General features: G+C 36.3%; 1 protein-coding gene, 2 long non-coding RNA genes and 2 other non-coding genes across 5 annotated transcripts; 3 read left to right on the forward strand and 2 right to left on the reverse strand.

The window, feature by feature from the left end:
• Positions 1-9,779: 9,779 nt before the first annotated feature.
• LOC145062959 (uncharacterized) lies at positions 9,780-11,445 on the reverse strand. The gene is made up of 4 exons (XR_013687791.1): positions 11,216-11,445; positions 11,077-11,124; positions 10,260-10,331; positions 9,780-10,084 (listed from the first exon to the last, which is right to left on the reverse strand). It is a non-coding gene; the product is annotated as an uncharacterized LOC145062959 (long non-coding RNA).
• Positions 11,446-13,792: 2,347 nt separating this feature from the next.
• On the forward strand, positions 13,793-14,711 carry LOC145062374 (cold-regulated 413 plasma membrane protein 2-like). The gene is made up of 3 exons (XM_079009986.1): positions 13,793-14,021; positions 14,120-14,227; positions 14,312-14,711. Exons 1-3 carry the CDS (start codon positions 13,825-13,827, stop codon positions 14,508-14,510), a joined length of 504 nt encoding a protein of 167 aa, XP_078866112.1. The 5' UTR covers positions 13,793-13,824; the 3' UTR covers positions 14,511-14,711.
• A 6,180-nt stretch (positions 14,712-20,891) lies between these two features.
• On the reverse strand, positions 20,892-22,069 carry LOC145062698 (uncharacterized). Its single transcript, XR_013687684.1, has 2 exons — positions 21,878-22,069; positions 20,892-21,281 (listed from the first exon to the last, which is right to left on the reverse strand). It is a non-coding gene; the product is annotated as an uncharacterized LOC145062698 (long non-coding RNA).
• An 8,695-nt stretch (positions 22,070-30,764) lies between these two features.
• On the forward strand, positions 30,765-30,838 carry TRNAI-AAU (transfer RNA isoleucine (anticodon AAU)). Its single transcript has one exon. It is a non-coding gene; the product is annotated as a tRNA-Ile (tRNA).
• Positions 30,839-42,211: 11,373 nt separating this feature from the next.
• On the forward strand, positions 42,212-42,282 carry TRNAG-GCC (transfer RNA glycine (anticodon GCC)). Its single transcript has one exon. It is a non-coding gene; the product is annotated as a tRNA-Gly (tRNA).
• Positions 42,283-72,089: the final 29,807 nt, after the last annotated feature.

The following is a 72,089-nucleotide window of genomic DNA, read 5'->3' on the forward strand; positions in this document are numbered from 1 at the left end:
CATTTCACAATTTCCAATCCTTATTGTTAGTGTTAGAACACAAGGTTCTTGCTACTACTAGAATATGCTAGATTTTAACATTTTATGCAACGATCCTTTTGCAAAGTCATAGCACAAAAGTCACCAAGACTTGGCCAATGAAATTACAAAGTATTCTTATCAAAAAAATGTCACGAGACAATTCCACAGACGCAAAGTCTCATATTCAAAGTACATTCCTTTTAACATCCTTTTTGCATAAAAGTTTCTAATCTAGACATAGACTCTCAACATCCAACTCCCAATATGGAAACATTTCCATATTTGCCATATGACAACTCATTCTTAATAGAATCTTATCTTTTCATAATAATGTTGATATGGTCCATCCAATACCATACTTCCAACTACTCACAAGCGACCAATCCTCAGCGAACTTTGGATCGTTCTTTGATAGTTGTTTAATTATTTTAGTCAAAACCGATTCTAGTCCTTTTTCCCTCTTAATGTGCTAGACAATTGGAAAATTTAAGAATGGTCAAATATTATAGCATTTGCAATCGATCCTATACCCGAAGCGTATGGGACACGATGCATAATATTCTTACATAACGATATGATACTTTATCAATCTTCTGTCATAATATTTTATGTGTCACGTTCTCACAATTCGAACTATGAAGAGGGACACACTATGTATTAAAATTTCTCAATCTAAGCTTTAGATTTTGAAACGAAGTATAATATTCTCTCCCTTAATTATAGGAAAAATAACTTATCAACTCATGCAACTTTGCAAATTAAAACTTATGTTTTTTTTCTATAATTAATATTGCCAACTTGCAATACTTAAAATAATAATAATCATGCTCCCACTAACATGATGATTATATCTATCATAGCATAACATTTATGCTCCCACTAGCTTTGACACGTATTCAGAAATTAGTTGGACTTCTAGAAACCAATTACTTATTGACTTTCTTTTGCAAAGTTCGGATTTCTGAAACCGAGATGCTTTGATAAGCCTTTATTTAAGCTTCTCGAACTTATACACCTTTCGTTAGATAAATCATATGTGTGTTTAAACATTTCTAGAATAAGTCAAAAAATGTTCAGAACCATTTGCCATTTCCCACAATTTGAACTATGAAGAGGGATGTCGTAATCATAATCGAATTTGAGAAATACAAATTACATAATGTTATCTTCAAAATATTTCTTAGTGAAAGCGTTTCCTCACAATCATATTCATGAAGGAGAGAAACCTTACAACACTCAGATTTTGTGGTGTATGTGTTCCTATCCATGTGAATTTGTCATAATCATAAGACAACAATTGTGACAAATCCAAACTCTTATGGATCGAACTTGTCCATTCTTAATTTCTTTCCATCAAGGGTCCCACCTTTGCTTCCAAATTATTTAGCAACTCACCCCTACCTTTCAATGTACTTTCCATTGATCAAGGTGCCTTTCCCCTATGCAACCCATTGAGATCTCATAGAACTCACATGCATAGTTGACCAACCTGGAATGGCACAGAAACAATAATATGTGAACACGATAGGTTAGAAACCTCAGGTCGTGTGCTAGTGATTAACTATCGGTTTATTCTTGATTTGGTCTTGAAACTTTTCAAGACAATTGAGACTCCCACTGACCTCTTGACATATATGATTCTCTCGTCAGGAACCTTTCCTAGACAAAACAAATATTCAAGAGTTAGTGTAGTTCTTATCAGGACGAAACACTTCACATAATTAGTCCTAGTTGGTCTTTGTCTTATCCAAAACAGCACAACTTACCAATTTCAAATGTGCAAGAATAAGAAAGCCTTTTCCAAACTCCACATTTGATGACTGTTATGAACCTACTTAAGACTTGTCACTCAATTCACAATCTTGGAATATAACTCTAAGACTTGATATTGGAACAAAGTATGATTGACTTCTTGATTTTAACCATTTCTACAATTCTCGATTCCTCTTCTTGGTCATACAAATGCACTAAGACTCACTTGGAGGATCAATTGAGATGTGGTTTTTAATCGTTAAGACTTATCATAAAATACAATAAAAGGTACTCTCCCTTCTTCTTAGAATAGAGAAACTTTTATCTTTCTGCCTTCTTGATTCTTCTTATTCGTTCTGCTATTGATTGAAACTCTTTCAATCAACTCAGAATTATATTTAATCTTATAAGTATAACCATATTCACTAAACTTTAGTAAATCATGAGGAATATCTTTATCACTCTCGTGGTGGACTTGATCAATGTACAACCTAGTGTACTCGATCTCCTAGTCCTTCTATTGACATTTTGTCAAAGAATTAGTCTAATTTCCAAATATGAAGTTTCTCATTCATCACGCAACCAAGTTGCATGACTCCAAGTTTCTGTCCAACTGAAACTTGGGCGATGAGAATCTTCCTTTATTTGGCAAATTCTCGACATTTCCACAGATGACATAATTAAGAATCAAATCCATTATTGATAACAATACACAAACATCAATTTTTCATAATGATTTCATTGCAAGGATATATAAATTTATTCAAACCAAAAAATTTATTTTATTCATAAAAGCAGTGGAAAACATGTCCTTACAATGCAAAATCAGTTGAAAAACTATGTAATCAAATATTCCTAACAAATCTATCATAACTTTCTAAGCTCAAAATCTGATCTTCGAATCCATGCGATCGTGATCCATTTCTTCGTGATCAGACTCATCTTGCTTTTCCATCAAGTTTCCTCCCTTTTCTCTGATCCTGCAAAACATTCAAATGTAATCTTATCACATTATGTATTAAGAATCAATGAATAGGAACTTAATGGAGTTAGATAGTGGATTTTACCTGAAGCAGAGCCATATTCCTTGACTCTCCCATCTCTTGGACTCTTCAGGTTCTCAGGGCAGATTTGTATCTAGCGCCCCTTCTCTTGGCAGCAGAAACAGGTGGGTTTTCCTGGAATGTCCTTGAAAGCATGGTTGGTTGATTCACCAAACAAATATGCTCCATTTCTTTGCCAAATCATTTCCGATTCAGCAACAATAAGCATGTAAGTTAGGTCAATGAGGGTTGCGTCAAGATCCATCATATAATACTCTCTTTTGAACTTATTATATGATTCAGGGAGTGACTGAAGAACCCAGTCCACAGCCAACTTCTTGGGAAAGGTCGCGCCCAACATTACCAACCTATCGATGTGTGACTTCATCCCTAGGACGTGAGCACACACGGGTTTACCATCTTCATGTTTCATTGCCAATAGGGCATTAGTGATATTGAAAATTTCAATTCTTCGGTCTTGTGGGTTTGGGAGAACAACGGGAGGAGGTGGAGGAAGTGAAATCAAGCTAGTCCACATGGCAAGGATTGATCTATCACCTTCATTATGGAACAGACTTTCACTTTGAGCAGGAATACCTTTTCCTTTAGATTCGGGAAGACCATAGTTAGATTTAGACATCTACAAAACGAGATAAATCAAGTTAGTCGATTGAATCCTTAATAAAACACCCAAAAGAGATATTAAGGCTAGGATCCAACACAACATTCCACAAATTGGAAGAGGGGTGTCGTAATCCAATTTGCGGAATATTTGAAGGTAGTAAATGACGATTTACCAATTTCCACCATGAAAAACGAAAAAAAGGTTAAGTTTTAAATGTATTGGAAACTCCTAGATCTTTTGAGATACATTGAAACTATTCAATGACGTGTTTTAATCTCGGATTATGCTCTTCTATTTGTGACTGGGATGTCAAGGATCACAAACAAGATGTGAATAACCATGCAAATGTGCTTGGTAACCTCATGGTCTTTATCATTAACTATTGATGTGCCGGTAAACCACACACGCTCCATCAAAATGAAAATTATGAGATACCCATTCCTACTCTTTATTAGTGCCTTTTAGTGTGCTGGTTAACCACACACGCTCCACTAACGACCAATAAAGCATAATGTGCAATTTTATGGGTTAGCATTCTTTTCACATTTTTTCTAAAGTAACTAGAGTTGAGATTTCGTAAAATAATGTTCTAGTACTTTCTTTAATAACATTATACTTTTATGAGATGTAGTTGTCCTATCAAACCCATTCTGCTAACGACCCTCCACTAATCAAGGAAGCGGTGGGTGAGAGTGGATACCCATTCAACTACCATTTTATAGGCAGTTTCCTTATACCCCCCCCCCCTCTTATAGATTAGCTTCGTGAATGAGGCATACTAGCGATTTGACTGACCATAGTCTTATACATATATAATATTTAACTTTTAATTATAATATATAAGTGTGTTTTAAACTTTTAAAACTTTAGGGTTTATATATAAATTTCGAAAATTAAGTCATTAATTTCAAATTTAAAATAAACCAAATAACTAGATTTAATATTTATCTATTAATTAACTTTTAATTAATTAATTAATTATTTTAAGGATTATATAATTAAATTAAACAATTAATTTAATCATAATCCATATCCCTTCTAGATTTCGAAAATATGGGGATAGGATAATTTCCTTATTTTTTCTCAATTATCCAATAAGGCAACTATTATCCAAAACAAAGAAACCCTAAAAGGGGCTAGCAGATTTCGAAATTTTAAGGGAGGAGGCAAGGGTTTCCAAAACCTTAACCCTAATTTCGATTAGGGTTCATGGAGGCTAGGGTTTTTCGAAAACCCTTTGATCCAAAACCCTAAAATCGAAAATTTTGGCCTTTAGGGTTTAATGGATATAAACCCTAATTTGCAATTCAACTATTATAGCAATTCAATTTAAAACAAACAATGGCTCTGATACCACTGATGGGTTTTAGGTAAAACAAATAAACTAGAAAACAATTCCTAAGTTCACATGCAACCTACTTTGGATCTATGTTTTAACTATTGAACATATAACTTTGAATTGCAAACAAGAATCCTAGAGGAGAGAGGCTATTTTCGAAAATAACTAACTAGGGTTTAAGAGTTACATACCTTTCAATTGTTATAGCAAACAATTGATAATCCTCTTGATCTTGATCTTGATCTTCTTGGAAGCTTAGCACCACAAATGTAATGTCTCTAATGGAATCACACCCAAGAACTAGCAAGAAGGAAACTTGAAGGAGAGAGGGTAGATAGAGTATGCAATTTCCGGCCCTAGGGTTTCTTTAAAGAAGGAGTGACCAAATTTAGGAGCTGGGAGCCTCCTTATATAGCTGAGGGATCTAGGGTTTAGGGAAAACCCTAATACTCCTTTGCTTGGGGCCTAAGTTAATCCAAGGCCTTATCCAAGCCCCCTTGGACGAAATCCTTAGGGTTTCCCCTATAGATTTCGTCCTCCTCCTTCCAAGGAGGTTTTGGAGCCTTCCACTCAACTATCTGATAATTGCAAACTAGTCCCTGCACTTTATAATTAATACAGTTAACCCCAAAATTAATTCTAATTAATTTCTGGCTAACTATTAATTAAACATTATGATTTCTAATCAATATATTAATCTTTTAACATATACATAAATCATTTATATTAATTTATCAATCTTATAATAAATTAATATCTCTCCTTTCATAATTTCCTTGTCCGGTTGCTAGGTTTGAGGGCAACCCAAAAGGACTGTGCTGCTATCAATTCAAGTACATACCAATTATAGTTATGGACTTAGACACCTAATCCAACAATTACTACATCTTATTAGAAGCTTATGGTTAATTTGATTCTCATGATATAACTAATGCTTTGAATGTAAGAAAAAAAAACACCTTGTATTTAAATAAAAATGTGGTTTTTAAACGAAAAAAATATGTTTATACGGTTTAAAATTTAATAAAAGAAATATATTTATACGGTTTCAAGTAGAAAATTGTCAACATTGAACAAAATTGGAAAAAATGATGTTCGATTTAGAACAAAAAAACATAGTGTCAAAGTTGAAAGAAAAAATTAAACTTAGTGTCAAAATCGAAAAAAAAAATGAAAACTTAGTGTTTTTTGTGAAAAAAAAAAATTCAATTTTGACACGTGAGCATATCATGTTAGCATGCCACGTCATCAAAACTGACACGTTATCATGCAACCTGGTTAACCAGTCAAGTAGTCAGAATTGTAACAAATTGGAAAACACAGTGTCAAAATTGACAAAAAAAAAAACACGGTGTCAAAATCGAATTTCTGTGTAAAAAGAGTGTTTTTTGTGCTATTTACCCATAATCAAATTACTTTTCACTTTAGAGAATATTTTCGAGGCAAGTGAGATCCATGATACTCGTGAGTAACATATAAAATAAGTAAGTAATAAATCGTGCAACGCACTTATGTGTTAAATTAAGCAGTAGAAAAGCCTCTTATAAATTGAAATTTTGAAGCTGAAAATAAAGTAAATAACATAGAAACTTAAAAGCTTCAAATATGTTCATAAAATATTTTAATCCACAAAAGTATGTAAAACTTCGATTATGTACAAACATAATTTTTACTAGAAACCAGTGATATAATAAGATGATCTGGAAATTTTCATGTATTTATTCATTTTTCTTGATTTATTGTATTTTTTCAAGAAAATGAGGCCATAAATCACATAAAATACTTACTAAGGTCAATAAATCCTAAAACAATTCTTGGATGACCCATAACGTGAATAAACATCCCTCACGAAGCTTCATTAGTTTTTGTTATTGTTTTCTGTGACTTTTAACGTTCTTTATGTTTAACTCAAATAAATCATAAAACCAAGTTCTGAGATATTAAAAGATAATTTAATAAATTTAGCTTCTTTTAAGTCAAGCGTCATACTTAGAAAAATATTTTTGGAAATTTTTCACAAATTATTCATAATTTTTCATGATTTTTGTGTATTTAATGAACTAAAAACGGGAAAAATAGTTTCTCGTATCCAAAATTCATGAAAATGTATTAGGACATCTTATGTTATTATAGGATGCCAAATAAAAATCTTAGTGACTTACCAACATATCTAAGGGTCATTATCATGTGGCCAACCCTTTTTTAAATAACTTCACCCCAGTTTTATGCATAAACATTCACAAAATAGAGTGCTACAAGATCTTACCTCATTCAGAAGAATTCTTCCTTGGAATCATTTTGAAAACAAGCAAGGTTACATTGGCCTTAACTTCTTCTCGTATTCCACTCATGGTAACACCCTACATCTTTTATAACATGATACACGAGACACATCCAAATTAATTTCAAGTTTACTTAATAACTCCATATGATACGTAATAATTGCTACATTTTTCAATCTCTAAAAGGGGTCTGGTGAATCAGGGACTTCGTGTACTCATCTTTCTAAGTTGGATTATACTCTTTCAAACCCTTAACGAAGATGACGAAGAAGCTATTTACAACTAATCAAGGATTGGACATCATCTCTCGGATCAAAGGTAAATTCATCCTCTTACTAGCTTAAATTGATGTTCTTAAGGTGAAATTTAAGAATGGTGGTGAAACCCAAGCTCATATGTTTGGAAAATCTTGATGATAGTAATCTAGTGAGTGTAATAAACATGTTTTCAAGCTTGGTGTGTTAAAACTATGGTTAATTGCTTGAAAAGTAAGATTATGGCGATGAAGCCTAGTCTGGGTGCTTGGAGGGATAAGTATAAATGAGCTTATGTCTTGATAGATTAAGACATATAGAGTATATTCAGTTTTTTGATAAAGAAATCAGGTCATGAGTTTAAGTCATGTATAAATGACTTATATTTTGAGCTATGATGCTTAAGTTGGCGAAATGATAAATGGTGGGACACTAAGCTCATGTCTTAAAGAATTAATACATGTATATAACTAAATTATGGAGTATAAATTGTTTGAATATAAGTAGATGGTTGTGTTATATGACGAAATGTTTGAGTTAAATTGAAAGGCATTATAAGATTTAACTTGTGTGTTGTTTATCTAACTAAATGTTGCTAATATTATATGTGTATGTTGAGTAGGTTACTCACTAAGATTTTATTTCATACATTTTGTTTTTTGTTGTGCCTTTTAGGACCAGGTAGACCTAATAAGGGTGTAGAGCTTATAGTTATAGATGAGAGATGGTAACGTCCGACTCAGATTATTATATTATTTTATTGCATACGATACTTTTTGATAAATTCATGTATTCAAAAAATTTTCATAAATGCACACCGAGTTATTTTATAAATTAAAAGTGAAATTTTTTGGATGTACTTTGTGTTAAAAAGTCGGGTGTTGCAACATTGTTAGGATAAAACATGAAAGTACATTACTATTCTTATACATTGAAAGATTGATAGAGGAATTGAAACTGATATTGGTTTACACTTTATAGAATATATATACATTACAGATTACACATAACACATTGAAAGATTGAAAAAATTGATTGTGATTGCATACTTGAATTTCTTGAGTTTATTCACAATTATCCATTGTTTGATGATTGGTTGATTGAATTCATGATTTTAGAGTGGTAGTTGGTGATCGGTGAATACTTGACACAAGAAGAGAGTAGCCGAACAGTAGAGGTCTAGAGGAGATCGAATTCTTGATTCAAAATTTTTTCTGTCGATCACAATGGGGAGGAGTAGAAAACATGAAATCAGTCAACATGTTGGAAAAAATGAACAAGTAGATTGTTGCAGAGGAACTACTACCTTGTTGGTGATGTAATCTCGCTTATTTAATTATTAGGAGAGGACGATTAGGGTTTACAAGGAGAATGAGAAGGAGGAGAGAGACTTGAGTTTCTTTCTCGACGAAACGTGAGTACGTGAATATGGAATTAGAAAGTGTCTTTTCAAATAATAGTTTTCGTTATATGGAACCAGTTAAGGGTAGAATCGGCGAACTCAGTACCAAAATACCCAAATACCGATTAAGGTCAATTCTAATATCCAAGAACCGAACCGTTTTTTTTTCTTATTCGGTGCTAACCGGTACTAATTCTGATTCGGTGCCAATCCCGTTCAGGTTTTTCGGTCTAAATGATCGTCCTAATCACGTCCCCTTAAAAGAACTACCTCTTGCGGCTTCTAAAACTTTACACACTTAACTAAAAACTTGAATAAGGAAAAATTATATATATATATATATATATATATATATATACTAGGTTATAACCCGTGGAAACCATGGTTGAGAGAAAAAATACTATTGATAATTCTAAATCGTAAAGATTAATAAAAAAATTTACAAAAATATTATTAGTTTACAAAGATAGATGTGTTGTGTGTAAGTTTATATCGATTGATTAAAATTAATATAAATAATGGATAATTTTAAAAAATAAGAATTAAACATATCTTCTGACTACATGAATTACGATTCCGCATAATTTACTCAATAACTTTTTATTTAATTATAATATGCATATAATTTAGAAACGTTAAAAGGAAAAGAACTTTATGTCTAGGATACATATACAATGTTTAGCAGCTTATAAAAAGATTGGTTGTTGGGACGAAACGAAACGGTAGAGCTCAACTTTTCATTGATGCATGCATTGAATGAAATTTTTTGAAGTAAAACTTGTTCAAAACTTATATTTTAGTTTATTTGCAAGATATAATAATTTTGATGTGTATTATGTTAAGAATCTTATTTATGTGCCAATTACATGTTTTAAGTATGTTATTTATAAAACATGTAATTTTTGACAAAAGATTGACTAATTATATTTTTTTAAGTATGTTATTTATGTGCTAAGATTCCATATATAAAAAAATTTAACATTTTATATCTAAATCATTTCTGACTAATTTATTATACGTATTTATAAGTCTTATAAGTTATAATCAATCAACATAGAAAATAAAAAACAATAACCAATTTTTGATTCATTTCCGCTGTGTAACTATTCGTTTGTAATAAATAATCTTTAAGCATAAAATTATGTTTAAGTAATATCATTTCCAGCAATGTTGGCTAATAAAAACTTAGCCAAAATTAACTTACTTTTTATTCCCCTGAACAAATCATTTCCAGCAATATCCACCGATGAAAACTTCATGTGTTTCTAATGTGAACAACCTGGTTACCTAAGAACGTTTGCACCCCACCACATTTCTATATAAGTTAAGTACGTTCTTATTATCGTTGCCCATCCATATCCACCATCTGAACAAAAGACATTTAAATCCTATTAAAAATGAGTTATTCAATTAATAAAATGGAAAAACGATATACATATCAATATATAAACTTTAAATTTTCTAACATTAGAAAAATGTTTCCTTTTCATTTCATGATGGGATTCCTTTATTTTAAACTCTTGAGGTTTAAAAAAAAATACCTGAACAATTTGTGCTCAACCATGTCCATGTGAAACTATCATGTTGCCTCCAAATTGTGGTGTACTGTATGCCTAAACATGTAAAGGAAAAAAGCAAAATAAACTAAGCAAAAACACTTTAGAAATTATATATTTTATGATGTTTAATTATTTTGAATGGGTCAGTAAAAGTGGAAATAGGGTAATCCATTACTTATTGCTATAATTGGGTGTATTTTCAAATTGAAATACCTTAATAAGAAAAAGAATTGAAATATAATGTTGTAATGGAAATGCATACATGTAAGCTGTTGAAGATAAACATATATAAGTACATTGTTATATTTTACATTAACTCCTTGCTTCAATTAAGTTATAGTATTAAAAATAATTGATTACCAGTAAATATAAACATAAGAACAATGCAAGCATTTCCTAAAAAGAGAAGACGGTCAATTCATATATATCAACCTTTCTTGACATTGTTACTATTTCCACATCAACCATCTCCTATAATTCACAACAAAGATTTTCATTTGCTTCAATTCCTTACACAAATAAAACATTTCAGAGTTGTTAATTGGAGTCAACCCACATGAACCAATACATATCTAACAAAGTAAACCTTGGACTTTTTAGTAACACAAACACACACAAATTTCCAAAACATAAAAAAACCTCCAGGTCGATGTATAGTGAAGTTGAATATATCAATTCTCATGGACATTTTATCAAACACCTAGAGTGCAATATCAAAAACTCATAAACGACTTAATTGAAAACATATCAAATAATAAAACAAGATAACCATAAAAATAAAATGAAGTGGCATACTCACCACTTTGTAGACATCTTGGTCTATCAACTTCCAGTGCATCGGAAAAACCTCCAGGCACGGAAAAAAGAGAACAAAATATTAGGGTTAAAATCAAGGCTAGATCGATGCACAATGATTGTCGGTGATTTTGTGAGATTACCTTCATAATTTATACCAATCTCTTGCTAATGAACTGGGAAATCTCGTAACTTAAGGAGGACTTCTCACATAGAAGTTGGGAATGCTCATCTATTTCTATCTTGGCCGATTTGGTATATTGTACATTTTACTGATTATTAACCATTATACAACTAATAATCGCAGAAAAACAGGAACCAAACCAGGACTGTTTGAATGTAAGGGCAATTTAGGAATTTCAGTTAGTAACTTTGAGCGGGAAAAGAAGCCTGGGAGGGGACTAAGAAATTGACACGTGGCAATTTTATACTGTTTTATTAGGATAGGAGAGGATATATATATATATATATATATATATATATATATATATATATATATATATATATATATATATATATATATATATATAGGGAAGAGTTATATGGAAAATGAATCATTAGGGCAACACATATTTGAACCAATGAAAACATGACAACACATCACTTCTACAATAACTTCCACAATACATTACTTGTGAAAAAAGAAATGGACACGTGTCATTTGATTATTGGTTCCGGTAGATGTTGCCCTAGTTATTTGTTTTCCATAGAACTCATTCCTATATATATATATATATATATATATATATATATATATATATATATGCCCCTCATAGATAACATCTTAACTTTCCACCTATTAAGCTTCTTTTTAAATCATTGCAGAAGACTCTTCCAAATTTAATTGTTTTTTTCAAGTTTTGACCGCATACCAAGGTAAGTACAAGAAAGGAATCAAAATCACAACATGTATCAACCACAAGCTGTTACCTCCATATCAACTACTCCAATCCTATAAACCTTGGACTTATGAAAATTTATCTTCAAACCCGAGATTTCATGAAAGAATTTGAGGATACAAACAAGATTGTTCATATTGTTTTCGAACCACGACGCCAAGAGGATAGTGTCGTCCACATTCAAGAGATGAGAGATCAACACCTCATGTTTACTCACTTTCTCCAGTTTGAACAAACATGCATGAACAACATCTACAACTACAACATTTAAGGCCTCCTTAAATAAGCGTGAAAAAAGTAAATGATATAAAAGATCTCCCTAAGGAAGTCCTACTTGTAAGAAAAAAAAATCTTCAATGGGACTACCATTAACAAGCACCGACAATCTTAACAAGCACCGACAATCTAGAAGACTTCATCACGCCATAATCCACCTTTTTCATATATAACCAAAACCAAAGGAGGACATAACTTCAAATAAAAAAATCACATGAACTGGAATCAAGCATTCTCAAAATCAATCTTGAAGATCATAAACTTTTTCTTGTACTTTCAGAACCAGCCTGAAGCCTTATTTACCTTAATTCATCATAAGATGTCCATCAAAATATGTCTTCCTTTTATAAAGGTTGACTATAAAGGTTGACTAATCCATCCCCACCACCAAGTCAACCATATTTGCCAATCTATTAGCAAGAATCTTAGCAATGATTTTGTATTGATTACCAATTAATCTAATTAGTTGGAAATTCTTAGGAAATCTAGGATCACCTACCTTTGGAATAAGAGTTATAAAAGAAAAAACTTGAATTGTATAAAAGGATTTGTTTGGGAGTACGAGTTTAAAGCTTATATTTAAAACAAAAAGTTGATAATCCAAAAATATTTCAAGTAATTTTTTGCGAGTTTTTAAAATTTTGGAGCTTTTACTTTTCGGTATTTATGTGATTTTACACTTTTAGAAACTTCTAGCAAGGAGCTATTTTGCTAACACTTATACACAAACAAAAGTTACAGCACTAATAACCCTTAAAAAATGTATTTATCATGATTACTAGACCAAGAAAATTACAAATATGTTGGATTAACTTCTATATACACCTGATTAACTTCTATATACACCTAAGCGAATTTGACCATATATCTTAATCATGTTCTTTTTGGTTCTATCTCATGTCAACATGGGATGCAATAGCGATGACCGTAGCCCGTAGGACGAAACTTGTAATGTTTCTTATTTTCTGAAAACCAAATTTGATCGAAAGTCAATCCCAAGTACCGAACCGAACTAACATGATGATACATGGAATGATACGGTTTTCGGTGCTTTCACCGGTACTGAATCCTGAATTCCATGATTTTAATGTCCTGAGTACCGTCTTTTATGTTTAAATTCGGTACAGTTCGGTACCGATTCCGATACGATACTAGTACGGAATCAAGATTTGATACTAAATGCTTTCTATGATGCAATTCAAAATTCATAGGACAAATTTGATATTATGATAATATTATTAAATTGAGAAAATTACAAAGATCATCATAATACTTGTAGTATCTATAAAATTATGAATCTCACCTCTTAAATTTTTTAATTAGCTTGGTGGTCTGAAAAAATTAATTTTAGATCATTTAACTAATACTCCCCGTCTGTTAAGTTTATATAAAACAATAATTTGATCTTTATACTAGTTGAAGAAATAGTTATATAAAAACTATGTAAAAACGTTTAAGGACTAATGGGCTAATAAATATATTTAAAAGTATGATATCGTAAACTTCAATATACATAATGACGATTTGTATAAATTGTTTTAAACTTTCATCACATATCAATAATAAATTCAACCAACATGTTCAAGGGAACAAAGAATTACATCAGGATGACGACTGCTCCAACTGCTTCAGAAGCAGCATCCAAGTTGATCAGCTCAGATTTGAAAGAAATCGGAGACGCCACCATGAAACTAGCCGATCATGTCATGAAGCTCGGAGTCACCGGTGGTTTCATTAACACCAGTCTTCAATGTTTCGCTTGCTTCGTCGTCATGTAAGTAAAACGCATTTCATCATCATCATCATCTTCGTCGAGTTTATTTGATTTTGAACAGATCTTAATTAATTCTTGCTTGATGTGTTGTGTTACAGTTATTTGCTGCTACTAGTTCGAACAAACTGGAGGACGAACATATCTAGTGTACTTTTGCTCCCTTACATCTTGTTGACTTATCCTAGCTGGCTCTTCGAAAATTTACAGTAAAGTATCGATCTATGATCAAGTTATCTCTCTGTTCATCCTTCTTGGAATTTTAATCATAATTGTTTTGTGGTATCTTCAAGCTTCGCAGCCCGCTATGTCAGATCAGGGTGGATCGGTGTACTAATGTGCTTGAGTATCGGATGCTATTTGCTTCAAGAACACATCAGAGCTTCAGGAGGATTCAGGAATGCATTCACCAAAAGCAACGGAATTTCCAATTCCATTGGTATCTTCCTGTTATTTTTCTTCCCAGTTTGGGTTTTGATCGGCTTACTGTAATTCAACACCAAGTCTTTGCTAGTGTGAGATGTTTTGTGCTTTTCGGTGGCTCTGAATTCGTTGATCATTCATGAATGATGAATCCTTCCATTGATGGATTGAATTGTTGAAACTTTAATTGGTATATTCTATGGTTTTGTTTGCTTTTGAAGTCAACTGCAATCCAAGGAGATGTCTGAATATAATTGGATTGTTTCATTAGTTTTTGAGGTTTGTTATTTTGTGGTATTTTTTAAAATAAGTTGGATGATTTCAATTTTTAAAATTAAGATCATATATTTATATATATAAAGTATTAAATATAATATATATGATATTAAATTGCAATGAATACATTTTTTTTTTATTTTAAAGTTTTAGATTAAAAAAATTTTATTGTTCACATTTTAATATTTAATCTTTTTTTTTTAAATCAACATGTGTAATGCATGAGACTTATATCTAGGGGGTGTTTGGATAAATAGTTTTTACCTTATTAGCTTATTGCTTATTGCAGTGGGAATAAATATTTTTTTTAAATGTGTTTTGATTAGTTTATTGAGGTGGGAATAAACAATAAACAATAAACATTTTAAGTGTTTGACAAACAAAACAGCTTATAGGAATAAAATGACCAATAAGCAATAAGCAATAAGCATCCCCTGCTTATTAAAATCAGCTTATTTAGCTTATTCCTACCGCAATAAGCTGATTTTTAAAGACTCCTATTCAAACACTTAAATTTGCTTATTGCAGTGAGATTAAGCAATAAACAATAAACAGTCTATTTTTTCCCTATCCAAACACCCCCTAGTTATATAAAAGTTTCAACTTTCAAGATTTAATGTTAAACAAAGTATTTCCTTGTTTCTAAGCGACTTTTGAGTGGAAAAAAAAACAAAAAAAAAAAGCAAAAGTATTTTGTATTAACACTTATATCTAAAAAGAATTAGAGTAAATTACAAAAATGGTCCCTAATCTTTACCAAAAGTTACAAGATTGGTCCCTACTTTTAGTATTCTCCCAAAGAAGTCCCTATTTTTTATTTTTATTTCCAAACTGGTCCTTCTTAGCACACGTTGTTTCATCGACTATGTTAGACCCTCACATGTGCAATGCACGTGAGGGTATTATCGTATGTCTCCTTGTTTCTCTTTTATTTATTTATTTTTTTTTGAACGGTAGCTTGACTGGTTAGATGTTAGTGTTAATATCCCAATTCATGTTAGTACCAATGATCGAACCCTAACATCCCCATTCTCCCATACTAAGAGGCTATACCTCTACCAATTGAGTTATTCCCAATTGGCTCTTTTATTAATTATCTATAACTAATTTTCAATTTTAATTATAGATATTATCTTTACTTATATCCTTATTTTATTAGCTTTGAATTCATTAATGACACGTGTTTTTATATTCTCACTTATCATAAAAAAAATTTGTTTCAAAACTTTCTTTTCTTTAAGATTGGTGGGTGACATACCATATTCACCACATTATTTCACTACCATGTCATCGTGATATCACTTTTCCACTCACACCACAACACTCGTGGGTGTCATACCACACTTTACTACATTTTTAATTAAAAAAATTTTAATTTTTTTAGACAAAATTTCAAAAATAGTCCTTGTGGTATGTATTTTTTTCGAGGTTTAGTCCAAACTTCAACTTTTTTGGCTTCGTGGTCTTTTGGCCATGTTTGTATGTGAATTTGGTCCCTCCTCAAATTGAAATGACTAATTACCCTAGTTATATTTATTTTCATTTTCATTTTTTCTATATGTATTTTTATATATTAAATAAAGATAGGGCCCATACACACTCTCTCTCTCTCTCTCTCTTTCTCTCTCTTGTACGAAGCCACCCCAGTTCATCTACTCTAACCAAACCATCTGATTGCAACCCAAAAATATCATACACATACATACACACGGAGATCTTCAATTTCGTGAACGAGTTTCTGGAAACATACACAAATTAATTCAATATATAGGTTCATAGATGAACACGGTGAACACAAACTTGTAAATTGATTTTTGGGTTTTGTTAGGCCAGGAAAGTATTGACTTCAAGAGCTTCTCGATAGATGAAAGAAATGAACACACACACACACACACACAAACCTTTAATATGTAGTGTAATATTGTGTCTATTTATAGGGTTGAAGTGTTCTTCAATTTTGATTTTCTATTTGTGTGTTAACTTATAACAAGCAATAAGCATATTGAATCCGGTGTATCTCTAGAGAAATTCGATGATGGAAGTGACGACTTTCCAAACAAAATCTCTAAAGAATCAGCTAAAAAACTGTAGTCAAATCTAATGGAAGTTCTGGGCACGCATATTTAGAACCCTCAATCTCCATTTCCCATTGATATGGGACACTATTCCTCATTAGTGATTTGTCAATACACCAAACCATGGATCTTCTTTATCATCTTTGTATGTAATTTTGTTCAAGAAACAATTTTGAAACCGAAATTAGGATACAATTGTTTTACCCTATTTGGAGACTAGTCGATTTTGAGGGTATAAACTAGGGGTGAGCAAAAACCGCACCGCAACTAAAATTAACCGCAAAAACCGCATAAACCGCAACTGCAATTAAAACCGATGGTGAGGTTTTCTATTTGTCAAAAACCGCAAATTTGCGATGCGGTGCGGTTATTAGTTTTCAAAAACCGTAAAAAAACCGCACCGCACCACATATATTATATACAATTTTTTTAATTAATTATTAATATATTAAATATTAAAAATAACACAAGTTTCATGGATGAAAGATGGATAAAATACTAGAAAACCAAAGTATTGGGGTTTTATTATGTTTAACTTTGAAAAATGGTGAAATTAGACAATTTTAAGATATTTCTTGTTAATTACTATTGATTTGACGTTTTTAAGATATTAGTTGTTTGTGATTTAAGTTAATTGTCTTATACTTTATGGTTTTTTTATTATTATTACAAGTAATATGTTTGAACTCCTAAAACCATTTGAGCTCTAAACTGTGGTTAAAAACCACACAAAATAACCGCACCAAATCCATGCGGTTAATAATTGCAACATAGAAAAAACAAAACCGCACCGCAAAAATAACCGCACCATGCGGTTTTGAAAATGAATTAACCGCATTTGCGATTAGTGGTGAGGTTTTAGCTAATAACCACACCGAACCGCACCGCGCTCACCCCTAGTATGAACACACAAGTTTGAGGTTTTGGGGTTCAATTTTGAAGTTATGCATACACGATTTTGAAGTTTCTCATATTGATTTTGGAAGTATGTACAAACGTTTTTTATGTTTTTGGAACTAGGTTTGATTTAGAAGGTCTGCACGCATGATTTTGAGCTTACTGGGTTCGATTTTGAAGTTGTGCACACACAATTTGAGCTTCCCGGGATAGATGTTCAGTTTCTGCCTTTGGTTTTTAAGCTCCGCACACACAATTTTTATGTTCTTGGGTTCAATTTTGTTTGGTTTTCTTTGTCAAAACAATTGGCAATAATTTTTTCTAGATATCATCTATTTGATGAGAAGTGATGATTGTATAGAAAGATGGATTAAAATCAACTCGTCGTACTTAAAATTAAACATAAAATTAAAATCAATGGTGGAGTACAGTGGTTCAGTGGCAGGCAATGGAGGAGACGATTAAGTTTTTCGGTGGAGATTTGTAATTGGAAAGCTGAAGGGAAAGGAGTGGTTACAAAAAGATATATATATATATATATATATATATATATATATATATATATATATATATAGAGAGAGAGAGAGAGAGAAAAAAAAAAAGAAAAAAAAGAAAGGGGGAGAGAAAGAGAGAGGGGGGAAGAGAGGATGGGTGGGGGTATGTAGGCCCTTATCTTATTTAATATAAAAATACTTATAGAAATAAAATGAGAAATAAATATAACAAGAGTAATTTAGTCATTTGAATTTGGGGAGGGACCAAATTCACAGGCAAACATGGCCAAAATGACGACGAAGCCAAAAAAGTCAAGATTTGGACTAAATCTCAGAAAAATATATACCATAGGGACCATTTTGCAATTTTGTTTTTTTTAAATGAATAAAATATAATTTAACAAATTATAAGTACATAAAATTAATATAAAGAAAATACCTCATTAATGAAAAAAAATTACACACTACATTAAAAACGTAAATTAAAAAAACATACTCAGAATATCAAAAAAAAAAATACTATAATCATCGTCACTAGCCACGTTGTCATCATCCTCGCACAAATCTCCTTCAAACATTTCTGACTCGTCATTAGTTGAGTCTAACAACTTGTCTTCATCAAAATCGTCCACATCTGGATTCACTCGAGCATTAAAGACGTGTTCCACCAAATCTGCACGAAGGTTGTGGTGTTCGTCTCGGTCGTATACCTTCAATATGTTCTTCATGAACTCTTGTATACATATTCAATCATTGTTCGCTCTGACATCCTCAAATACTCATCCTCTGAGTTTGGTCCCATGCCGAACGCAAGATGACGAACTGCAGTGGTACATTTTTTAATTGAGAAGAAACCTTTCTGACTTCTTCTATTAACTCGTAGCTGAAAATATGGAAATTGATTTTTGATGTCGTCGACAATGCATAAAAATAATTCATTCCTCATCCGTAATCGCCGTATGAATTTTACAGCATATATATATATATATATATATATATATATATATATATATATATATATATATATATATATATATATATATATATATATATATATATATATATATATATATATATATATGGAATAGTGAATATACCCTAAGGATATACAAATCTAGGAACCAAAAAAACAAAACGACATCGTTTTCATTAAGAATTCCATTTTTGAATTAGATAATGCAATTTCCTTTAAAAAAACCCACCACTACGTTCGTATTATTTCCTTAATTTCCTGAACGACGTACATTATCTTTTCCTTGATCTTCGACTGCTGCTGCATAATTGATCATCGATTAAAAAAACATTGACTTCTGCTTCTACGAATTGGATTTCATAGAAATCATAGAAAAAATAAAGGTTCAAGAAATCATTTATTTGTCACATTTACGTTTGTGATTATTTCCTTTATTTTTCGAAAATTCCCTATCTGATCTTCGATTGCTTCCAGCTTCATGATCATTGTTTAGAAAAATGATGGTTGACATTCAAATTCTGCTTCTACGAATTGGATTTCACAGAAATCATAGAAAAAATGGTTCAAGTAATTGATTGTTGTTGTTGCACTTCTGATTCAAGAAATCGGATTTCACATAATTCACTGAAAAAGGAGGTTTAAGAAACTGAATTTCACATAACTGAATTAGTGGATCAGAAATCAGATCGAATGACTGGTTCAAAAATTGACCTCCTTCAAAAACAAAAATTACTCTGTTATCAATCTTTTACAATTCTGTTATGCAATTCAAGAAATTCTATAAATTGGGTGCTTTTTCTTGCTTTGAATTGTACTGTTTGTATTTTATAGTATGATTATCAAATTTCTTTCTGATAATCTACATAAGAGTGACAAAACTTCTTCATGTTTACTAGTGTGTGCAAGTTGGGAGATTTTACTTTTTGGTAATCAACATAAAAAAACAATTCTCTTTGTTTCTTGGTAGTACAATTCCATAATTCAGGTGTTTTTCTTGCTTTAAATCATTCCTCTTATTAAGATTATATGATGTTTTCTTGTTATATATTGTTTTCAATATATCAATATATATTGTACAACAATTGCAAAAGTTGACTGAATCAGAAAAGTAGTTCATAAGCCATATCTTAGCCTTTTTTGCTGCATCAGATGGAATTGTTTTGGAAAATCTGGCTGCAAGATTTTTAAATGACATTCAACTGAGGTAAAGTAGTGCTTTTTTACTTACTAGACTAAATGAATTTTCTCTATATGAAAAAATGTCCGTTTTACCCTTTTATGTAGAAGTGATGCAGAATAAAGACAATGATGTTTTAACGGATAACACGAAGTCAGTTTGTTTATATAATGTCAAAAAGAAGAAACACTATATAATCATATCCCCATTTACTCTGTTAAGCCAAAAAGTAACTACACCTTAACACTTTCGCTTTTGACTTGATACAAAAAGAACAACTTAAAAAAAAGTACCGAAAATGAAGTTTAGACCCAGATTATGGAATTGTACCACCAAGAAACAAAGATAATTGCTTTTTACATTGATTACAAACAAAAAACAAAAAACAAAAAACAAAAAACTCCTAACTTGCAAAAACTAGTAAACATGAAGAAATTTGTTACCCTTATGTAGATTATCATAAAGAGCTTAGATAATCATAGTATAAAATATAAATAATACAATTCAAAGCAAGAAAAAACACCCAATTTATAGAATTTATTGAATTGCATAAAAGAATTGTAAAAGAATTACAAACTACATCCAATTACAAATAGAATTACAATGTACAAAAGAATCATATGAACCAAATGAAAAATCAACATGTTAAAACTTAAAACCCCCTTATCCCCCTTCGTACTCTTTATCTAAATCTTTCTTTGTACACCCTTTCAAGTTTCAACTCCAATCAGACTTTAACTGAAGTCCCAAATGTCTGAATCAGTTCAGTTTGGTGCTTCCACAAGTGCTTCGACTTCAGAAATAGAAAATGGTCTCCTGGTTCTAAGTTGTGAAGCCTCTAGAGTCATTGATGTGATTGGTATAGTAGATTTTGTATCCACCACTATTTCTTCTTTATTTTTTTTCAATTATTCAATCTTTCAGCTTCCTTATGTTGTTCATCATTAGCTGGATCAAATAAAATCACTGTGTGAAAAGAAATACATACATCCTTAAAATAAAATATAGAAAAAGAGATAGATACACTTTGACTTTTTCTGGTCAACCATCATACATTTCAAATTCAAAAGAAACAAGGTACATAGATTAACTTTTATCATTGCTTCAAAACCAAGTGCCATTACAATGCAAGCATACAGATCAATAAACATGTCTTAGTTGTTTTCAAGTAGGCTAGGTGAGACGTGTTTTGTCAAAGCAATACTTCTACTTTCTACTTTCCCTAACATGTTATTCTTGTTAAAGCTATGCTTGATATACCCATTCTTCATAAGAACTTATGCTTTTTACGCCATAATGAAAAAAAAAAATTCACTAAGGCATTTAATCAAACACCTCGTCTACATTCCTAGAAACATCTCTGAAATAAGATGAATATATAGAAAACACCTTAGAAATAAACCAACTATCGATCAAACATCTTAATCTAATGAAATTTCAGCTGATAGGTAAGTAGAACCGATTTAAAAAGCTAAAATCGAAAAACGATCTCACTTTGCCATGTGATTAACCAAAAAAATTAATAAAGATAGGATGAAAAAAACCTCGAATGGAAATAAGATGCATTTCTTCGTGGTTGAATATGTTGGGAAGAATTGAAGGACTCACAGCAATGTATACATACGATATCATCAAATCTGTCTTCTGAGTTCTCAATAGACGTGATATGGAACGAGGAAGAAAAAAAAAAGGCGTGTGTTAACTTAAACCGACGTAGGATTGTTAATTCAGGTACCTAAGCCTACTTTCCTTTAGGGTATATTCACTATTCTCTCATATATATATATATATATATATATATATATATATATATATATATATATATATATATATATATATATATATATATATTGTCACTGAAGTCCAACAATTTTTTAGTATAATGGTTTAAATGGTCCCTCGTGGTTTTAAAAGCAAAAAAACCACGACGAACGATTTAAACCATTATACTAAATATTGTTGAGCTATAGTTACAATATATATATATATATATATATATATATATATATATATATATATATATATATATATATATATTAACACCTACAGATTCGGGTTAGTCAATTTATAAATAATAAACGTTAAAAATGACTTTTTGATAAAAGATTATTTAGGATAAATAATCTTATCAAAAGTTATAGTATATGTCACTAGGATTTTGTACATATAAAGAACGCTGAAATCCTATTTATAACGAAGAAGTTATGACCCGTCGAAGTTTCACGATTAAACCGACATGACTCTGCGTAACGTAAAAAGTGAATTTTTGATAAATTACTTTTTAGCCTTTGTGATGTAAATAAAAGTCATAGTATTTGTTAAACCGAGAGTTTGCATATAGACAACGTCCAAATCTGACTTCATTAGAGGAAATTATGGTTTTTCGAAGTTTCAGTGTAGTAGTATATAGCTCAGAAATCGAATTTTATATCGATCAATTTTTAGCCAAAATGATCTAAATGAGACTTGAATATCTCATTAATAGGAGTTCAACGATAAAAAGAAATTCGAAAACGTAGTCCGTATGTAGAAGCTACGAATTTTACACGGTCGTTAACAATGTAATCTTTTTATAAATTTAAAATTGCTCAAGAATTAGCCAATGGGGTCAAAAGGAAAGTTGTTGATATTTTCAATACCTATGTGTGGATATAATAATGTCAAAAACGAAGATCGTATGCGAAAGTTATGAATTTTTTAAGATCAACTGTTTTACCTGCGCCCTGTGCCACGTGTCAACACTAGGAGAAGTTGTGGTGCCTATGCAAGCTCACGACGTGAGAGGCATGTCTCACGAAGTTAGAAGTCCCTGGACAACCTATAAATAGAGTCGAATTTTACTCATTTGATCACACCTTTCCATTCCATTATCTCTCAAACCCCCCAAGGTCCCTAGGCCTTTTCTCTAGCACTTCCTAGGTGTTAGTAGTGAAGCTTCGTAGCGTCATAAATATCCGAGAAGTAGAGCTTTTGGCTCAGAAGTTCTACCCGTTCAGAGTTCGGCTTCTCGCTAAACCACCTGTAAGTTAAGTTATGCTTACCGTACTTTAAGTATAACTTATGTTTAAGTTCATTATCGCTATTTTGAACCTATAAACAAGATTTATTAGTGATTCCAAGTTGGTATGCTGATTGATCTACTTACTGGGATGATGTCTAGGCTGGATTTAATGAGGTGTTTAAAGTGGGATTTCCAAACAGTATACTTCGTATACCAAACGGACCCTACCTCCGATATGATCCTACCTGTTTGTTCCTTAATTGATAGATCTTGAAGTAGACTTTGAGTTAATGATGAATCAAGACTAAGTATTAGTCGCGATAAGTATTAGAATAAGACTTAGTGATAATGATACGAGGTTACGTCAAAGGAAAAGACAGTTGCTAGAAGCAAAGCGCTGTCCAAATTTTGGCTCGCCACTTTAACAAGTAAGTGCATAGTTAGTTTCGTCTTACATATAGATATGAAGTGTTTAATATTAATACATGCTATATATGCTTTTTATACGTGTTCCTGATATATATGCTAGGTGAACGATTTAGATATGTTTTACTTGATTTAAATTGCACATATATTTTTATACCTATAAATATATTGGGTAAAGATAGGTAGATGAAAGATGATATGGATGATAAGAGATGAAAAATGATAGAGATATTGAGAGGTGAAAGATGATGATAAGCCTTGAATTTAACACTAATCCAATCATCTAGCAGAGTATAGATGACAACCACGGATAATTGTAAACAGTCCAATGGAACGCTAACAGGCTCGTAAACTGTAGGTGTTTTTGAAGTACGTGTTCATCATATTTACTCTAAAAGTCATGGCAGTTGTTCCTTATAAATGAACATTGTCAACTGTGCCTAATAGATCACGTTCGCAATTGTGCCTAATAGATAACATTGGCAGTTGTGCCTAATAGATAACATCAGAACCTATGGACTTAGTGTCTGTTAGATAAACCCTAGCAGCAATGGACATCGTGACTATTCATTTGGATAATCCTTAGGAATAAATAAATGAAGAATAGATGATTCTTAGAGAAGATTCTTAAGAATAAAGAAGATAATAGGGATGGAAAATTGGGTTAATTGTTTGATGATTAAACATAATAATTATATTATTGTCGGTTGGAAACCCTATGTACTCACTAGGGTTCCCAACCTAACCCACTCAGTTTATTGTATCATGGGTGGCTATATGAAATATACATTCTGCTGAGAGATTCAAGGAGTATTATGCCCCTAGTTTAATTACTGCAAGGCTTGTAATATTTCGTTATGTTTGTGTTTCTGTATTGACGATGACATCCCAATGTTTTAATATAAATAAAATAAATTTCTTCTAAAATGATTTTATATAATCATTATCATGTTTTCTGGGAATAAATTTTACAATATTATTCTTTAAAAGGATACTCTGATTTTTAAATAAGCACAAGCAAATCGGTTTTTTCTGGTTGTGAAAATAGGGATGTCACACACACACACACACACACACACACACACATATATATATATATATATATATATATATATATAGAGAGAGAGAGAGAGAAAGAAAGAGTGTGTGTGTGAGAGAGAGAGAGAGAGAGTTTCCCATATAAAAAATAAAATAAGTGTACCTTCTACATATCTTTAACATATGTTTCACTTCTAGTTTAACGGTAGTCCCTAAATTAGTTGTTTGTATCTCCATTATATAATCCCTTAGCAAGGTATATTGTTTTTCATAGTCACCTAATACTTGTCTGTGAGCTAAATCCTTTGCTCTAAACACTTTCATTTTAGATAAACCAACCTCATACTTCTTCTGTAATTGTTCATGTAATGTTTTCATTGGAATAGATGCATTTATGTAACATCGTGTTTTGAGGTACTTTCATTTTGACCCTTATATTGAGATTCATTGCATTTTGGTCCTTATAATGTAAGACTTGTGGATGGTAGGGGCTATTCTTGCCACTTTTGGATTGTTGGGGCGGAGCCACGTATGTTGGTCGTATGCTTTTTGTATGCAGGGCGTACACAGTGAAGTCGCAAACCCTAATCTTTAGTGTTTAGACCGTATTTATTCATCATTAACTCCCAACCATGGCTCCTTCCATCAGCCTCCATCCTTTCAAACGTCCTTGCAACCCTAATCCACCTTGTGAACCATTTCTAAGCTTATGTGTGTGTGTTTTGTGCCTTTAAAGAAGAAGGAAGGAAGTAGAGACCATCTTAGAGGAGTGAAGAACTTTAGATCCATAAGCACACTATCATTTGGCATCACTTGCATGTATAAAGTTCTGAACTTGGTGAAGTTTCATTTAGATCTTGTTTTGGGCTTGATATTAGGTTCTTTTTGTCCCAAATGTGGTGTTTCTTGAGCATAGCATGTACTTGACCCAATAAGTCGTCCTTTCAGTCCTTTGGAGGGGTCTTAAGTCATAAAAATGTAGTATTGGGGGTTAGTTTCACTCCATGCATTCCTTAGAAGGTCTTAATGCATTAAGATGTTGAGTTAAGCACTTAATGGACATGCAAAGTCATAAATTTGGAAATTTTATGACTCCTAGCAATATTTTGGCCTTGGATCTGAAAGATGGACATGAGAATTTAAGGTATTAACCTCTTAATGGAGATTTGAGAGGTTTGGGCATACGTCATGCGTACCTGGAGTATGCAGTGCATATGAGGTCAACTATCCCGACTGCGATCAAGGCTTGAGTACGTCCAACGTACCTTCGGAGTACGCCGCACGTACGCGTTCAGTGTCGACTCGGCTGAGTTGACTCGGATGGGTAGACTCAGTTGACTTGTTAGCTTTGACTTATTAATGGGAAATGTTTGGACATTTAGGACTTGGGTGGAGCCGGTATTCAGGATCAAAGTATTAATCAGTTATCTTTGTCAGGCTATGAGGTGAGTCTTCCTCACTGTACTTACAGATCAAAGGCACTAAGGTCGGCCCATTGGATTGTATATCCTGTTAATGATAGTATGTTCACTATGTTGTTATGTTGTAGAGATCTGCTAGATCGGTATCTTGGTATATAGGATGTTAGCATGCGGTAGTGATCCGTGAATCTGCCTGTTTGTTTGATGCCCGATTATATGTTTATTTATTATGTGTATGTTGACATGTTATGGTTGGTTCGGTTGAGGTGGTCCTACTTTGTGTTGAAGGTTTAGATACCCAGGGCAGCCCGGATAGATTGTAGGCCCTGCGAGGCGGTCCAGTCAAACCGAAGGCCCGACGAGTGGTCCAAATAGGTTGTAGGCCCTATGAGACGATCCAGTCATGTCGAAGGCTCGGGAGCGGTCCAGATAGGCTTTAGGCCCTGCGAGGCGGTCTAGTCAGGCTGAAAGCTCGGATATGAATGTTTTTGTTTGATATGTTGTATGTGGTGGTACTTTGGGAGAACTCGCTAAGCTTTGGCTTACGGTTTTTAGTTGTTGTTTCAATTACTCTCTGATGATCGCGGGAATGTGAAGGCGTGACCGTACACATCCTTTGTTTATGGCTTTATGATTTTGGAATACTCTGATATGGATAAACAATTTGGAAACAATGATTTTGTAAACATTTTAAGAATATGGGATGCTTTTAAAAGTTTAAATTTGTTGTGATTTTTAGGATGTTACAATTTCCCTCTACCTGATCGATAACTTTGTTTGCCAATAATTTTTCAAGCGTTTATGTTTCTTGATTGCAAGCTTGTATGATTTTTTTCATAAGTCTTCAAGTCCAAGATTATTCTTCACCAGATCATGAAATATGCAAAACCCAAGAGCGTCGTTTTCTCTTTTGAAAGTAGCATTTTTCCTTGACCTTCACTTATGGTATTTAACTAACTCGATGCATTAATTTGTATGTGACCCCTATAAATAGCCCTTATTCTGATTTTATCAATTTTTTATTATATGTAGGCTCCTTTTACTCTCAAGTGCATGATTTTTAATTAAGTTCTTGACTTCTTTTTTTCCCTTAAAAGTTTGTCCCAATTTGAAGCATACCTTATACACTTTCTTGCTTGAAAATTCCTTAGGTTTTTGCATTTCCGTCAACATCTTTCTCTCATTATCCTCTTCAAAAACAACCTCTTTAAACCCATCAATGTCTAAAACTTCAATTACTTGCCTAACACATTCTTCAATCCCAACACTCTCAACTTCTCTTTTAAATAAAAGGTTGAAGTCTCTCATGTCAACATCCACTTCATAATCAAATTATCTTCATTTAAAAAGAGCTCACTGTCACAATTGTTTTATCACCCATATTATTACCATCATCAGGACCCTCTTCGTTTGTATCTCTTATGACATAAAAAATCCCCATCCATGTCCATATTTTCATACTTTTCATTATAATCATCTACTCCATAAAAGCTATCAAATTCGTGTTAAAGATCATCACTAGCCCAATAGAACAAATATAATCTACAAGACTTTAGAAGATTCTAGAACATTATGGAAGACTATAGAAGACTCCAGAATATACCGGAAGAGTCTAGAATACTCTAGAACGACATGGAAGACCCTAGAAGGTTATGGATCATTCTAGAAGACACCGGAGCAACCTAGATCTCTCCAGAACATGGTAGGACATTCTAGAAACATATGGAAGATTATAGAGTATGTTAGATAGTTATAAAGTTATCTAAGTAAGTAATAAGTGTATAGTAGTGTCTAGAACCTTCCTAAGAGGCCTATAAATAGGTATGGAGCTCATGTGCTCCAAACCATCCAAGAAAATCCTCAAATAAAGCAAAGTGTGTAGTAGTCTCTCAAAGTGTAAGTTCTTTTTAAGTGTCTTAATAAAAATATTGTTGTTTCCCATACAAAGAGTCGTGTTCAACAATTTTTCATTTAAGTCAATGTTGTCATGTTCATATTGCACTCTAACTACCCTCTCTTAAACAAAAAAAAACAACATATAAAAAGGGTTTAAACTATTAAAAATGAGATGAAGATTTATCAAATATACAAAATGTTATAATAAAAAAAAACTTACTAAGGGCATCTCCAACCCACCTCAAACTCCATTTCTTCCCCCATTTTTCCCCCATTCTTCTCCAACCCTACCCCATTTTCACCTCTATTTTTGGATATATGAATAGTATTCCCCCATATATGGAGGTGAATTTTGGTTGTCAATTTTAGTCCCTTTCATTTTTATTTTATACATTTCTAGTTTATTTTATCTACCAATTAGAATTTAAATGCAATATTTAATATTTATAATATCATATTATATACTAATTTATATTAATTAATCATAAATATAAAGTTTAATTAGTAGAGGGGTGTATTTGACAATATATATAAGTTATAAAAATGGAATATTCTAAGAATATACTTTTTGGGGTAAAAAATAGGATAGAAAATTAGATATTTACTCCATTTTTTACTCCATTTATAGAGGAAAAAATGAAGATGAGTTGGAGATGGTCTAAGTATTTAACGCATATTCATTTTTGTATTATCTAATCTTGTTTGCTGCGTTTTCAAGAGCGTCATCAAATACTGTGATTTCAAAATATATCGTATGTTAGGGAGCTAATAGAAACATGTATCTTTAGTGAATTCAAATCCAATAAACCAAGTATGTTAATTAAAGATAATATCTATAATTAAAATTGAAAATCGTAACTAAAATTGAAAATCGATATAAATTACTAAGAGCGAGACAAAGAAAAGAGAGAGACAAAGAAAAATACTAATATACTCTCATGTACATTGCACATGTGAACTCCTAGTCTTTTAACATGGATGAAACGCGTTTGTTGAAAGGGACCGGTTCTCAAATAGAAATCAAACTTAGGGACTTTGTTGGGAAGATATCAAAAGTAGGGACCAATTTTGCAATTTTGATAAAGCTTAGGGACCAATTTTATAATTTACTCAAAAAACTATTAACATTAATATTTTATTATTAAAGTCATTGATGAGATATTGATATATAACTATTAACTGTCAAACGTAATATTTTCGATAAAAATAATAAGTTTTGAATATTTTATTTTTCATCGAACATCGGCCCAGACGTTGTCCATGTCCGATCCTAATGGACAAACCTTAGCCCTAGCTCTATAATCCACCCTACCCAAGAACAACTATGAACAAAAAAAAGTCTCATCAAATCCATAAAAAATAAAATAAAATAAAATAAAAAGATTGTTTGCATTACTTAAATCTATTCCAACATTTTCAAAGAAACCATTAAACTTTGGTTGAAAGACGCAACATATATCAAAGATTATCTATTCAGATTTTTTATTATATAGATTTCGTTTCCGAATCTTTAAATCTAAGCTAGAGCAAGCGCCATTTGTTTCAGTCGAAAGAATGTTCAAATGGTAATACCATGAAACTAAAATTAGGGACAGATCTTCAACATTTGATTTGGGGGGCCCTCTCTGTTCACCGATTTGATATTACCATTACATTGTTATTTTTTATGACCAATGAGAAAATTGATGTTGGTATGTAAATAGTACATTAAGATAATTTATTAAGCTACCATCAATGGTCCAAGTAGTTATTTTAGTGATAAATGGGTATAAATTCATTAATTTGTAAAGTTATTAAAAAGTAGGATAATACTGAAAAACTATGTAATCAAATACAAAAAAGAATATAGTCTAAATATTCTCTTTTGATAAAATAATAATAATAATAATAATAATAATAATAATAATAATAATGTCATACACTATAGATAAATCATCATCAAATATCTTTGTGGGTGAGGAGAAATTTAACCCAACGAGCTCTATTCCTTTAAGCCATGTTAGATAAAAAATAAATAAATAAATAAATAAATAAGCATAAAGGTACTTGCATAGAATGATCATTCTGCATCTCAAATCCAATGCTATTCATGGGTTTAACACCATTTATATAATTAAAATGCTCCAATTCAATTTCATTTCCAACTTAAAATATAGCGTACTTACCACATCACTTCAAAAATAGAGTAATACTATTTACCAATTTCATTGTGTGCATGATAGTGGAGTTACCCTAAAAATAAAATATGGTTGGAAATGGTTTTTTACATCACTTTTTGATGTAAAACATTGTATTATGGTTGGATATTGTCTCGAAGGAAGCCAAACACCATCACTAATCATATTTTTAATGTGTTATCAAATTAGCTCATTGGCTGAAACATATTGTTAGAATATTGTTACTAAAACATATTGATGATACTAATTATAGAAATAGACTTACAATATGCATTATGCATTGGCTTCAAACTCTTGTAAGTCGTTCTATACATAGACATGAATAGAAACCAATTAGTGAAAAATCATATTTCATAGTCAATTTACTTATAAGTAAGAGAGAATGTATGTAAACGGTATCTTTTTCATTAAAAATATGCACTAAAAGTTAAAACGGTTATAAATAATTAAACTGGTAAAAGTGAAACAAATTGGCCTATTAGCTCAGCTGGTTAGAGCGTCGTGCTAATAACGCGAAGGTCGCAGGTTCGAGACCTGCATGGGCCATCCTTTTTATTGCTCTTTCATTTTTAGAATTTTAATTAACTAATGGGTAATTATGACCCATCTTTTATCACCGTGGTCTGAGGATCTTATTATTTTTTGCCTGCGTCTTATTTATCAAAATAAAACATCTATAGATGGTTAAGTATTGTTTTAACAACCATGCAAGCTTGAGAAAGAATTAATTGCAAAATGTAGAATTTTTTTTATGAATAACGACAATCTCTCAGGAATTCCTTATCTTTTAGATTTCCTTCTTAGGAATTTATACAACTTCTTGATAGGGGTGAGCATATTAACCGAAAAACCGAATCAAAATCAAATTAACCGAAATAACCGAACGATTACTAAAAAAGGTGGTGCGGTTTCTATTTTTGATTAACCAAATACATATGGTTCGGTTATGGTTTTCATCCAAAACCGAGGCATTAAAAACTGAACCGAACCAATAATATTAATAAATGTTTTTAACATAATATAATATTAAATATATGGTATGTAATTATATTTGGAATTAAAAATTTAAAAGGTAATTATTTGAAATTAAATGGGATACCTAATCTTCTATCATATTAACAATGTTATAAACACTAAATTGTTCACTTTTTTATAGCAATCTATTTTATATCTTTTAGTTTTTATAGCAAAGTATTTTTTTTTATCTCATTTTCGACCATTATGATTAACCAATATTAACCATTAACCGAAAAAACCGTTAACCAAAACAAATATTAACCAATACCTAATGGCTACCAAAATGCATTAACCACTTATAATGGTTATGTTTGGTTTTAGCTAAAAACCGAACCAAACGACCTCATACACACTCATACGTCTTTGAGTATAAAATATAAAAACCATGGAAGGTATACTAGGGGGAATGATGGAGTACCATCCTCCAATCTCACAAAATAAGGATATAAATGAAGGATAGACATGGAAGGACAAAAATAACAACCGGATAAAAAAGTAAAACAATTCTCTAGATTCCTATATGGTAAAAGAAGATCGGGCAAGGACACAAGATCCAATATTATATTTTTTCAGTGATGCCGAAATCAACTTTGGTTGCCAATTAATTGGTGATTAATCGTTTGACGGTCTGCAACTGATTACGATTAGGGTTACTTGGTGGGAATTAGTCAATATCGATCAAACTCGGGTTTGGCGGTCCTCGGAGGTCCTTGGCGGAAAAAAAAATCAAAATTCTAATTTTCAAATATTACACCAAAGTTTACAAAACTTTAAATATTAGACCTAATATTTCAAAATTTTAAATTTTAAAAATTTTAAAATTTCAAATACTAATTTTCTTAAGATATATTAAATTTTAAAATGGTTTTATTAGTAATTTAGAGTATCCGATTAATCGCTCCAAACCGATTAATCGTTTGACCCCAGTCGATCGCCGAGTTACCGTCAAACGATTTTTACAATTTTATTTTTTTGACAAATCTAACATACTTTTACATTACTCCTAAATCCACATATGTCTCTACGAGACTTGAACCATCAACCTCAATGAGGGAGGATAACACATGATATCGCTGAGCTAAAAGCTCTTTGGTAGATCCAATATTATATTAAGTAGGCTAGTATACTAGTTAATATTATATTTTCATGGTCTTCCCTTCCTTTCTTATAAATAGCGGCTCATCTCAACACTCCATGTAAGTGTTCCTCACTCACTTCAATCTCTCTCATGGAGACATCTTTGTCTCCATATTATCGGTTCCCTTTTTTAAGGAGGAGTCGACTCTCTTTACATAGTAATCTATCTTGATCGTCAGAGCTTGCTCCTGAGGCACAGTCCCTGGGGAAAGTGTAACATCTTAAAAATCAAAGTAAAATTTTCATTTTTCAAAAACAATCCAATAACCATAATTGTTTACAAAACATTGTTTCAAAAGTGATATTCAATAATCATAGTATCCCAAAATCCAAGTAACATAAAATCCAAAGGATGTGGACGATCACGTCTTCGCCTTGCCACCATTATCGGAAGTATCTGAATCAATAAACTGAAACTGTAAGCCAAAGCTTAGTGAGTTCCCCTAAAGTACAACATAAACATATAACCAAACAAATATCAGGTCCACAACCTCCTGGTTGGATTACCCCTGGCCCATAACTTTTTAGTTAGAATGCCCGGCTTACAACCTTTCAGTTGGCTTGCCAATACATATGTAACACCCTGTTTCGAATAAATTCCTAATTCGAGGTTGTGGCCCGAAGAGCGGTCATCATAAGGATTAGGGACTTTATAAAGATAAGATTTAGACCCATTTGGATGTGGGTAATGTAGGTATGTGACCCAATAGTTTGGTTTGCACGTCGGGGTCAAGGGTAAAACAGGAATGTAGTATTTCATATCTCTTTTATGAATTTTGGATTTTAGTTCGGTTGGGTTTCAAGATAAATAAAGTTTATAGAAGTGTGGGGCTTCTCGTTACCTTTCCGTGGATATAAGTATCGTCGAATTCAGATTTATAACGAAGAAATTATAGCCTTCATAATTTTCGCGGTTTTCAGGCTTAACCGAGTACACGGGGCGTACACAAAGCGTACGTGGGGCGTACTAGTGAAAAAGGCAGTACGCTGGGCGTACCTTGGAGTACGTGGGGCGTACTGACCAGGATGGTCTCGAATGTTCTTCGGAGTACGCAAGGTGTACCAAATGTATGTCAGGCGTATGCCAATCAGATCAGAACCATATTTTAGGGTCTTGGACCCTATTTAAATACCTTATCTCATAACCTAACCCTAATTTCTTTAGCCTTCGCCCCTCTAAACCCTAGAAATCGTCCTTAATCATCCATGGTGACATTTTGGAGCTCGTAGAGTCCATTTTTGGAGTATTTGGTCCATTTCCAAGAAGGTGGAGTTGATGCAAATATGGGGGATCAAGGAGAAGCTTATTGATCTGGCTTTTATGACTCATTTTCAACTTAATGAAGGTATAAATCTTTTAACTTGATCATTCATCTCTTAGATTTACCACTTATGGGTTTTGGTCCCTTTTTGGTCCCAAGGATGAAGCTTTATGGTTCAAATCCGATTCTTAGGCTTAGGGTTGCACCCTTGGTGCTATTTGAGTCCCTAAGGCAGAAAGTTGCCATCTTGGAGGCCTTAATGGGTTCATGCAAGATTCATGGCCTTTTTCATTATAGCACCTGGTTCCTGGTACGTAAAATTTATCTAACTATTTTGCATTTTTGGCCTTGGACTCGGCGAGTTGTAGGCCCGACTCGCTGAGTAGAGACGGGTTTGGGAGCACGTTTAAGTTGGCGACTCGGCGAGTTCACATTCTGGACTCGGCGAGTCCCCGCTCTGATGAAACCCTAAATTTCAAGGGTTTGCACCCTATTTAAACCAACCTTATGTGCCCCAACCTCGCCCCCTTCACCCTCAGAGCTCCAAACATCGTCCAAACCCTTATTCCATTGAAGTGCTTTGGTGTGTTTCTTGAAGTTTTTGAGAGAAAAGAATAGTAGATCAAGAAGAGAAGAAGGAGGCCAGGCATCCTTGTGTTATCTCAGTGATTTCCTTGAGGTATAACTCAGTTTCCCTCTGTTTTCATGCTTATATTCTTTTGTAGCTCCATTAAAGTCCTTCTTGAGCCATTTCCAAGCTTGATTACGAATTAGGGTTTGTAATAAGTTGATTAACCCTTAGATCTAGGCATGATTGAGCTCCAGGAGCTCAGATCCACTGCCTTTATGGAGCCATATTGCATAAAAGCCCTAGATCTACTCTTTTAGTGCATTTTGAGCCCTAAAACCTTCATTGGTGTTTATTTACACGTAAAGTTGGAAACTTTACGTGTTAATCAGGCCCTAGAAACCCAGATCTATGAATGACATGAGCTAGATTCAAGCAAAATCGAGTATATAGTATTTGCATGTGACAGACTCGGCGAGTCGAGTCGCGAGTCCCCGAGTTTTCCCCCTTTTCGTGTTTGCTGGGTGGGGTAGTGAGTCATGGGGTGTGACTCAGTGGGTCGGAAGCCAGACTCACTCATGAAGGAACTCGTCGAGTCAATGCCCTGACTCGGCGAGTTCAAGGCAATCTTCTTGCCTCAAGAACAGACTCGGCGAGTTGTTCATACAACTCGACGAGTCTCAGCATAACATGTTCTTCGGATGAAGATGAACTCGACGAGTTGTTCATACAACTCGGCGAGTAGGATGAAGGACTATTGGACCTTGGATTAGAAGGAAAACTCATCGAGTCAATGCCTAACTCGATGAGTAGAGACGGGGTTATGGTCAGACAAAAGGATAGGGACTCGGCGAGTTGGCAGGCCAACTCGGCGAGTCGGGTCAACTGGAAGTTGACTTTGACTTTGACTCTTGGTTTGGTTAAGGGTAAATGGTCATTTACTCTGGGGTCGGTTAGCAGTATTTGACTGAGTGTTTTGTGGGGATTTTAGCCGGAGGACTTCCGGGACAGCAGCAGCAGAAGACAGTTAGTTCCCACGCAGATCAGCAACTACTTTGAGGTGAGTTACCTTCCAGTAGCTGTGGGTCTACGACCACAATGCCGGTCCACCAGTAGGAGTTGTATGTTAGATGATTGTCTTTGTGATATTATCTAGGTTTGCTACTACCTGATATGTTATATGCTGGCATGATATGTATATATGATAGTAGTAGAGCTCGGTTGTTAGGACCGAAGGGTAGGTCAGACACCCCAGATATGTCTGACAGTATGTGATGATATGTTTATATGCTGGCATGATATGTTATATGTGATAGTGGTAGTAGGAGGGGAATAGTCCCCAAGTTCGGTCGTTAGGACCGAAGGGTAGATCGGACACCCCAAATATGTCTGATAATATGTTATGTTATGATATATGTGATAGTAGCAGTAGGGGGTGAAATAGTCCCCGAGGATCGGTTGTTAGGACCGATGGGTAGTCAGCACCCCAGAATGGCTTGACATGGGTAGTCAGCACCCTAGAACGGCTTGACACGGGTAGGTCGGCACCCCAGAATGGCCGTATCGGGTAGGTCGGGCACCCCAGAATTGTCCGGCAGTATGTGTGATATGTGATTGTATGGTATGTGGTATGTTGGGGGAACTCACTAAGCTTCATGTTTATAGTTTTCAGTTTTGGTTTCAGGTACCTCTTCTTCGAAGGGGAAGGAGTTGGCGCGGTAGCGGCCCATCACACACACGCCTTGTATTCCGCATTATGAGATCCTCCTGGGAATTTGTACTCTGACTTTATTATGTTTTTATGAAATGTTTTTCAAGACATGCGATAACTTTTATGAAATGATATGATCAGTGAACGTTTTATTTCTAAGGTTCGTTAAGAATATGTTTTAAAAATGAAATTTTTGGCTCGTATTTTTGGGATGTTACATTCATGGAAGTAGATTGCTATACTTTGAGTATTGGGTTCATGTGGGTCATATAAGTCACCAAGTCAATGACTTTATGGATTAAGATGTTAAGTAGAACTCAGATCTGTAATTTGGTCCCTTGGTTTGAAGCATTATGTGCTTAATAGCAAAAAGGACTTAACAGAGGAGTACGCTGGGCATACAAGCTGGTACGCGCAGCGTACAAGTCACGAACCTAGTACGCGTTGCGTACAGCTGAGTACACCATGCGTACACAGTCAGAATGGGTTTCGCTTATTAGGCTTCGGTGTAGGCCAACTGTTAGGCTTGTTTATCTTGGGCCTATTGGGTCATCTGGCTGTGGGCTGTTAATGATGTGGGAAAAGGCCCTGGAAGGATTTGGTCCGAATTTAGAAACTTGGACCATGGTTTGGGCCACGAGTTTTTTTTTTTTTAACATTTTGAGTTAAGTGTTTGGATTATTATTGGACCATCGAGATGCTAGGTGGGTTGGACTGAAAAGAAGGATTTGGGCCTCATGGCAAGACCCATGTAGAGGTTTGGGCCCAATTTGGAAAATTAGGCCATTGATGGATTTATGGACATTATAGTGTTGGGCTTTTTTTTAAGTTGGGACATAGTTTTGGGATCATACCGGGTCAGGGGTAGAATGGTCATTTTACCCCCATGCAAGGATTAAGGATTATAGTATAAGACCCAATTGCTAATTGGGTATATTGATCGGTATTGATAGCTCAGGAAGTGGTCAGGGCAGCAACTAAGGATTTTTTTTTCAGGAAGCTTATGCATTCGAGGTGAGTTATCCTCACTATATCAACAGAGTCTAAGGCATCAAGGCCAGCCCTTTATGGATTGTATCCGGTTATGGCATTATATGTTTATTGGTTTTCATCCTGGTAGTTAGGATGAGGTTATGTTTATGCTTGGTGACCTAGTTAGTTTGATGTCCTGGTTATAGGATGATATTATGTGATATGCTAGTATGATTTGTTAAATTGATATCCTGATAGATAGGATTGTATTATGTGTTATGTGGTATGATCTATTTGATCAGTTAGTTGTTTATATACTGTTATGTGATTATCTGTTGAGGCTGGCTTATCTGCTTTGTACGAAAGCCAATAGACCTGGGCATTCCAACCTGTTGGTTGTGGGCCGTGAGTATTCCATCCCGAGGATGACTGGACTCATAATAGGTGGGCATTCTAACCTGTTGGTTATGGGCCTGGGGGTATTCCATCCCGAGGATGATTAGACCCATAGTAGGGATGAAAGTGGGCCCAAACCCAGACCGGATAGACCCAGACCCGAAAAACCCGGAACCGGTTAACGGGATTTTGTAGAACCGGAAACCGGACCCGTATATAGGAACTAGTTCCGGTTCGGTTCCGAGTACGGTACCGGGTAAAGTGGGTCTAGAACCGGAAAACCCGGAAACGTCAAAGTGGATAGGTTGGAACCGGATAAAGTGGGTTTAGAACCTGAAAACCCGGAAAAACTGGAATTTTTTGGTAATTACTTACTACTTATTGGGTTGAACTTTAAAATTTTTCATACTGATATCCCGACTTTGCGCGACTATAACTCATTGAATATGAAACCAAAATTGACTTAGTCTAAAATCATATACAAACTCTAAATTACACTCTGGAAAAACCGCATGTCAATCCGACTTTAAACGAATGAGATATGCATGTGTTAACATTTTCACATAATAAAAAGTACAAAAACAAATAGCTGAAAAGTTGAAAATTTTCAGTTTTGATATCCCAACTTCGGGGGACTGTAAATCATTGAATATTAATAAAAAAAAATGACAAAATTATAGTCTAAAATCATGTAGAAACTCTAAACTACAAGTTAGAAAAAACCACATGTCAATCCGACTTCAAACGAATTAGATATGCATGTTTTAAAACTTTCCTAGAATACAAAAAAACTAAAAAACTAAAAACTTTCAGCTTTGATATCTTGACTTTGGCGGAATGTATGTCAATGAATATAAAACTAAAAATGAAAAATTTATAGTCGAAAATCATGTACAAACTCTAAACTACACGTTGGAAAAAACTGCATGTCAATCGAAGTTGAAATGAATGAGATATGCATATTTTAAACGTTTCACAAAACCGGTTCCGACCCTAAAAGTGGTTCTGGTTCCTAACACTGGTTCCGGTTTTTAGACCTGGTTTACCTGGACCCGATGGACCCAAACCTGGATTATCCGGAACCCGGATAAAGCCAATTTTTAAACCCGGAATCGGAATCGGTTCTATATATTCCAGTTCTAACGGTTCCGGTTCTGGTCCGATTCCGGTTCCGGTCCGGTTTTTCGGTTCTAAATCTCATCCCTAACCCATAGTATGTTGGCATTCTGACCAATTGGTTGATGGCCTGGGGTATTCCAAATGGTTGACTGGACCCATAGTATGTTGTTTATGATTACATGTGTATTGTTTTAGGTATGAGTATTTTGGGGGAACTCACTAAGCTTTCGGGCTTACAGTTTCAGTTTATTGTTTCAGGTACATCAGGGGATCGTGGCAAGGCAAAGACATGATCGTACAACTCCTCACTTTTTATGACTTTGTTTCTGGGATACTCTGATATGATACATTTTGAAAACAAGTTTTGTAATGGTTAATAGATTTAAAATGTTTTTAAAAGTTTAAATTTGGCATGATTTTTATGGGTGTTACTACATATTAGGTCCTCAACCTCCTGGTTAGATTATCCCCAACCCATAACTTTCCAGTTGGAATGCCCCGGCCCACAACCTTCCGGTTGGAATGCCCCGGTCTATTGACTGTAACAACGTAAATTTTCAAAAGAAATTTTTGATTTAAAATCATATAAATCCTCATGACACATTTGATTACAATCTCATTTGTTCAATTCACAAAACATAACTCCATGTTTTAGTAATTAATAATCCAGGATCATCATAAATCTTTCTCTGGTGTGTACAATCAACCGGTGTCGTCCCGCGATCCTGAGAACCTGAAACACATAACACATAACACGGTAAACACGAAGCTTAGTGAGTTCCCCAAAATACCACATAAAACACATATTAGCCACTCGAGGCTATAACTCTATGGAGACTCTGGTCCTAACTCTGTGGACCCTCAGGTCCTAACTCTGTGGACCTTTCGGTCCTAACTCTGTAAACTCTGGAACACATACAACATAAATCACATAGAAATAATGCAGTGCATCACATCACATAAATAGCATACAAAATACTCTGTCACATAACTCTAATTACCACTCTAGGTAAAGTATAGTGAGAAAACTCACTTGGCAAGCAAAAAGCAGCTATCCTCACACTTGAATCTCGAATTCGCCACCGCCTAACACATAGGATGAATGTCTCTTATAATAACTCTTTTTAACGACTCAGATAATCGAAGGCGGTTCCTTCTCTTTCTAACTCTCTAAAGTGGGTAAAAGACCATTTTACCCTTCCAATGCCTCTATTACTTATATTGACCAAAAACCTAAAGTCAACAAAAGTCAAGCTCAAGTCAACAGTCCACATTTGACCCTACTCATCGAGTGCACCCATACGACTCGTCGAGTCCCCTCGCATCAACTGAACTCTACCTAGGACTCACTCAGCTCGTCGAGTTGACTCCCAACTCGGCGAGCCAACACTGGGTTAAGACTACTCGGTCAAACCCACTACGACTCGTCGAGTCATCCATGGACTCGAGGAGTTGGCTCCCACAAATTTCTCATTCAGCCATTCGAGGTCAGATCTGCAACCCAAACTCTTAGATCTAACCTCCTACTACCCAAAAGTCACGCAAAGGTCTGAACTTAGGGCTCATGCATTGGTGTATTTTGCTCTATACACCATTTTGACTCCATTGAAGCTCCATAGCTTCAAAGCTCCAAGGTTACTCACTCATGGATGCCTACTTTCTGGATCTCTGAACCTCACAAGGTCCATATCAACAATTGACTCGAAAAAGGGTTTGGATGCACCCCAAAACCCATTAATATGGATACAAGCCCAACTTTACAACCAAGGAAATCTACTCAAACACAAGTGAGGCAAGATTTGTACCAGATCTGAAGCTTGAAATGAAGATGAGACTGATCCATCAACTCTCCTCTGAGATCCTTGCTACTTCCTTGATCTTCTTCTCAAAGAAATGACCTCCAAGAAGCCCCTTTCCTCTCTAGCTCATAAATAACTCTAGGGTTTCTCTCAAGGGAGGAAGACATTGTTGGGAAGGGGCCAAGGAGGCTATAAGTGCCTTTAAATAGGTCCCAAACCCCGGTGATTAGGGTTTCTCTGCCAAGCACTTACTCGGCGAGTCCCTCCTCAGACTCGTCGAGTCCATTTATTAAATCCACGAGAGAAACCCGAATCGACTCGGCGAGTTGGACCCTCAACTCTTCGAGTCTCTCCTTTAATCACAAGATTAACCTACACCATAATACCTCTGAAAATCCAGATGTTACATTGACTGACAACACAAAGTAGTACAATCTCAACCCCAGCATACCATGTCGACATATACATAACAAATAACATATATCCAACAATAGATAATCATATAATCAATCAACAAAAAAATGGACATATCTACAAATCACTACCGCATAGCAACATCCTATATACCAGGACACATATCTAACAATTCACTACAACATAGCAAGACCATCTATATCAGGATTAGGGTTTGGGATTCTGCCACATACGCCATGCGTACGCAATGTACACCCAGCGTACGCAAGCTTTGCCCAAAAGAATTACAAAAATGTCATTATGGGCCAATTTGCAAACAATTCTCACATATAAGGGTTAGAAGTGTAATTTACTTGAATTATAAATGTTACAACAAGTTTACTAGTCTATTTCTTGATGTTGCTCATGTTTTATAGTCGGAATCCAACCACAACTCACACCTAACAGATATATGAGCTAGAAGCAAAGACCTAAACAACAGATTATAGAACCTAACGTAGCAACACCTACCAAGGAACACATTCTGTATATGTTGTTGGATCTACAATAACTATGTATATGTTTTGCAGTCCAGTTCAATATCCAAGGTTGATCCAAAGATATAGTGGGCCAAGGCGAAAAGAAAAAATAGGTCCCCGAAGTTGAAAATAGACAAACCGTTATAAAATTCACTATTAATATGAAAAAACAAAAATATTGCCACAACATTACAAAAACAACTAATTTAAAGAAAAATATTTTTCCTAGCATTTTTAGATAAGTTGATTTTTTTTCTCTCTATATATATACCATATATTTTCGGAATTTTGGGCCCCTTAGAGACATGGGCCATAGGCAACATCCCGGGTTGTCCACCGTCTGGACCGGGCCTATCAATATCAATATATGAAGAACATAGAGATTAATGTTTTTTTTTTTTTTTTTTTTTCGGGATCAAGTTCTCACATGCTTTGTTCATGTACCCTCTTTCGCTAAGTCCGTTGACATCTTCATCAAATGTCATTCTTTTATATTTTTCAGCGACTTCAGATATAGTTTGAACATTCATCGTTTTCCTTTCTAATCAAATTGCGGAGAGCCGTTAGAAAATATATGTTAGCCCATTTGTGTGTAGCATGGTTTTCAGCCCAAGGCCTTTGTATGTATTTATTTATTTGGTTGTATGCACACGATTTGTTTAATAAGAAAGATACATATCAACATAATTATTGCGAAAAGATACATATTCTTCTCATCCACTAAATTTTACTCCGTTTTAAAAATTAATGATTGATAAATCAAGGAATCAAACCCTCCTTTGATTTTCAAGAACAATTTACATTGCATTTCAAGAATAATAATAGTTTTTTCATGAAAAACTGGTACACATATTTAATATTTGTTATAAGAAGACCATATAACAAAATATCGTATTCATTAATTTCAGAAGAAAATTATGGGCAATGCAATTTTTTTATCTCTGTGATTCTATGGAACTACATAATATGAGGATATTATAGAAAATACAAGACGCATATCCAAAACGCACCAGTGGTCTAGTGGTAGAATAGTACCCTGCCACGGTACAGACCCGGGTTCGATTCCCGGCTGGTGCATTTAATTTTACATTTTTGCTTTAGGACTTTCGGTTACACAAAGTTTTTAAAAAAGTAGAGTAAATTACACGAATGGTCCCTATGGTTTGGGGTAATTTGCGTGTTTGGTCCCTAACTTATTTTTTTAACTCGAAAGGTCCCTACTGTTTGTTTTTGTTACGCGCTTAGTCCCTATCTCATCTAAAAAGACTATTTTGCCCTTGATTTTTTAACTTGTTTAAATAAACACACCCCAACCCCAACCCTCTTACATTACCCAACCTAAAACATCATTTTTTCCTATTTAAATAATAGTATTTTTAGGTAAGACAGGGACCAAGCGCGAAACAAAAGCAAAAAGTAAGGACCAAGCGCGTAACAAAAACAAACATTAGGGACTTTCTGAGTTAAAAAAATAAGTTAGGGACCAAGTGCGCGAATTACCCCAAACCATAGGGACCATTCGTGTAATTTACTCAAAAAAGTAATCACATTATGATACTATTCGACTAACCGTATACTGAACGTAGAACAAACACCTTTTGGCTATGAAGAAAAAAAAAATATATGGATGAACCCATTTTAAGACTTTGATTCTATTTTTCTTTATGATGACACCAATCTTTTTCTGGAAGTCGTTTGCCATTACGTCAAATATGCATTCTATCTCCATCAACTAGTTTCTAATATTTATTGATGTTGGCATTATTATTGTTTTTTATTACAAACACTTGGCGAATAATTGTTTTCTATTGTTAAGAAGCAAATTTTGTTGATAGTAAATTATAAAGTCGGTCCATGTATGCTTGTTTTAACTATTATCCATAACACGAATTTGTCGTCTAATTTCTAATTTTATTTATTGAAAAAATAATTTTATTAAAAATCTAAAAAAAGCTAGAAAACTGAAAAGAAAATAATTTCAACATTAAACTCATATAAAATAACTCTTTTGTCTTTTCATTATATATTTTTGTTTTGGATTTGGACACTTTCAACTTCTTCACCCACCACTATCGATATTGGGAGAGAAAGACAAGGACCTTCTTTTTGTCATATCCCACCTTCATGTGTAATCTCCGATCTCTACCACCCTTTAGAACCGACAGTTTCTAGAATGTTGGAACAAAAATCAGAACTGATGATAACAATTCTTTAAAAAATAGAGTCGAAATCGAAACCGGTGGTTCTGCTTATGATATTAGGTATCAGTTTGTCAATCCTTTTAATTTTTTAAAACATTAAATAAAAATTATACATTAAAAAATTATAAGAAAATTATCAATTTAGATGTTATAATCATAAAACCCTTAGACAAGTTATGTTTGAACGATGAGCTTGCCAACTTAATTCAACATCAAAACATAATATGAACTTTGGTGAAATAGGCTGCTTCATCGCCCTTTGATTTCCCTCCAACTATTGAACATCATCATCGGCCGGTTTGTCTAGAATTGTCTCTAGAATCTCTCTGTTGAAATAAGAAATTCTTGAATTTTATATCTTTAAGTTTGGCTTCTTCTACTTTCTTTCTTTGTGCTTCATTAGCTACTCCAGTTCTGATTGTTGGTTTTGGAATCGTGTCTTCCACCATGTTCTATATTTCTTTACTACGCAAAAAGTTCTCCATTGTCATCGACCATAAAGTGGCTTATATAGCCATTACAAATAGAAAATCACGTATTAGATGGAAAATCAAGAAAACTCTCCTAAAGACTAGGTCCTTCATAAAGAATAAGACTTATTGTAGATTGCTCAAAAAAACAAACGAAACAAGTTTTGACCGACACAAATTATTATATTTTTACTTTTTTATTTACATCCTTTTTTAAGAAACTTTATAAGATTATTTATTACAAATTTATAACCAAATTAATTATTTTATATTATTAATTAAAATTAGGTGTTATTTTATTAAATGACATTCGTTAAATAAAAAAAGATATTTAGAACAAACTTTTTATATTTATTATTAATTAATGTCACTTATTATGTTATTATACCATAATATTATAATAAATAATTATTATATTTAGGATATACGTATTCATATATACCAAAGGGCATTTTGACTATCGCTTCTTGGTAGTGTTCCTAGTTGAAGAGACTAGGGATATGTATATTCATCAGTCTCAGACTATGATTTCTAAGGTTCTAGACCAATGAGTTCCTGGCCTTGTGAAGTTTTTAATTGGGCTTGATTTCTGATTGTGGTATTGGAATTCCCATTTTTAGTGGTTTTGCTTGAAGAATGATCAACCGTTGGTAGTGAGAAGGGTAGTTGTTTCCGTTGTGTAATTGAAATTGTTTGGGGTTAGATGCAATGATGTGGTCTAGGTTCAAAAACTATCAATATTATGTATTTGGACCTAACAACCCCCACATCGCCTAACAAAAAATTATAGATATCATTGTCGTCAAATATGCTTATATCAATGGCTTCGAAGACATGTTTGTTGAGTTATAGGAAATTCTAAACATATGAATATAGCAGCTGTATTTGGACCTAACAACCCCCACATCGCCTAACAAAAAATTATAGATATCATTGTCGTCAAATATGCTTATATCAATGGCTTCGAAGACATGTTTGTTGAGTTATAGGAAATTCTAAACACATGAATATAGCAGCTGAAGACTTACACAACATTCCTATGAGCTCATGCAACCTATAATGATCTAGGTTTCAATCTATTACTATAACTACTTAAATAGATATAATAGTATACATCTTTTGCAGCTAGAGACTTTCTAGCTTGCGATCTTGTCCTTGACACCTTGCTTTGGATAGGAGGATCCAAAGTAGAGTCCATCTAATGGTTCACACCCAAGGAAACTAAAGAGAGGATCAAAAGAAAACTAGAAGAATGATCAATTTATACAAACCCTAAAGAGGGTCAAGAAAATCGTCCAAAGAGATGAAGAAGGGAAGGGTCAAAATTCTAATCCAATGAATGAGCAAAAAAGGTTTGATCCCTAGCACCCTATTTATATGTTACGGTTACTTAGTCCATTGAAACACCAATTCTATGTGGTTTAAGCCCAATTTTCGTCCAAACCCTTATCCTTATGGGTTTCTAGAATACTCCAATTAACTAACTTTTAATTAATTAATATTCAACCCCTTGGAAATTAATTCATAATTAACTTAAAAATAGTTTCTAATTGATTTATCAAACTATGGCAAAATAATAAATTAATTTTCTCCTTAATTCCTTTTCCTTTTAATATCTCAATTGGCTCATAAGGGAAACCCAACAGGATCATGTTATATTATAAATATTATCAATAGCTAATTACTTGGTCACTCTTTTCAACAATGTTTATAGTTAGTTAATGGAGATATTGTCAGTCTCTATTTCACTTTTTCTTTCAATGATCCAAATAGGTATTTTCAATCACTATAGAATGATATCATTCTCATTTATTTGAAAAAAAAAGAATACCATAAGCTACATATAAAAGATACATAGGGGTATTTAGTCCTTTAGCCTATAGTTATACAAATACATAGGCTAATACAAAAGGTGTACACTGACATCCACCCGCAGTTTTATCGGGAGGATAATTCCAAACATTCAAAATGGTCTTAAAATCCTGAAAAAGTTGAGATGGAAGCCCTTTGGTGAAGATTTCAGTGTATTGTGCGGAGGACGAAACATGAAACATGCAAACTAACCCACCTGCAACCATATCATACACAAAGCGAATTTCGATCTCAATATTTTTAGTACATTAATGTTGAACTGTGTTTGAGGACATGTAGACTGAGTTGATGTTGTCACAATAGATGATGGTAGCTTTCTGTGGTGACACCGCATCTCTCAAAGTAGATTGCAAACCCAACACGTTTCGGCTACAAAGTTGGCCACCCCACGATATTTTTCCTTTGCACTAGACTGAGAGATGATACCTCGACGTTTCAAAGACCATGAAATAAGGTTATCTCTAATAAATACACAATAGCTAGAGGTAGAGCGATGGGAGACCAGACATCCGCCCCAATCTGCATCATAATATGCAACCAAATCAGAAGAAGGAAATACGTGAATAGTGAAGAATACGCTTGAGAGCATGATGATGAGGCTCTCGTGGATTATGCATTTAGAGACAAATATGTTGTACCGTAAAGGAAAAGTCTGGACGAGTGAATTTGAGATACTGCAGGGATCCAACAAGGCTGCGATACAAGGATGGGTCTGAGACTGGGGAGCCACTGGCATCTAACTTATGAGTCGTCTTGGATGGAGTGCGAGTAGGGTTACACTAGAGCATGTAAGCTCACTCTAGAATCTCTGAATCATATTTCTTTTGAGATAGAAATAAACCATGTAGAGAGCGGGTAGCATAGATACCCATAAAGTAGTTGAGAGCTCCTAGGTCAGTCATGGAGAACTCTCGAATAAGTTGGGAGATAATCCATTGTAAGAGAGTTATAGAGGAGGCTGTAAGAGCAATATCATCAACATAAAAAAGTAAATATGCAGTATCTAAGCCATGATGATAGGTGAACAAGGAGGAGTCTGTCACGTTGTGCTGAAAACCCATATGAAGAGCATGATGAGAAAACCGTTGATACCAGGCCCTAGGAGCCTGTTTGAGACCATAAAGAGATCTCTGTAGATGAAAAACATAATCTGAATGTTGGGGGTCTTGGAAACCTGGTGGCTGATGCATATAAACTGTCTCCTGAAGGTAACTATAAAGAAATGCATGCTTCTTGTCAAGCTGGTGGATGGCCTAGTGTCGTGATACTGCGAGGGTCGGAATAGTACGAATAGCAGTCGGTTTAACAACCAAACTAAAATCCTCATCACAGTCAATTTCAGGTTGTTGACTGCGACCATTATCCAATAAACATGCTTTATAGTGCAAGAGAGATCCGTTTGCATTAAACTTTTGCTTAAATAACCACATAGATCAAACCACGTTAGCTCCCAGAGGATGTGATACTAAGACCTGTATTCCATTTAAAATAAGTGCATTATATTCCTTATGCATCGGTACAGGAGATAGAAGAGGAATGAGGGTTAAGACATTCGATAGGTTTGAAAATTTCGCTTTTAGAACGAGTTTTCATTTGATGAGTGGGATGAGAAGGGGAAGGAATGGGAATTGAATCCTCAATAATGGATGAATTATTGTTGGTTTGGGAAGGATTTGGGTTAGTAGTGTGAGGAGTGAGTGAGATGTATGATGGATGAAGAATTTTATGGGCTATAAGTGAAACTTCCGTGTCATAGAGAAATTCATAGAATGGAGGTTCGGTGGAGGTGATTGAACTGTAGGGGAAGATTGTCTCGTCAAAGGTGACATGGCGAGAGATTATGATCTTTTTGTTGGATTAGGTGTTTAAGCCCATAACTATGATTGATATATACTTAAAGTGATATTAGCACGTTCTTTTTGGGTTGCCCTTAAGACTAGCAACTAGACATGATGATTTTGGAGAAAGAGGTTGAGTTATTATTTGATTAATAAAGTGAAATAAATGATTTGTTAATATATTATGAGAATAATATATTAATTAGAATTAGTAATATTTAATTAATATTTAATCAGAAATTAATTGGAATTAATTTTGGGATTAAAGGAATTAATTAAAAGTGCAGGGACTGAAGTACAATTGTTTAATAGTTGAGCAAGATGCAATCTAGAACCCTCCATAAAGGCTTGGACGGTTTTATTAAAGCCTAATGGATTCTAGAATAATCCACAGTGGATAAACAGGAAAGTGGATAGTTAACCGGTTTAAGATGATATTGGATTAGGGCTTATCTAGGGTTTCCTGACTACACTATATAAACAACCTCAACCCTAAGAATTTTGGCCACTTGCTTCTTGGAAGAGATAGCCAAATTTTAGAGCATCTCTCCTACTTCTTAATCATCTTTCATTGCAAGTGTTGGGTGTGAACCACCAGAGGAGAGACATTTGTGACGCTTGCTCTCAAGGCTTCATCAACACAAGGATTTGGATTGTTATTTCCATATAACAATCAGGGTATGATTTTTATGACCCTAATTGTGTATTTCGATTATATACTAGTGTTCTAGGGCTTTCTATTTTGTTGTTCAAGTTGTATATTCAATTAGAGAAAACATAGATCAACAATTAGGGTTGCATGCACACATAGGAATTATATGTTTTGCATAATACCCATCAGTAGTATCAGAGCGTAGGTTTACTTTTCTATTGAATTGATACAGTCGTTAAACTTGAACAAGAAGAACCAAACATAATTGTCATTCTTTTCCGCCAACACGGCTTGGTGTTTTTCCACCACGACGTGTTGACCTGCGAAATCGTCCTAACACGGCGTGGTGATTGTTTACCACGACGTGTTGGACGTCAGACCCATAAAGTTTGGTTTTAAAGATATCTCATGAATTGATTAGCATAATTACCTTTAATAATGTTTTAATTGTACAAAATTGAATATTAAAAAAAGTAATTTGATGTCCTTATCTTGAATTCATGATTGGTTTATTTTTAATTTAATTAATTGAATACTAATTTTGAAATTTTAAAATATAACCTTAGTATTTTTGAAAACTTTTAAAAAGTACACCCTTATACTATATGTAACATTAGAATTGTAATATTACTATACGTATAAGAATAAGTCAGTCGAACCGTTAGTACACCTCATGTAACACCGTAAAAATTAAAACAATTTTTCACATTTGAAAAACACATTTTAACAAAACCATTCATTCATAAAATGTCAAAACATCCTGTTTTTATTTCACAAATGTCTCCCAAGATAAAAATACATCCAATCCCATGTGTGTGTACGAATCAAGCCGGCGCCTTCCCGCGTTCATCACTGGTACCTGAAACACATAACACTGAACACTGTAAGCATAAGCTTAGTGAGTTCCCCAAAATACCAAACTAACACATAATAGCCACTCGAGGCTGTAACTCTGTTGAACCTCTGGTCAATGTATCTCAGTGGGGCCCTACAGCCCCAACTCTCTGTGGGCCCTCTGGCCCTAACTCTAGGGACCCGAAAGTCCCAACTCTGTAACTCTGAATCATGCATATCACATATCACAATAAATCACAACACATAATAACATGCAATCACACTAGCATATAACTCTATAATACTCTGTCTCTTAACTTTGTTACCACACTAGGTAAAGTATAGTGAGAAGACTCACCTCGGGTATCTCGGTAAATCTCTGACTCGGTAAACGTTGGCCTAGCCTCCGCCTAATCATATGAAAATAACACTCTATTTAATATAACTCTCAAAGGCTAGACTATGTTCTCTTATGACACTCTCAGAATGGTAAAAGACCATTTTACCCCTCTCATAGCTCAAAGGCCCCACAATAGACCATACCCTAAAAGTCAACCAAAAGTCAACTCTCCGGGTTACGCTGCGCGTACCAGATCTGTACGCTGAGCGTACCCGGCTGCACCTCAGAATCGGGGAGCGCCACCCAGTACGCGGCGCGTACTAGGGATTACGCCCGGCGTACTCCCCTGCTTCAGCCCTTTTGCTCTTGTGGTCTTAAACAGTTAAGACCTACGTCCATATTTTAGATCTGGCCCCATCTAAGCCCCTTAATCCATAAAGTTGATGACTTTAAGCCTTTGCATGGCTAAACAAGTCACTAACTCCCAAAATGATCCAACCTTCAACTCTAGAAGGCTTAAAACACATGCATGACTCCAAAGTAACATCCAAGATGGGAACTTTATGGGTCTACATCACTAATAACACTGAAAAGGGACAGATCTCGGACCATGGAGCACTTTACACTCATAAAGTCTCCACCTTTGGGGTTTTTAGCCCTAAAAAGGACACATACAACAACAACCAAAAGAAGAGGAAAGTTTTGAACTTTATACCTCCAAGTGTAGCCCTTTCCTCTGTAGATCTCATATCCAAAATGGCACCTCAAACTTTAGCCTCCAAGAACTCCGTTCCTTCTTCTTCACTAAGCCACTAAAGCACCAACAAGCTCAAATCAACACTCTCACACACTAAGAACGATGGGGCTCTCTTTTAGGGTTTCACTCACTGATATGAAGGCTAAGGAATGAGCCATAACACCCTTTAAATAGTGCACAAGTAGGATTAGGGTTTTTGCACCTGGGCCAGGTACGCCCGGCGTAACTCTAGGTACGCCCAGCGTACCTTGGCGACTCCGCGTCCAAATTAAGCGCATGAGTACGTGAAGCGTACCCCTCTGGTACGCCCAGCGTACTCACTTGCTACATATCCTCCACTCAAGGACTAAACATGATAATTCAATAAAGAACAAGGATGAAAGAAATGCACCTGAATCTCGGGGTGTTACAATTCTCCCCTACTAGAACTAGACTTCGCTCTCGATGTCTCATTCCTCGAACAACTCTGGATGCTGCCCTCGCATCTCCGACTCTGACTCCCAAGTCATCTCGGACCCCTTCCGATGTTGCCACTGAACCAAAACCAAAGGTACCTCCTTGTTCCTCAAAACTTTGATCTTCCGATCTCTGATTGCCACCGGTCTCTCAGCATAGTTCAGGCTCGCATCCACCTGAATATCCTCCAATGATACCACTGCCGACTCATCGGCTATACACTTCCGCAACTGCGACACGTGGAAAGTGTCATGGATCTGACCTAACTCTGCAGGTAGCTCCAACCGGTAGGCTACACTGCCTACCCTTGCAATCACCCGAAAAGGACCGATATATCGGGGCCCCAATTTGCCCCTCTGCCTGAATCGGATCACTCCTTTCCAAGGAGAGACCTTCAGGAGAACAAAGTCGTTGACCTGGAACTCGAGCTCGGACCGACGCCTGTCCACATAACTCTTCTGAAGACTCTGAGCGGTCAACAACCTCTATCTGACCTGCTGTATTTGCTCAGTCGTCTGCAGCACAATCTCGGTACTACCCATAACACGCTGCCCGACCTCTCCCCAGCAAATGGGGGTCCGACACCTCCTCCCATACAACAACTCAAAGGGTGGCATACCAATGCTCGAGTGATGGCTGTTGTTGTAGGAAAACTCTGCCAAGGGAAAATACGTGTCCCAACTCCCCTCGAAATCCAACACACATGCCCGGAGCATGTCCTCGAGCGTTTGAATCGTCCGTTCACTTTTTCCGTCAGTCTGGGGGTGATATGCGGTACTAAAATGAAGCCTAGTACCCAATTCCTCGTGAAATTTCTTCTAGAATCTGGAAGTGAAACGCACATCTCGGTCTGAGACAATCGAGATCGGCACTCCATGCCGTGATACCACTTCCCTCACGTACATCTCTGCCAACTTCTCTGCAGATGAGCTCTCACTGATAACAAGGAAGTGGGCGCTCGTTGTCAACCTGTCCACAATCACCCAAATTGCGTCGACTCCCCTAGCAATCCTTGGCAATTTGGTGATAAAATCCATGGTAATCTGTTCCCACTTCCATTTGGGAACCTCCAACGGCTGCAACTTACCATGCGGTCTCTGGTGCTTGGCCATAACCCTATGGCAGGTTAAGCACCTCTCAACAAACCACGCGACATCCCTCTTCATACAGGGCCACCAATACTCCCTCTTCAGGTCTAAATACATCTTAGTGGCCCCAGGATGGATCGAGAACTTTGACCGATGAGCCTCTTCCATCAAAATGGTACGCTTCCTCTCACAAACGGTACCCATATACGCCCCTGAAATGTCATAAGCCCCCAGCCGTCGGTAACGAACTCCGATACCAACCCAACAATTCGCTCTTTCTTGTGCATCTCAGGCTACACAACCTCAGCCTGTGCCCCACGAATGGTGTCCAACACCGGAGCTATCACGGTCAATCTCAAACATACATCTCGCAACGGGGAGCTCTCCGCCCTGTGGCTCAGTGCATCGGCTACAACATTAGCCTTGCCTGGGTGGTACATGATCTCACAATCATAATCCTTGACCATGTCCAACCACCTCGTCTGTCGCATGTTTAGGTTGGGCTGATCCATCAAATACTTCAGGCTCTTGTGGTCCGTGTATATCGTACACCGAACCCCGTACAGGTAGTGATGCCAAATCTTGAGGACGAACACCACTGCCCCCAACTCAAGATCGTGGGTGGGATACCTCATTTCATGAGGCTTCAACTGCCTCGATGCGTATGCTATCACATGCCCTCTCTGCATCAGCACCGCCCCGAACCCCAAGATCGACGCATCACAATACACCACAAAGTCCTCCATCCCCTCTGGGAATGCTAAAACTGGGGCTTCACATAGCCTCTGGTGAAGCATCTCAAAGGAGGTCTGCTGCTCTGGTCCCCATGAAAAAGCGACAGCCTTCCGGGTTAACCTGGTGAGTGGCACGACGATCTTGGTGAAATCCCTGATAAATCTCCGATAATAGCCTGCCAACCCCAAGAAAATCCTGATCTCGGACGGTGACCTCAGCACCTCCCAACTCATCACTGCCTCCACTTTGGCCAGGTCGACCAAAATCCCCTTCTGGTTAACGAGGTGCCCTAGGAACTGGACCTCTCGCAACCAGAAATCACACTTGGAGAATTTGGCGTAAAGCCTCTCCGATCTCAGAAATCCGAGGATCTCCCTCAAATTCTCCTCATGCTGCTCTTTGGATCTCGAATACACCAAAATATCGTCGATGAACACAATCACCGATCGATCCAACATCGGCCTGTACACTTTGTTCATGAGATCCATGAACACTGCCGGGGCATTGGTGAGTCTGAAAGGCATCACCACAAACTCATAATGCCCACAACGAGTCCTGAACGCTGTCTTCTGGATATCCTCATCTCGCACCCGTACCTGAAGATACCCTGAACTCAAATCGATCTTGGAGAACCAAGATGCTCCCTGCAACTGATCGAACAAATCATCGATCCTCGGCAACGGGTAACGGTTCTTGACCGTCAGCTTGTTCAACTCCCGGTAATCAATGCACATCCGGTGTGAACCATCCTTCTTCTTGACAAAAAGGATAGGCGCTCCCCACGGCGAGTTGCTCGGCCGAATAAACCCCTTTCCCAACAGCTCCTGAAGCTGCGAGGATAACTCTTGCATCTCTGGAGGTGCAAGGCGATAGGGCACCTTGGCAATAGGCGCGGCCCCCGGAACCAAATCGATACTGAACTCCACTTGCCTCACGGGAGGCACACCCGGCAACTCCTCTGGAAATACGTCCGGGAACTCACACACTATCGGAACCTCCTCAACTGACCTTGGTCTCTCTGAATCAACCCGTGTATCCATCACATACGCCACAAAGCCCTTACAACCCTGCTGTAGACACTGCCTCACTCTAGCGGCCGAACAAAACGTTGACCCAGAACGTGTACCCTTGTCGTACACCGTAAGAACTCCCCCACTAGGGTCTCGTATGGTCACCAGCTGTCGCTCGCAGTCGATAACCGCACCGAATCTGCTCAACCATTCCATGCCCACAATGACACAGACATCACCCATCGCAATAGGAACCAAATCAATCGGGAACTCAACACCGAAAATGTCAAATACGCACCCTCGGATCACCTCTGTGGCATATATCACCCTCTCGTCAGCTATGGAAACTCTCAGAGGCCGACTCAACGCCTCACGACTAACACTGATATGCTGACTAAAAGCCAAAGATACAAAAGACCGACTCGCACCCGAGTCAAATAACACCAAGGCAGGTGCAGAATTCACAAGAAAAGTACCTATGCATAACATAATATAAGCACAATATCTCAACATCAAAATAAATACATGAAAGAATACATACCAGCCACGACATTGGGTGCTGCGCAAACCTCCTCCACGGTCAACTAGAAGGCTCTCCCTCGTGCCTTCGGTGCCTCGGCCTTCACTGGCCGGCTCTCGGTAGCTCTGATGGCAGCAGGGGCAGATCCCTGAGATGCTCCCTGTGCTGATCCCCGCAACTGCGGACACTCTGCCTTCCGGTGTCCGGTCTGGTTGCAGTGAAAACATACTGCAAACCCCTTGGGGCAGTCCTTGGCGATATGCCCCTCCTTGCCACATTTGTAGCAAGACCCTGCTCTGCACACCTCTTCGTGGCTCTTGTCGCACTTGCCACAAGTGCGGCCCCTCTGGCTACTGGATCTCGAATCGGAGGGCTTGGCCCGCTTGGCTACTGGCTGAGACTGCACCGGTCGCCGATCCCTCCCCTGAGACTCAGCCTCCTCCCTAGCCTGAGTCTCCAGCTCTATCTCCCTCTTCCGGGCATTTGCCTGAAGCTTGGCAAATGTCCGGTACGTCGAGTTCGCCACGAACACACGTATGTCCCTCCTCAGAATGCTTAAATATCGACTCATATGTGCTGCTCGGAGGACACGTGCTCTGGGCAGAACATCGCCCGCTCATGAAACATCCTCGTAATCACCGTAACCGACTCAGTACCCTGCTTGATGGTCAGAATCTCCTGGGCCAAACGCTCCCTCTCCACCTAGGGAACGTACTCATCTCAGAACATAGCAGTGAACCTCTCCCAGGACACTGCTGCAAGCTCAGCAGGCGTATAGTGTGCCGTCACAAATTTCCACCAGTCCTTCGCTCCCAAGCGAAGCTGGTTCAGCGCGAACCGGACTCTCAAATGCTCAGGAGATGAGAAAGTAAAGAAACACCCCTCTATGTCTGAAATCCATCTCGTCGCCGCAATTAGGTCCTGGGTCCCGTCAAACTCCGGTGGTTTTGTGTTGCTGAACTCTCGGAACAGCAACACATCACCACCCTGCGGCCTCGTCGCAGCTATAGCTGCAGTGGCTGCAGCAATAGCAGCCTCAGAAAGAGCAGCGTACTTCTCATCAAATGTCTCTATCAACGTGGTCTTGATAGACCTGAACATCTCTAGTATCTCTGCCCTGATGGCCGCAACCACCTCCTCCTGGATGATCCTACGGATCTCCTCATCCCTCGTATCACTGGTCCCTGACGTGTGGCGAGTCCCAACCATGATCTCTCTCTCTAAAATACAATATGAGAATAATATCAGGGACTCACTCGAGTATACTCACACTCGAGTACTCCATCCTACTTGTTCCTTGGTACTCCAAGGATTCTTACTTGGACTGTGCACTGCCCCGTGTCTTTAGTAGTACGGGCCAAATACTACCGTCCACACTGCATCAGCATCCACCCCAAGTCCTCCTCCCAGAGTCCCAAGTCCCAAGCACTCTACTCTCTCTAATCATATGATACTCGCAAACAGATCTCTCACAATCTCCTCGCTGCTACCTAACCAGTCTGAAATATTCATAGCAGCAAGACTCCTAGACTCAGGCCTCACATATCAGGCCACTCTAGTCCTAATAAGAATACCTAGTCTACTCTAGCATGCATAACATAGCTCATCATATAACATATCACATCATATCTCATAACACTTATAATAATGGTATTTTGGGAAATCACTGTTCGGGTGCTGGCTGTTCGTACACACGACTCTGCTCTGTTTGTCTCGCAAGTTCTTCTTTTGAAAACTTGTTTTATTATCAAAATTTTCTCAAATCCCCAGTTTGAGTTCAGATACGCCCGAAAGTGCACCCAAATCCCTCAAACCTAGGCTCTGATACCAACTTGTAACACTGTAAAAATTAAAACAATTTTTCACATTTGAAAAACACATTTTAACAAAACCATTCATTCATAAAATGTCATAACATCCTGTTTTTATTTCACAAATGTCTCCCAAGATAAAAATACATCCAATCCCATGTGTGTGTACGAATCAAGCCGGTGCCTTCCCGCGGTCATTACTGGTACCTGAAACACATAACACTGAACACTATAAGCATAAGCTTAGTGAGTTCCCCAAAATACCACACTAACACATAATAGCCACTCGAGGCTGTAACTCTGTTGAACCTCTGGTCAATGTATCTCAGTGGGGCCCTCCAGCCCCAACTCTCTGTGGGCCCTCTGGCCCTAACTCTAGGGACCCGAAAGTCCCAACTCTGTAACTCTGAATCATGCATATCACATATCACAATAAATCACAACACATAATAACATGCAATCACACTAGCATATAACTCTATAATACTCTGTCTCTTAACTTTGTTACCACACTAGGTAAAGTATAGTGAGAAGACTCACCTCGGGTATCTCGGTAAATCTCTGACTCGGTAAACGTTGGCCTAGCCTCCGCCTAATCATATGAAAATAACACTCTATTTAATATAACTCTCAAAGGCTAGACTATGTTCTCTTATGACACTCTCAGAATGGTAAAAGACCATTTTACCCCTCTCATAGCTCAAAGGCCCCACAATAGACCATACCCTAAAAGTCAACCAAAAGTCAACTCTCCGGGTTACGCTGCGCGTACCAGATCTGTACGCTGAGCGTACCCGGCTGCACCTCAGAATCGGGGAGCGCCACCCAGTACGCGGCGCATACTAGGGATTACGCCCGGCGTACTCCCCTGCTTCAGCCCTTTTGCTCTTGAGGTCTTAAACAGTTAAGACCTACGTCCATATTTTAGATCTGGCCCCATCTAAGCCCATTAATCCATAAAGTTGATGACTTTAAGCCTTTGCATGGCTAAACAAGTCACTAACTCCCAAAATGATCCAACCTTCAACTCTAGAAGGCTTAAAACACATGCATGACTCCAAAGTAACATCCAAGATGGGAACTTTATGGCTCTACATCACTAATAACACTGAAAAGGGACAGATCTCGGACCATGGAGCACTTTACACTCATAAAGTCTCCACCTTTAGGGTTTTTAGCCCTAAAAAGGACACATACAACAACAACCAAAAGAAGAGGAAAGTTTTGAACTTTATACCTCCAAGTGTAGCCCTTTCCTCTGTAGATCTCATATCCAAAATGGCACCTCAAGCTTTAGCCTCCAAGAACTCCCTTCCTTCTTCTTCACTAAGCCACTAAAGCACCAACAAGCTTAAATCAACACTCTCCCACACTAAGAACGATGGGGTTTTCTTTTAGGGTTTCACTCACAGATATGGAGGCTAAGGAATGAGCCATAACACCCTTTAAATAGTGCACAAGGAGGATTAGGGTTTTTGCACCTGGGCCGGGTACGCCCGGCGTAACTCTAGGTACGCCCAGCGTACCTTGGCGACTCCGTGTCCAAATTAAGCGCATGAGTACGCGCAACGTACCCCTCTGGTACGCCCAACGTACTCACTTTCTACACATCCTCCACTCAAGGACTAAACATGACGATTCAATAAAGAACAAGGATGAAAGAAATGCACCTGAATCTCGAGGTGTTACACCTCATTCACAAAGTCGATCTATAAGGGGAGTTTAAGAAAGCAACCTATAAAATAACCGTTATTGGGTATCCACTCTTACCCACCGCTCTCTTGATTGGTGAAGGGTCGTTAGCCAAACGGGTTTGATAGGACACCCTAATCCTCATTATTAAGTATAATGAATTATAAAGTAACTAAACATATTTTTATAAAATTGCCAATCTTAGTTACTTTAGGAAAAATGTGAACTTGTATGCTAACCCATGAAATTACACATTGCACTTTATGAGTCGTTAGTGGAGCGCGTGCAGTTAACCGACACATCAATATGGAGAAATAAAGAGTGGCAATGGATGTCTCAAAAATTATCATTGATTAATGGAGCGCGTGTGGCTAACTGGCACGTTAAAATGAGATGATAAAGGACATCGAGAGTACCAGGTTAACTTGCATGGTTATTCATATCTTGTTTTTGATTCTCGGTATACCAGTCACAAATGGAAAAGCATAATCAAGATTAAACATGTCACTGAAAAGTTGAATGATTCTCACAAAGATCTAGGAATCTCATTTAAAAAACCAAATTCGTTAAAATTTCGTTTTTCGATGGTGAAATTGGTAAATCGTCATTTACCTACCTTTATGTAATTTACAATTAGATTACGACATCCATTTTCTAAGTTGTAAATTATTTAGTTGGATCCTAGCCTTGATATTTCATTATGGGTGTTATATTAAGGATTATTCTTATCTAACTAAAATATCATTTCTACTCTTTCAGATGTCTACTCCAATTGATGCTTCTGGTTCCTCCTCCTCTAACAACAACAACAACTTCTCTCTGTTGAACATCTGCTCGAAGGTGCAATTTGGATGGCACCAATTATAATGATTGGATGCGCAACATCAAAATGGCCCATCACTTCGAAGACAAGGAATACGTCCTTGAAAGACCTTTGGATGACATCAACGAAATGAAGGCCACTCCTGAAGAAATGGTTGCCTACAGAAAACACTATAATAATGCCACAAAATTTACATGTGTCATGGTGGCGACAATGACTCTAGAATTGCAAAGGCATTATGAGGATTACTGGCCATACGAGATGAACAAGGACCTTATGGAGAAATACCATAAGCAATCTTGTCAAGAAAAGTATGAGGTAGTAAAGTCCTTCATTGCTAGCAAGATGAAGGACGGAGAGTCTGTGAGCAACCACGTTTCGAGAATGCAACGATACGTGGATAGGCTAATCCAGCTCAATGCGAATTTTGACGAAGAGCTGGCAATCGAGATGGTGTTGAACTCTCTGCCAAGTTGTTATGATTAGTTCATATTGACTTATCATTTAAACAACAACAATGGATCTACTTTGTTACAATTGTACAAACTCCTTCGAACAACTGAAATAGGAATGAAGGGAAAATGTATTGCCTCATCTCCTACAAGTGCACCTGTTCCGGCCATAGGGAAAAGGAAAGGGAAGAAAAGGAAAGGTCCTCCCAAACAAAACTGCAAGGAAAAGTCCCAAGCTGGGTCGTCAAGTAAGGACCTAAAGGAAAATCCAGTTCTGATGCCCCCTGTCTCTGACCCCAAAGAGGCCACTTTCTTTTATTTCAATGACATGGGGTGTTGGAAACAAAGCTCCTCGAAAAACTTGGAGGATATCAAGTATTGCAAGGTGAAGCCAACGCCGACATGTATTTACACTATCTTATCTAATAACTCATCAAATTCTCGTTCTTGGGTCCTTGATACAAGATTTGGGTTTCACATTTGTTCTGATTTGTAGGGGTTAAGAAGAAATGAGGACGTGGAGCATGGAAGGATGAACTTCATCATAGGGAATAGGCGATCTTCACCTATCACCAATATTGGAGTTTATAGCTTAGTTCTTAGTAGTAAGTTAGGTTTAAATTTAATAAATTGTTGTTACTCGTTAGGGATGACACGAAACATCATATCATTTCATGCTCTATTTTAACAAGGTTTTAGATATTCTTTTAATGATAATAACGGTACTATTTCTGCTTATAAAATGGTGTGTTTTATTTTGAAGCCTTACCTTGTGATGGCGTGTATGAAACTGTGATGATTGTAGACAGTTTAGGAAATAATGTGTTTCATATTGATTTGTCTAATGGTATAGACAAAGCGTGCTTATGGAATTGTTGTCTTGGACATGTTAACAAGAAACGCATGACCCAACTCCAAAAGGATGGAGTGTTGGAATCATTTGACTTAAGGTCAGATGACACATATGAGTCTTGTTTATTGGAAAAGATGACAAAATCACCTTTAACTGGTTCTTGTGAAATAGGTGAAGGTTTGTTGGATCTCATACACAAAAATTTGTGTAGGACCTTTAGATCCACCACAAGGGATGAAAATCGATTCTATGTGACTTTTACTGATGATTATAACATATATGGATATATCTAGTTAATCAAGCATAAGCCAGAAACCTTTTAAAAGTTCAAAGAGTTCAAACAAGAAGTCGAGAATCAATTGGGCAGGAATATAAAGATGCTTAGATCTGATAGAGGTGGTGAGTATCTTAGTATTGAGTCCCATGACTACCTTAAGGAATGTGGAATAGTTTCACAATTGACTCCTCCTATGACACCACAACTTAATGGTGTGGCTGAAAGGCGTAATCGGACCTTGTTGGACATGGTTCGTTCCATGATGAGTCGAGCTTCACTTCCAATATCATTCTAGGGGTATGCCTTAGAGACTGCCGCCTACATTCTTAATCTTGTCCCAACAAAGAAGGTTGCCAAAACACCTCACGAGATGTGGACAGGGAAGGTTCCCTCATTGGCACATATCAAGGTTTGGGGTTGTGAAGCTTTTCTTAGACAAGAGACTCACGATAAGCTTGAACCTCGAAGTGAGAGATGTATTTTCATCGGATACCCACAAAAGTCCTTTGGATATTTGTTCTACAGACCTAGTGAGAATGTGGTCTTTGTAGCATTAAGGGGAGTCTTTTGAGAGAGAGAGAGAGAGAGAACTCATATGCAAAGAGGACAATGGGAGTCCCATCGATCTTGAAGAAATTCAAGAGTCAAACGATGAAGAAACTTCTGATAATACTAGGGCTCAACCTAAGGAAGAAATTCCAGTTGAACCATTTGACGAGTCATTACCTATTAGGTGTTCAATAGAGATAGAATACAAGCAGAGTTGTATGGTTTCCATATTACTGCAGAAGGTGATACGTTTATCAGTGATAGTACATTGGTAAATTTGGATGAACCAGCTAACTACAAGGAAGACATGGCAGACATTGAGTCGGCCAAGTAGAAAGAGGCAATGGACAGCGAGATCAAGTCCATGTACGACAATCAAGTTTGAAATTTGGTTGACAATGTACTTGGTCGTAAGACAGTTGGGTGAAAATGGATCTTCAAGAAGAAGACTAACATAGATGAAAAGGTACACCCTTTCAAGGCTCGACTAGTTGCAAAAGGCTTTACTCAAACCCTAGGGGTTGACTATGACAAGACTTTCTCACCAGTGGCCAAGTTAAAATCTATTAGGGTATTGCTAGAAATAGTTGCATTTCATGACTATGAAATTTGGCAAATGGATGTCAAAGCTGTTTACCTTGATGGGAAGTTGGCTGAGGATGTTTACAGGAGTCAGCCATAGGGTTTTGTAGATGCAAAGTATCCGAATAGAGTGTGTAAGCTTGAGAAATCAATATATGGATTGAAACAAGCTTCTTGCAGGTGGAATCTTTTCTTTGACGAGAAGGCCAAAGAGTTTGGTTTCTCTAGAAGTGAAGATGAATCTTGTGTATATGTCAAAGCTAGTGGGAGTATAGTAACCTTCCTATTATTGTATGTTGATGACATACTTCTTGTAGTAAACGACATTCCAACTTTGCAAGAGGTTAAGTCATGGCTTGGAAAGTGTTTCGCTATGAAGGATCTGGGAGAGGCTACTTATATTCTAGGGATAAGGATTTTGAGGGACAGAAGTAAAAGGCTAATTGGACTTAGTAAAAGTACATACTTGGAAAAGGTGTTAAAGCATTCTAGTATGGAAAATTCTAGGAAAGGAGAACTGCCTATACAGAGAAATACCAAACTGAGTAAGACTCAGAGCCTGAGTACTAATGCATAGATAGCATAAATGAGTAGAGTTCCATATGCTTCCTCCATTGGATCTACCATGTATGATATGACATTGTAACGTTTAATTTCCTAGGTATTTATTTTATTTATTGATTTCGTAAATATTTCTGGTTGGACCTTAGAGTTCTTGGACCTTCTTCATTTTGGGCCTTGAGGGGGTGCCGTACGCTGAGTGAACCAACCTAAGCAAGCTGGACGTACTGGTTGAATTTGGACGCAAATGCCATGCACGTACGCGCAGCGTACGTGTCCAGACCCAAAACCCTAAATTTTAGGTTTTGAGCATTACATAAAGAACATTATCCCTTAAGGACCATCCTCCCTTTCATCATTAAGTAGCTCCCATGAAACCCTAATTCCTATATTGTGTTTTCTTGTGCTTGGAAGGTCTCTTGAGTGCATTCTTGGTGTTTTGATTCATTTTTCCAAGGAAGTAGAGGTTGAAGCAAGGTGGTGGTTCAAGGAGAAGGTGTAGATCCGAGTTGGTTGCTTCATTTCAGGCTCTAGCAAGGTATAAAGTCTTAAACTTTCCTTATGAATGCTTAGGTCTCTTTTTTGAGTTTTTGGACCTTTTTTGGTCCCAAGGATGAAGCTTTATTGATCAAGGTCGTTTCCTAAGCTTAGGGTTGCCACCCTTGTTGTTATTTGAGTCCCTAAGTTAGAAAGTTGCCATCTTGGAGGGCTTGAAGTATCCATGCATGACTATTGTTCATTTTTAAGGAATAGGTTGTCATATTCCAATTTCAGGTTCATTTTGTTGGATATAATGTCTAAGTCCATAACTATATTTGGTATGTACTTGACCCGACCCGGCATGGTCCATTTGGGTTGCACTTCACCCGAACAATTTATGGATAATCTTTTGAGAATAGTACAAGTTATGATTTATTAATATATTATAAGTTCTAATATATTAATATAAGATCATATTATTTAATTAGTATTGATCTATAATTAATCTAGGATTAATTTAGAGATCAAAGATATTACTAATTAAATATGGGCTTCTATATTTATATAGTGTGGGCTAATGCTTATTTGGAATGGGCTAGGCTTGCATGGAAAGTCCATGGATACTCCATGGAGCTTTAACCCATGGATCTGATGGAAATGAAGAGACATGGGTATTAGGGTTTACATGGATGTAACCCTAATCCACCACACTATATAAAGGAGGCTTTGGCTCTTGAAATCAAGCAAGTTGAGGTGAGTAAAGCAAGAGGGTCGATTTCAAGATAGTAGTGACTATTGTCTCAAAGTTCCAAGTTTGTGGTGATTTGTGATTTCCATTTGAGGCATCCACACTATTGGTGCTAGGCTCTAAAACTCCAAGCAATCAACTACTACTACAAGGTAAGTATTTCTACTAGCTTTATTTGATTCATGTTCCCCATGCCATGCTAGTTAGGATATAAACCTTGGAAAAATAATTATTTGCATGTATCTTAGACAAACATAGATCCAAGGTTTATTAGGGTTGCATGTACACTTAGGAAGTGTTAGAATGCTCAAAACCCATCACATTTGGGGGCATGCAAGCCACCAAGTGGTCGAATTTATGTGTTAAGACCCTTCATTGGACTTAGATCTGTGTTTGGAGCCTCAGATCTTAAGGGATTAAGTCTTTTTTGGGATTATGTCTTAACAGGAGAGTACGATGAGTGTACAAGCTTGTGCGCACAACGTACAAGCCATGTAGCCTGTACGCTTAGCTTACAGTCGGGTTCTCCTCGCATACTCACTGATTTTGCGCTTCGTGTTGTTGGGACTCGGGTTGGGCTACTTTCATGGATTGGTGACTTTGAGTCGTAGTAGACCATCTGGAATTGGACTTTTTGGGTTAGAGAAATAATATTGGACCTTGGGCTAAGGCCCATGAGAAGGGATTGGTCCTAATTTGAAATTGGGCCATATGTTGGATTGTTGGACTTTTGGGCCATTAGATTGTGATTTGGGGTTTCATTCTAGATTACGTTAAGATAGGGGTAAAATAGTATTTTACCCCAAGTAGGGATTTTATTTATGAGGTAGATCCCTAATGTTAATAAGCTTTTATTAGTAATTGATAGCTCGGGAGTCGTAGGACCAACAATCAGGGATCATTCATTTCGATCAGCTTTTCGAGGTGAGTTTTCCTCTTTGGGTATTGCGGGTTGAAGTCACCAATGTTAGACCATATTTATGCTATGATAATATGCTATCTGTCTTCATGACTCTTGCATGGGTATGTGTTCATATGCTTTCTGGGCTAAGGTCCGATATCGGGGCAGTGCCTGCTGACTGTTTGTATGCTATGTATCCATGTTCCATGTGAATGTGTTTATTTGATATATGTATATGCATGCTGGGCGGGGCCTGGATTATTTCCGAGCTCAACTCGATTGTTACACCCAAGATCTAGAAGTTTAATTGTGGAATTATGCCAATTTCAAGCTGAACTCGGTGAGTTGGAGGAGCCAACTCGGCGAGTTGAAGATCAAGAATCGTGGGGATTTAATGGGTCTACTTGACGAGTTGAGGAGCCTCAACTCGGCGAGTAGAAGTTGGCTTGACCGCGAAGTTTAATGAGTCAACCGACGAGTTGAGGGTCCTCAACTTGGCGAGTTGGCCACTCATAAGGAAACCCTAATTTTAGGGTGTTGCACCCTATTTAAACACCTTAAGTCCTAGGTGTTGGCCTCATTTCCAACCTCAATAGCCCCTAACCCTAATCTTGAAACCCTAGAGCCTCCTTGAGTGTTGTGAGCTCATTGCGGGTGTGTCATGGTATGTTTGAAGATCATTGAAGGATGAAAAGCTAGGTGCAAAGTGGTGGTTTGAGTAGGAGCTTTCAAATCTTGGTTCTTTGCTCCATTTCCAGCACATTTCGAGTAAAAATTCCTAACCTTGATTAATATTTGATTAGATATCCTTATTTTGGGTTTTGTGGTGTTTTGGCCTCTTTTTGGGGATGATGATGGATTAAAGTCATTTTACGGGTTGTTCTTCCAGATTTGGGTTGGTTTTGGTACCCTTAAGCTTAAAGTTGCAAGCTTTATGAGGATTTTGGTGTCATGCATGCATTAAGTCAATTTTTAAGTCCATTCAAAGCTTAAGAGCATCATTTAGACATGCATGAACGTAAAGTTGGAAACTTTATGTGGTTTTCCATCTCAAGGAAGTCAGATATATGTTTTGGAGTCATGTCCTAATGGATTAAGTGCTTAATGTGTTAAGAGGTGGTTTTATGGCGAACTCGGCGAGTTTGTTGGATAAACTTGGTTAGTTGGCTCAGTTTTCCCCGACATTTTCAGATTGATAGAGGAACTCGGCGATTTGGTGTGTCAACTCGGCGAGTTGACTTGGTTTTTCCCGATCTGTGCACATTGATGGAGAAACTCGACGAGTTGAAGGATAACTCGGCGAGTTGGGTCAACTTGGATCATTGATTTTGACTTTTGACGTATGTCTTTGACCGAGTTTGTCATGAGGGGTGTTTGTGATAACCTGATTTAGATTTAAGGAAAATACGGGCTTAGGATAAGACCCATATGGGGTTAGGCCCAATTCAGAAAATTGGGCCATTAGTGGGCCTTTGTGGATCTTTTGGTTTTGGGCCTCAACTTTGGTGTATGTTGGGTCAAGGGTAAAACTATCATTTTACCCCAAGTATGGATTACGAATTATATCATGGAACCCAATTGCTAATTGCGTGTGTTGATTGGTATTGATAGCTCGGAAGCCGACAGGAAAACAGCTAAGGACTTTCGTTCGGGGAGCTTCTGCATTTGAGGTGGTTGTCCTCAGTGTACTTGCGGGTCGAAGGCACCAATGCTGGCGGTGGATTGATATTCTGTTATGCATGTTGCTATGATTTTATGATCTGTTAGATCGATATCCTGGTAGATAGGATGATGTTATGCTTAGTGATCTGTTAGATCTGTTTAACTGACTGTAGGTCGTTATATGATTATCTGTTATATGTGCACATTTTTGGATTAGTGGCTGAGGCTTCTCTACTTTATGCATAAGCCAACATGTCGGGGCATTCCAACCCAATGGTTGAGGGCCGAGGGTATTCCATCCCGAGGATGATTGGACCCATAGTATGTTGGCATTCCAACCAAATGGTTGAGGGCCGATGGTATTCCAACCCGATGGTTGATTGGACCCATAGTATGTTGGCATTCCAACCCGATGGTTGAGGGTCGGGGGTATTCCATCCTGAGGATGATTAGCCCCATAGTATTTTGGCATTCCAACCTGATGATTGAGGGCCTGGGGTATTCCAACCCGATGGTTGATTGGACCCATAATATGCTGTTATTTGTATATGTTATCTTTTTGGGTGTTGGTATTTTGGGGGAATTCACTAAGCTTCGTGCTTATATTTTAGTTTTTGGTTTCAGGTACGTCAGTGGATTATGGCAAGATGAAGGCGTGACGGTACATATCCTCACATTTTGGACTTATGAATTTTGGGAAACTATGATAATGTGAATATTTTGAAAACTATGTTGAAAGAGATTCTGATTTTAAATAATGATTTGGGAACAAGGTTTTTTGTAAACACTTTTATAGAAAAAGGGTTGTTTGAAAAGTTTAAATTTTATTGAAAATTTTGGGATGTTACATCGATGACCGGGTGGCGCCCGATGACTGGGTAGGGCCCATTGTATGATTATTGTATGTATGGTATGAGGTAGTTTGGGGAACTCACTAAGCTCTGTGCTTACGATTTTTAGTATATGTTTCAGGTACTTCCGATTCCAAGGAGAAGAGCTCGAGTTGATTGCATCGCATACACCATTTGATATTCACTCTGATATTGATAACATTTGATACATTTGTTTTGTTGAGACGTATGATTAATATTTGGAGATACTATTTTATCTATTATAAAAATGAAATATTTGGGACCATATTTTTGGATGTTACAAACATGTACTCGCCATGATGTGGCTTTTGCTTTGAGCATGGTTATTCGTTATTAGGGAAATCCATGTAGAGCTCACTGGATTGCAGTTAAGAATATTCTTAAGTATCTGCGAAGAAGTAGGGATTGGGTCCTTGTGCTTGGTGGCAGTGATAACCTAAGAGTAACTAGGTTTTGTGATGCCAACTTTCAGATAGACAGAGACAACTTTCGTTCTCTATCTGGCTGGGTGTTTACCCTTAATGGATGAGTGGTAACCTGGAAAAGTTCCAAACAGGAAACGGTGGCCGGTTCTACTTGTGAATCAGAGTACATAGCAGCAAGCATAGCATCAAAGGAGGATATTTGGTTGAAGAACTTCATCGGAGACCTTGGAGTTGTTCCAGCCATCAAGGAGCCAATGGATATTTTCTATGATAATGAAGGGGTTGTTGCCTTAACAAAGGAACCAAGAGATCATGGCAGATCAAGGTATATCAACAGAAAATACCATTTCATTAGACATAGAGTAGAAGAAGGTCACCTCGTCGTGAAGAGGGTATCTTCAGAAAAGAACCCTGCAGATCCTTTCATAAAGAGTCTGAGTAGGGTCAAGCACGTTCAACATGCTAGGATCATTGGTTTGGAGGATGACGTTAGTTTTGGTAGTTAGATAGTTAATTTCGAAACTTGTAACGAAATAAATGTAATTGACTTTTGGTGATTAAGTAATGGAGATTTATTTATGAGTTGGTTTACTACATTTTGTCAATTATTTATTTTGTGTTTCATTTTGCATATTTTAACTTCCCGAATAATTAGATTGTTCAAACATCCACAGTTGCTCATACTATTGGAAGTAAGTAGTGAATCAAGATTGTCATGAATTAAATTGTAGATTGTCTAAAGGGTTTTAGACATAGCAATGGTATTGCTACAATATTCGTGAGTACTTTGGAATAGAGAATTCAAGTATTAGATTAGCCCACGCTCAGAGAATTACTTCATGGAATTTACCACAAGTAATTCTAAGACGGTAATATCTTATAATCTTTAAATGGAGATATATGAGTTGTTATTTACGAGTTGGTTGTGATTGATGATATGTAAACGCATCATTAACTTGATGTTATAAAATGTGTTGTTGCGCATGATTTGATGAGTAAATATTACAAGCATATAAGTCAAAGTTTATCTATTCCTTTTTATCCTTAGGGGCAAAAAGCGATATCTTTGGCCCCTTCGATGATTTTGTGTTGACTTATTGTATTGGGTCCGGCCATGACTAAATTGATGCGTTCGATTAGTAGTTATTTGTCATTACAAATAAGAAATCGGGAAACAAAGTATTGGACATGAGATTGATTCTGTTCCATGTCTCATATCCGCATGATATCTTGTAGAACGGAGGATTATATGATCACTTTTCTTAGGACACGTGACTGACCAGGTCAGAGTTCGACAGCAGCTTTGAGAGTTACAATTTGCTAATCAATTTAGAAGAATATACTGGAAATTATAGTTATTAGATTTATTCAAGTGGGAGACTATTGGATTTGGTGTCTAAGCCCATAACATTAATTGGTATATACTTAAATTGATAGTAGCACAGTCCTTTTGGGTTGCCCTCAAGACTAGCAACTAGACAGGATGATTTTGGAGAAAGAGGTTGATTTATTATTTGATTAATAAATTGTAATAAATTGATTTGTGAATATATTATGAGAATAATGTATTAATTAGAAATAGTAATATTTAATTAATAGTTAATCAGAAATTAATTGGAATTAATTTTGGGATTAAAGGAATTAATTAAAAGTGTAGGGACTAAATTACAATTGTTTAATAATTAAGCAAGAGGCAATCTAGAAACCTCCATAAAGGCTTGCATAGTTTTCTTAAGGAATAAGGGATTCTAGAATAATCCCGGGTGAATAAACAGGAAAGTGAATAATTACCCGGTTTAAGATGATCTTGGATTATGGCTTATCTAGGGTTTCCTGACTTCACTATATGGACATACTCAACCCTAAGAATTTCGGCCACTTGCTTCTTGGAAGACCTAATCGAATTTTAGAGCATCTCTTCTCCTTGTCAATCATCTTCCATTGCTAGTGTTGGGTGTGAACCACTAGAGGCGTGACATGTGTGACGCTTGCTCTCAAGGCTTCATCAATACTAGGATTTGGATTGTTATTACTATATAACAATCAAGGTATGATTTTTATGACCCTCATTATGTATTTCAATTATATACTAGTGTTCTAGGGTTTTCTATTTTGTTGTTCAAGTTGTATGTCCAATTAGAGAAAAATAGATAAACTATTAGGGTTGCATGCACACATAGGAATTATATGTTTTGCATAATACCCATCACTTTCGAGTGGAAATGTCATAACAACAAAACCCATGGTGATATGTGGGATAGCCTAGAAAAATGCTTGGATGACATTTAAATAGATGATAATGAGCAGTGTCATTGGTTATGGGCACAAATGGAAGAATAGTAAGGAGGTGAGTGCCCATGTGAAGAGCCTCTTCCCAAAAGGTAGGTGGGAGGTGAGGGTGAAGGAGGAGAGTATGTATCATATTATTGATAGTACAAATCATGCGTTCAGATTTCCCGTTTTGTTAGCAGGGGTGAGGACAAGAAAATCTAAATATAATGTCGTGAGAAGCAAAGTGGTCATGACATAACTGATTAATATATTCACAACCATTATCACATTGGAATTGTTTAATTGTAGCCCGAAATTTAATTTTCACAATATTGGAGAAATGGAGAAATTTTTGAAAAGCTTCTTATTTGTTTTTAAGTGGATATACCCAAAGATAGTGAGAGTAATTATCGAAAAATAAAATATAATATTGCAATCCACCAACACTAGTAGGAGAAGTCCACAAGTCTGAATGAATAATATCAAAAGGTGCAAAAACAATAGAGTATGAAATATAAAATAGGAGTCTAGTGTGTTTGCCAAGTTGACAAGCCTGACAAACGACATTAGTACACGTATTACAAGAAATATAGCTATTGCAATTTAAATGTTTTAAAACTTGGTCGCCCGGTGACCAAGGCATTGGTGTCATGTGGTTGAGTTGGCGGAGTGGAAAGCATGACTTGTGGAAGTGGTCACCGGGTAAAAAGGCCCAAAGCTATCACAGTGGATGAGAGGTCGTCATGTATGATAATCAAAATAGTAAAACCAAAAGGGTCAAAATCATTAGAGAAATTATTTTGAATGGTAAATGGTCGGACTATATATTATATTTTTAATAATGTTTGGTGTAATGAGTACGTTTTGTAAGTGTAACGTCCTATTTTCACAACACAAAAATTCATTTTATTAAGGTAAAAACTCCACATTATAAAATCCATATTAAGAAACCGTTTGTTTCAAATCACATTTGTTGAAAATAAAAGTAATATGATAACACGAAATCTTCATTGTTGGTGATGAATGTGTATAGTCAAGCCTTCGCCTTCCTACAATGACAGATGATACCTAATAAAATAATAACTGCTGAGTAAGCACGAAGCTTAGTGAGTTTTCCCCAAAATAACCCATACAACAAACATAAAAACATGCATATCGGGTCCTCATTCATCGGACTGGAATACCCCCGGGTTTGTTGGCCGGCCACCTAAACCCAACCACTCCTCTCGAGCCTCTGTACCTATGGCTTACAAACGGCCTGCACCTGGTATCTTGGCCTACAATACACTGCGGGGCCGCCTCAACCTCATCATCCACCATATGTCGACATATAAACCATCAAGGATCAAGAAGGCAGATAATCCAGGCAATTATCAATCATACAGCTCACTACCGCCTACTAGACCCCTCAAAGCATCATGCATTTGGATAGACTATAATGAGAGAAATAACACTTAAGGATTATTAATATATTATAAGTTCTAATATATTAATAGGATTATTTAATTAGTATTGATTAAGAATTAATTTAGAATTAATTAAGTGATCAAAAGAAGACTAATTAAATATATGGGTTGATTATGTAAATCATCCATACTTGTATAGTGGGCCAATGCTCCATGGATTATCAAGTTGGGCTAAAACCCATAGGATGCTCCATGGTGTATTTGAACCCATGGATCCAAGGAAATGGAAAGCCATGACAATTAGGGTTTACCCTAATTGTGACACTATATAAAGATCATATTGTTGGGAAAAATCGGCCACTGTGTGAGAAAGAAAGGGCTAGCCGATTTTCATGAAGTGTGGAATTCTCTCAAGTCTTTCCAAGTGCATATGATGTTGTGTGAACCATTTGAGGTGTCACACTTGGGGCACTAGGCACTCAAGCTTCATGAAGACAAGCTACATCAAACAAAGGTATGTATTCTATCCATTTGATTACCCAAGTATCAATGATTGTATGTTAGATAGGGTAATACCTTGGATATTCATATTTGTATGTATAATGGAGAAAACATAGATCCAAGGTATTTAGGGTTGCATGTACACTTAGGAGTGTTAGAATGCTCAAAACCCAACACAAGGAACATGCAAAAAAAAAACCTAGATCAAGAGTCCTCAGTCTATCGTACATGACGACATACAGTCCCTTGGGCATCCCTTTAATAAATGATAACCAAAACTAGTGCGCCGCATTGGTGCCTTCGAGCCATGGGTACAGTGAGGAAAACTCACTTGTAATGAAGAACCCGAAACACTACGACACGCTTCCCTTTCTACATTGCTTGCTCCTGCAAGTCCTTCACCATCAAAAAATGAAAGAATCTTAATCAACAATCCAAAAACTTGAAGTTTGACCCAAAATCAACCTTGGTAAAAAAATCAACAGTCAATCTTGGTCAAATTCAACGCCATGTCGTGGCCTTTAATGGCCATGTCATGGGGTTATAAGGTCAAACAGTCAACATGCAGGGCATCGGCATGTCGTGGCCTTCCTTGGCCACATCGTGGAAATGGAAGAACAAGACAATTGCAATTTTTGACTTCGCCACACCATGGCTATTGGAAAATGTCATTTCTCTCATTATGAGCTTACTCCTTTTAGATATAAGATCATACTTCCAGATCTACTCTCCTACACTGACTTAATGGATAAAGTTTCCATTTGGACTTCATTTCAAGGCTAGATCTAGCATTTAATGTCCATTAGGTCCATAATGATGTTGTAACTTGAACATGGACACAAAATACACCAATCATGGTACTGTTTCTCAATCAACATAAGTCCAAGGACCTAGGAAAGCCACTACACGTTCTGGAGTTCTTCAAACTCCAAGAATATCCAAGATAGGGACAAAACCACCCAATTATTACCTAGAACTTGAATCTAGAAGAAAATGTGTCAAGGTATGAACTTTATACCTTCAACAAATCAGAGAATTAAAGAGAATGATGGATCCAAACTTGCTTCTTGTTCCCTCGCTTCCTTGTGAACTTCCCTCTTCCAAAACTCTACTATAAACCGAAGAAAAATGCTCAAAATTGATGAAATGGACTCTCAAGCATGCATGGAGGCTAGGGTTTTGGGATGGGGGAGGTGGAGGCTGAAGAGATAACCTAGAATGAGAGTAAAGGTGTTTATATATAAG

The sequence above is a fragment of the Lactuca serriola genome, chromosome 7 (genome assembly GCF_051521515.1).
Source record: "Lactuca serriola cultivar US96UC23 chromosome 7, Lser_US96UC23_V15, whole genome shotgun sequence".
NCBI lineage: Eukaryota > Viridiplantae > Streptophyta > Magnoliopsida > Asterales > Asteraceae > Lactuca > Lactuca serriola.

Coding starts and splice junctions, on each gene's coding strand:
- LOC145062374 (XM_079009986.1), top strand. CDS start 13,825: ATGTTCAAGGGAACAAAGAATTACATCAGGATGACGACTGCTCCAACT. Junction 14,022..14,119: donor TTCGCTTGCTTCGTCGTCAT/GTAAGTAAAACG, acceptor GTTGTGTTACAG/TTATTTGCTGCTACTAGTTC. Junction 14,228..14,311: donor TGGCTCTTCGAAAATTTACA/GTAAAGTATCGA, acceptor GGTATCTTCAAG/CTTCGCAGCCCGCTATGTCA.